At 44.3% G+C, this 71,641-nt stretch overlaps 2 protein-coding genes across 6 annotated transcripts; both read left to right on the top strand.

Moving 5' to 3' along the window:
• Positions 1-29,260: 29,260 nt before the first annotated feature.
• LOC126994897 (netrin receptor DCC-like) lies at positions 29,261-53,283 on the top strand. 5 transcript variants are annotated; one of them, XR_007749677.1, is made up of 12 exons: positions 29,261-29,404; positions 31,141-31,246; positions 31,536-31,694; positions 32,892-33,088; positions 33,846-34,104; positions 34,953-35,090; positions 35,695-35,881; positions 36,573-36,735; positions 37,246-37,391; positions 42,574-43,219; positions 52,180-52,306; positions 52,986-53,283. XR_007749677.1 is itself a non-coding variant. In XM_050854165.1 (5 exons), the coding sequence occupies exons 4-5, from the start codon at positions 32,900-32,902 to the stop codon at positions 34,011-34,013; spliced, it is 357 nt and encodes a 118-aa protein (XP_050710122.1). In that variant the 5' UTR covers positions 29,261-29,404; positions 31,141-31,246; positions 31,536-31,694; positions 32,892-32,899; the 3' UTR covers positions 34,014-34,567. The 5 variants fall into 5 exon arrangements, 1 of the variants encoding a protein (XP_050710122.1); XR_007749676.1 differs by lacking the exons at positions 52,180-52,306; positions 52,986-53,283 and having other exon boundaries at positions 42,574-43,465; XR_007749674.1 differs by lacking the exons at positions 35,695-35,881; positions 36,573-36,735; positions 37,246-37,391; ... (1 more) ...; positions 52,180-52,306; positions 52,986-53,283 and having other exon boundaries at positions 34,976-35,090.
• A 1,391-nt stretch (positions 53,284-54,674) lies between these two features.
• LOC126994896 (uncharacterized) lies at positions 54,675-63,642 on the top strand. Its single transcript, XM_050854163.1, has 6 exons — positions 54,675-54,968; positions 55,197-55,366; positions 56,700-56,872; positions 58,511-58,804; positions 62,388-62,677; positions 63,473-63,642. Exons 3-5 carry the CDS (start codon positions 56,710-56,712, stop codon positions 62,399-62,401), a joined length of 471 nt encoding a protein of 156 aa, XP_050710120.1. The 5' UTR covers positions 54,675-54,968; positions 55,197-55,366; positions 56,700-56,709; the 3' UTR covers positions 62,402-62,677; positions 63,473-63,642.
• Positions 63,643-71,641: the final 7,999 nt, after the last annotated feature.

The raw sequence follows: 71,641 nt of genomic DNA, 5'->3' as shown, positions 1-71,641 counted from the left end.
CGTCTCTCCAATATCATATAATTTGTTTGTGGCTACTTCTGCAGTCATCATCTTTTTTTCGTAGGTGTTTTATCTTCTTTCCGATCTCCTTTTTATCTGTCTTTTTCATTCTATTAATCTAAAGCAAGTTATCTTCCTGATCTCCTTTTTATCTGCCTTTCTTCTTTCATTATCAATCTAAAGCAAGTGATCTTCCTGATCTCCTTTTTATCTGCCTTTCTTCTTTCATTCTCAATCTAAAACAAGTTATCTTCCTGATCTCCTTTTTATCTGCCTTTCTTCTTTCATTCTCAATCTAAAACAAGTTATCTTCCCGATCGATCTCCTTCTTATTTGCTTTATTTTCATTCTCCCATTTCAAAACAACAGCCAAAAGAAAAAGAAAAGGGAAGAGGTGAGCGAAAAGTGAGCATGAAATGAACGTTTTTAGTATCCTATCACATCGAAGTAGCGTAACAGCGAGTAGATGGACAATAATTGTTGCGGTGGAAGTTTCGATGCGACAGTATATTGTAATCTTATAATAAAAGCAAACACCGGGCCATTTGATACCCCGTACGTGTGTTCAAAGAAGGCATAACTGTAGATTTAAGTTTCATCCTCTTGCTATCGAGAATTGCTGTGCTGGAAATTTCAATGCGGCAGTATATAGTAATCTTATAATAACTCCAATCACCGAGCCATTTGATTCCTCGTACATGTGTGCAAAGAAGGTGTATCAAAATTGAAGCCTCATCTCTAGCTTCCAGGAATTACTGCGCTGGGAACTTCGATGCGACATTGTATAGTGATCTTATTGCCCCAAACACCGGACCATGTGACCCCGTGTGTGCGAAACAGACCTCTCTTCTGGCCTTTTATTTTTCACTCTTTTACTAGAGCATCATTTAGCGGGCTTATGATTTTCTGTGTGTTATGATCTTTAGCTGTTCCCATTGATGAAGAATAAAAAAGAGGGTAGGGAAATGCGGATACGGACTAGAGTATAATAAACCATTTGACTCAGTTCAGGAGGGACAGGCATTTGTAAGTAGTATCTGGAAGGGTGATTATGGAAGGAGGGAGGGAGGGCTGCTATCAGGACGGCTTGAACGGGAGAGCAGCGAAGCGTGACGACAGCTATTAGGCAAGAAGGAGAGAGAGATCGAGGCTGTGAGGGATGAAGGGAGGGAGAGTGGGCGGAAGTGATGGCATAAGAGAGGGAGAGGAGGCGAGATGGGAGGGTGTGAGTGAGAGGTAATATAAGGATAAGCTTCTGAGGGCAAAACACTGAGGGATGCTGCCGTGTGGTGAGGTGTTAGGAAGGACATGGAGAAAGCGAGGATACAGTGATACAGACAAGATCGATTGGAAGTGAACGAGTATAGAACATGTATATAAGTGTGAGGACAGGAAATAGATACACATATGAGGAAAAACTGAAGTATTAAAGAGACGAGATGGGATGGGAGGAAGAGGGAAGGAATGAATATAGATAGACATTAGTATTGGTAGTGAGTGGGGTAGCCATAATTTTGAGGAAGAAAGCAAGGACAGGATGGTAATAGATGGGGTGGGAAGGAATGAGGATACAAAGGCATGATAGTAAATACATATTCGAGTAAAGTAACCAGAGAGAGAAAGATGAGGAAGAAAGCGAGGAAGGAAGTAGTGGCGTAGAGACTGGAAGCAATGACATGGGAAGCGAGAAGCAATGTTGACAACCTCACGTTAGGACAGGTCTAGTGGTAGCCAGAGAGAAAGCAAAGAGAACATAAGAACATAAGAACGCACCACCTAATATCGCTGTCCATGAATTTATCTAGTCTATTTTTGAATGTGACAATTGTATTGGCACTCACCACATGACTGCTAAGCCTATTCCACTCATCCACCACCCTGTTAATAAACCAATTTTTGCCTATGTCCCTGTTGAATCTGAATTTATTCAGTTTAAACCCGTTACTTCGTGTCCTACCCGGTTCTCTTACCAACAAAACCTTATGAATGTCTCCCTTATTAAAGCCCTTCATCCATTTATAAACCTCGATCATGTCTCCACGCACCCTTCGCCTTTCTAGAGAATGCAAGTTTAACTGTTTGAGTCTTTCCTCGTATGGCAAGTTTCTCAACCCCTGAATCATCTTAGTCACCCTCCTCTGCACCGATTCTAACATTTTGATATCCATTCTATAGTAGGGTGACCAGAACTGAACCGCATAGTCAAGATGAGGTCTAACTAATGCTAAATATAGTTTGAGGAAGACTTCGGGGCTTCTGTTGCTTACGCTCCTTGAAATAAATCCCAGTACCCTATTAGCTCGATTTCTAGCTTGAGTGCATTGTGCCCTTGGACGGAGATCAGAGCTCACTAAGACCCCTAAATCCCTCTCGCACCCAGACCTACTTATGAGAGTGTCATTTAAGCAATAGTTATGTGAGGGGTTGTTCCTACCTACACTCAGAATACTGCACTTCCCTACATTGAACTTCATCTGCCATTTATCCGCCCAGTCATATAATCTGTTGAGTTCACCTTGGAGAATACTAGCGTCCTGATCCGACTCAATTACTCTACCGATCTTGGTATCATCTGCAAATTTACTAACATCACTACTAATTCCTGTGTCTAAGTCATTGATATAAATAATAAACAAAAGTGGACCTAATACCGAACCTTGTGGGACCCCACTCGTAACACATCCCCAGTCAGATCTTTTACCATTGATTTGCACTCTTTGCTTCCTATTGCTAAGCCACGCCTTGACCCAGTTCAAAACTTTACCCTCTATTCCGTGAGCCTGTAATTTAAGCAACAGTCATTGGTGAGGAACTTTGTCAAACGCTTTACTAAAATCAAGATAGATTATATCATAATTTTTATCTCTGTCAACTGCCTCAAATACTTTATTGTAGAAGGACAAGAGATTGGTGAGGCATGACCTACCTTTTGTGAACCCATGCTGCGAGTCGTGAATTAAGCTATGTTTCTCTAAATGCTCCCGAATGTTCCTGGCTATTATGGACTCCAGCATCTTCCCTATAACCGATGTTAAGCTAATTGGGCGATAGTTTGAAGCAACGCAATGTTGCCTCTCTTTCTATCTTCTATCGATATTTCCACGCTGACTGCTCTTCTGAACTTGCTAACTGCATGCCTCCCCCCCTCCCGCGGCCCCGCTGCACTCGACTTTCTACTCATGCTCATCCCTATACTGTCCAAACCCCTTATGCAAGAGTTAACCAGCATCTTCACTCTTTCATCCCTCACGCTGGTAAACTCTGGAACAATCTTCCTTCATCTGTATTTCCTCCTGCCTACGACTTGAACTCTTTCAAGAGGAGGGTATCAGGACACCTCTCCTCCCGAAACTGACTTATCTTTCGGCCACCTCTTTGGATTCTTTTTAGGAGCAGCGAGTAGCGGGCTTTTTTTTTTATTAATGTTTACTTTTTTGTGCCCTTGAGCTGTCTCCTTTGCTGTAAAAAAAAAAAAAAAAAAAAACTGACCTGTCCCCCTTTTTAAAAATCGGCGTCACATTAGCTACTTTCCATAGGCTCGGCACATAGCCAGTATTTACCGACATCTTAAAGATGTCGGTTAGTGGGTCACTGATTATATCACCTAACTCCTTTAATACCCTCGTAAATATCCCGTCAGGACCTGGCGACTTGTTCTTCTTAAGCTTATCTATCTCATCCTGAACTACTTGCCTGGTAATGATTATATCCCTCAATTTATCGCCATCCCCGCCCTCGTACACCTGAACTCTTTCCGGTATAGTCGTTCGATCCTCCTGTGTGAATACTGAAAGGAAGTAGTCGTTCAACAATGTGCTCATATTTTCGTAATTTTCTACTAGCTCCCCTGTGTTTGTTTTCAGCGGTCCAATTTTCTCCCGTGTTTTTGTTCTATACATCTGAAAGAAGCCCTTAGGATTACTTTTCGCCTCATTTGCTACTTTGATCTCATAGTTCTTTTTTGCTATCCTGGTGTTTTTCTTAACTAATCTAGATAGTTCGACGTACCGGCCCCTGAGATGTGTTTCCCCATTCTTTATTTTCTGATAAATTCCCTTCTTTAACCCAATCTCGTGTTTTAGTCCACGAGTCATCCACTTAGGATCATTGTTTTCTTTTCTAAGTGTTCGCTGTGGTATATGCTGTTCTTGCCCCTCTACTATTACTCTAACTAAATTATTGTAAGACATTTCTACCTGGTTCTCCTGTCTCTCCAATCCGCAGTTCTGGCCCTCATGAATCCCTAAATTATCCCAGTTTACCCCTTCAAGATGTCTTCGAAGCCCCTCGTAGTTTGCTCCTCTAAAATCTGGCACTTACACTGGGTTTGGTTCGCGGGTTACCGCCCAGTCTAAGCTAAAACGAACCGTTCTGTGATCACTATTTCCTAACTCTCCGCCCACCTCCAACTCACGTAGCAAGTTCCCATTATTGGTTAGGACTAAGTCTAATATGTTATCTCCTCTGGTAGGCTCAGTAACTACCTGCTTAAGGAAATTATCTTGTATAACTTCAAGAAAGTCCTCGGCTTCCAGGTCACCCACTAGATCTTCCCAGTCTATATTCCTATAATTAAAGTCCCCCATTACGCAGACATTGCTACTCATACTCGCCCTGCCAATCTCCTGTAGTAATATACTCGTGTCCTGCCTGTTAAGGTTGGGTGGCCTGTATATAACTCCTAGAGTTAGTTTTTCTTTCCCTTTGTAAACGTCCACCCAAACTGATTCTGAATCCATGTTAGTTTTGACTGAGTTGTTAACTAAACATTTAAGTGAGTCTTTAACATATAGCGCAACTCCACCTCCCTTTCTGCCCCTTCTGTCTTTGTGAAACATCTGATAACCCGTTATTTCAAATTCTGATCTAAAATTTCTATTAGCAGTGTCTATCCATGTCTCAGTGATCGCTATTATGTCAAAATTTTCTGAACAAGCTTCACCCCTTAGTAAGTCTATCTTGTTTCTGAGGCTCCTGCTGTTAGTATAGAAGATTCTTAGCCCGTCCTCTGTTACTCCCCTAGAATTACTTCTAAGCTGCCTGGTTATATTATGAGCTAGATGTCCCCTCCCATTACTCCTCCCATTGCTCCCATTACTCCTCCCCCCCTCGCCTATACTAAAAAATCCCTCAGGGTACCAAGTGCTCGCTCAAGGGAGTCTGAGAGAGCCTCAACACCCTTGAACGTCAAGTGTATCCCGGACGCAGTGAGCCCGAGAATAGACGGTAAGGAATGAGATGGGGCGGGACGGGACGGGGCGGGGCGCTTATAGCATGCCAGACGCTAACTTGTCGACAGTCACTGGAAATGATCATCATAATTCCTTCCTCGTTGATAGTGACTGCAGTCTTGGCTGGAGGTTAATGTTGACAAGACACGCACCTACTGAGAGAGGGAGGGAGAGAGGAGGCTGGGAGGGAGGGATGGAGGAGAGGTAGGCTGTGGCATTGAGATTTTTAAGAGGAGGAGGAGGAGGAGGAGGAGGAGGAGGAAGGAAGAGGAGTAGGAGGAGGAGGAGGATGGTGAGGTGGTAATGATATGAGCAGGTTATGAATGTGTGTGTGTGTGTGTGTGTGAGAGAGAGAGAGAGAGAGAGAGAGAGAGAGAGAGACCATAACACATCATTTACGACGCGTCTCCTACCACTCTTGATCCATGTCCTGCGCCTCGGCCTCTGCCTCTTATGGCCTGCTGGGTATGATTATATTGTATCATTAAGCGGACCAGATGCAGCGCGGGCCCCAAAAGATATGTGTGTTGTGCGCCGCGGGACGACTGTGTGGTTATACTCTCTCTCTCTCTCTCTCTCTCTCTCTCTCTCTCTCTCTCTCTCTCTCTCTCTCTCTCTCTCTCTCTCTCTCTCTCTCAGGGTCGGCCGGGCATTTAACGAGTAATTAATGGCGCGGAGGAGACAGAGGGCCAGAAAAAAGCTTATTAACTGATTAATGCCGCGCTTTATTTAATCGCCCGGCCACTAAGTGTTCAGCGCTGTGCCTTACCTCAGCTTCCTTCACCCTGCGGTTTAGCTACGTGTGCTGGTGGCGGTGGCGGAGGTGATGGTGTTGGTGTGTACGTGGGAAGAGATGCTGCCTGAGGCTCTTCTGGTGCTGGATGATGACACGGAGATGAAGATTATAAAAGCGGGTTAAATAGAAAGAGAGACGTAAGGGTAGGTTAGAAAGGAGATTACAGTTTGGCGGGTTGAAGAAAAAGAGGAGCAAGAGATGGAAGGAGATTGTAGTTCGGGTGTAGAAGAAAGTGAGGAAAAGTAAGAGGAGGAGGAGGATTGTAGAGATTGCCTAATACAAGAGAAAGAAGTAAGAGAAGGGAGGTTAAAAAGAAAGAAAAGTAAGAGGAGGAAGAAGAGAAGGAGGAGGAGGAGGAAGAGGAGAAGTACCAAAGGAGAAGCAGCAGAAGAATGAGAAGAAATGAGAAAAATATGAAAAAAAATGTAAGAATATTAAAAAAAAGTACATTATCAATAACAAACATTATAATAGGAAGAAGAGAGAAAGAAGAAAAAGTCATTCCCCGAGAGAAGGAGGAGAAGAAATAAGATAGGAAACAGAAGAAAAAGAAGAATAAGAACAATGACAATAATAGAAAATAACAAAAGGAAGAGGAAATAAAGAAGATTGAGAAGATAGAAAAGAAAGGAAAGGAAGGACATTATAAAAAAATAGCAGTAAGAAAACAAGCAAAACGAAGAAGGTTATAAAGGAAAGGAAGAATAAATGAGAGGGAAATAGAAGAAAATAAAGAAAGGAAACAAAGAAAAGGTAGAGAAGAAGAAGAAAGAAGAAAAAGACGAAGAAAAAAGAAGGGAGGAGGAGGAGGAGGAGGAGGAGGAGGAGGACGTAATAATAATAACAATAAGAGAAAAAGGAGGAGGAGGAGGAGGATATGTATTGCCAGAGGGAGGAGGTGTGAGAGGGAGGCTGTAGAGAAAGAGGAGGTGGAGGAGGAGGAGGAGGATATGTATTGCCAGAGGGAGGAGGTGTGAGAGGGAGGCTGTAGAGAAAGAGGAGGTGGAGGAGGAGGAGGAGGAGGAAGAGATGGTGATTGTCAGGTAAGGTCGAGGTGCGAGAAGCTTAATTTCTTTCCAGGTAAATTGCGAAGGAGAGGAGGAGGAGGAGGAAGAGGAGGAGGAGGAGGAGGAGGAGGAGGAGGAGGAGGAGGAGGAGGGGGAGGAGGAGGAGGAGGAGGAGGAGGAGGAGGAGGAGGAGACTTTTTCATTACGTTCTGACACACACACACACACACACACACAAGCAACCAGTCAGCAGGACACAGAGACAAACAAACAGACAGACAGATAGAGAGAGAGAGAGAGAGAGAGAGAGAGAGAGAGAGAGAGAGAGAGAGAGAGAGAGAGAGAGAGAGAGAGAGAGAGAGAGAGAGAGAGAGAGAGAGAGAGAGAGAGAGAGAGAGAGAGAGAGAGAGAGAGAGAGAGAGAGAGAGAGAGAGAGAGAGAGAGAGAGAGAGAGAGAGAGAGAGAGAGAGAGAGAGAGAGAGAGAGAGAGAGAGAGGCACAACCGGACACAGAAATATGGTCCGTTCCTCTAGTGTGGTGTGGTGAGTGGTGTGGCATAGTGTGGTGTGGTGTGGCTGGGTGTAGTGTAGTGTGTTGTGGTGTGGCTGGGTGTAGTGTAGTGTGTTGTGGTGTTGGAAGGGAGTATAGTGTGTTGTAGTATGGTGTGGTCTGGAGTGTGGTGTGTTATGTGGTGTGGGGTAATGTTGTTTGGTGTGGTGCTGTGTGGTCCCCTGTGATATGTAGTGTGGTGTGTTGTGGTGTTGGAAGGGAATATAGTGTGTTGTGGTGTGGTGTGGTGTGGTCTGGAGTGTGGTGTATTATGTGGTGTGGGTTAATGTTGTTTGGTGTGGTGCTGTGTGGTCCCCTGTGATATGTAGTGTGGTGTGGTATGGTTGGTGTGGCGCAGCATGGCTTGGTGTGGCGTGGTCATCCCCGCGACACTTTAGGAAGACATTAATCAAAGGCGGACAAGTTTACTGAGCACCGCTGCTGTCGCCTCGTCCGCCCGCTGCCTCGTCATGATGCCTTTGTCTGGGCCTGCATGTTGTCTGCCTTACCCTCCCCTGCCCTGCCCTGCCCTGCCCTACCCTACCCTGCTCCACCCTACCTTACCCATCCCTGCTTCCCTATTGATTTCGCTCTTTCCTCAAAGGAACACAAAGGAACACAAAGGAAGAACAAACAACAGCAGACCTGCTGGTCCTTACGAGGTTGTTTGTGACAAGCTACACTAACTATTTAATCAAAGGTGGAAGATGAAGGACAGCAAAGGCGAAGGCTCCTCCCCACCCCCCCCATCCCTCCAGCCAAAGCTGGCAGGAAAGGAAAAAGAACCATGCAGCATGGAAAAACTGCATGGAATTTATGTAAGAAAGAGGAAAAAACTACCATTACTGCTACCACTAACCGGGCGATAAAAGCGGACAAGGACACCAGTATTCGAAAGAACTTAACGTTATTACGACAATGAGTAATATCTTAGTTGCTGGTTGGATTCAAAACACTTGTCTAATCTATTCTTGAAGGCCGTAACTGTTGTACTATCAACGACATCACAAGGTAGAGAGTTCCAAACATTAACAACTCGATTGAAGAAGAAGTGTTTAGCTTCGTGCGACGAGAATCTTTTACCACTTATCTTCAAATTGTGATTTCTTCTTGTTCTATTTGATCGATCAATTGTAAAATAATCTTCCGCATTAATATCACTGAATCCTTTAAACATTTTAAACACTTCTATTAGATCGCCTCGCATTCTTCGTTTTGAATGGCTGAATAAATTTACTTCTTTTAGCCTTTGTTCATATGACAAATTTCTCAACCTAGGAATCATCTTTGTTACTTTTCGTTGAACTCTTTCCAACTTTTCTATGCCCTTTCTGTAGTAGGGAGACCAAAACTGTACACAGTACTCTAGACGGGGTCGAACCAACGAATTATACAGTTTTAATATTACTTTTTCCGATTTATTATTAAAGACTCGTCCGATGAAGCCAACCAATTTGTTTGCAGTTTTAACTACCTCTGAACAATGCTGACCGGGCTTTAAATCGCTTGATATAGTGACTCCAAGATCCTTTTCTTTACTTACTGCAGAAAGTTGTTGACCATTCATTACGTACCGAACGCGATTGCTATTTTTTCCGATGTGCAACACTTTACATTTGTCAACGTTAAATTTCATTTGCCATTGATTGGCCCAACGTGCAAGTCGATCTAGATCTGATTGTAAAGCTTCTTCGTCGAGTGTCGCAGTTACTTTACTAGCAATTTTTGTGTCAACAGCAAATTTTGATACTTTGCAAGTGAGCCCATCATCGATATCATTAACATAAATTAAGAAGAGCATGGGGCCAAGCACTGATCCTTGAGGTACGCCGCTTTTGGCATCGAGCCAGTTAGATGTAACACCGTTTAGAACTACTCTCTGTTTCCGCTCAGAGAGCCAGTCCGCAAGCCAATTGTGAATGTTACCCGAGATACCGTGCGCCAGTAGTTTGCTAAGCAATCGTTGGTGGGGGACCTTATCAAATGCCTTTTGATAATCCAGATATATGATATCTACTGATCTGCTTTCATCGAACACCTCAAAAATATAGTGAAAAAATCAAGTAAGTTAGTCAAACACGAACGTTTACTACGGAAGCCATGTTGCGAATTATTTATTATATTATTTTCTTCGAAGAATTTCACCATATTGTCGCGAATGATAGTCTCCATTAACTTACAAACAATAGATGTCAGGCTAATTGGTCGATAGTTTCCTGGATGAGACTTGTCCCCCTTTTTGAAAATTGGTGTGACATTTGCAAGTTTCCAATCCGACGGAACTTTTCCATCTGTTAAAGATCTATTGAATATGATGGAGAGCGGTTTACAAATTTGACGTTTGATTTCTTTTAAGACCCTAGGGGTAATTTTGTCTGGATGTGCTCTGTCTTACCCTGTCCTGCCCTGCCCTGCCTTACCCTACCCTACCCTACCCTTGCCTGCCCTAACCTACCTTGCCCTTCCATGCTTAGCTATTAATTTTGCTCCTGCCTCAGTCTTCATGTGGATTTCCTGCCTTGCCTTGCTTTGCTCTAACCAATCCTTCCCAACCCTTCTTCCCATACCCCACCCCTGCTCGCCTAACTTAACTTTACCTAACCTAACCTAATCTAACCTAACCTACCTTGCCTATCCCTTCTTGCTTTACCCCTCCCCTGCTCGCCTAACTTAACTTTACCTAACCTAACCTAACCTAATCTAACCTAACCTACCTTGCCTATCCCTTCTTGCTTTACCCCTCTCCTGCTCGCCTAACTTAACCTAACCTAACCTAATCTAACCTAACCTACCTTGCCTAACCCTTCTTCCCTTGCCCCTCCCCTTGCTTGCCTTTCCTCTGCTTTTTCTCTTTCTTTTCTCTCTTTCCTCTTCCTCAGGCTACCCTACCGTGCTCTCCTCTCCATCCCCTGCCTTAGTCACCCTCACTTTTTCATGCATTTCGTTTGCCTTCTCCGCCCTTTCATGCTCCTCCTTTCCCTGTCGTTCCCGCCCTTATCCTTCCATGGTTGTTTTGTATCCTCTTGTCATTGTGTTTATTTGTCCTGGCCTGTCCTTGTGTTTCCTCTTGTCCTTGTGTTTCCTTGTCCTGGCTTGTCCTTGTGTTTCCTCTACCGGTGTGGCTCAATGTCCCTTCTCTCGGCATTCATGTTTTTTTGCTTCGCACCGGAGTGTTCTTGCCCCTCCCTCCCTCCCTCCCTTCTTGCCTCAGTCTTGTCCTTCATCGTCTTTAGGTTCATCCAATACCTTTTCACCTACTTCCTCCTTTAATCGTCCTTCTCGCCCATGTCCTGCTCTCCCTTTGCTTCATCTTGGCCTTCTTTGGGGTGCCCTTGCCTTCTTTCTCCTTTCCTCTCTGCTTTGCTTCGCCCTTTCTGCTTTCTGCTCCTGTTTTCGTATTTCCCGCCTGTCCTGCTCTCCCTCCTGCTTGTCTTTCCCTTCTTTGGTGTGTCTTTACCTTCCCCCTTACTCCTTCCTTGCCTATCTCCCTGCTTCACCCTCTCTGCTTCTCCCTGCTTCTGCTCTTCTCGTGTTTCACTCCCTTCAGCCTCCTGTGTTCCCTTCTCCTCTCTGCGTTGCTGCAAATACTTATCTTAAGGTTTTCTCTCTTCCTTTTGATTGTTCTTGATTCTTCTCTTCCTCCATCTCCCTTTTCGTGTATTCCGTCCTTCTGGTCTGTCGTATCTATCCCCCTTATCTTCTTCCTTTCTCTCTCCTCCTCTTGTCTTCTCTCGTTTGCCCCGATTTCAATTATTTTCATCTTTCTTATCTCTGGTTAAGCTCACTGTCTCTCTCTCTCTGTTTTCCTCCTCTCCCTCCGCTTGCCTTTCCTCCTCCTTCTCCTTCTCCTCCTTCTCCGCCTCCCCTGCTCTGTTTTCATGTTCCTGTTCTTCTTTTGCTTAAACTATCATTTTCCTTTGTCATTTATTACTTACCTCTCTCCTTTCTGTTGTTTTACTTCTCTTCCTTCATGTCTTCCCTTCCTCCTCCTCCTGGTCATCCTCACTCTCCTCCTCCTCCTCTTCCAGTGACGATGACGATCTGGTTTCAGAGTCGACTTTCCGTATTAAGGCGATCGGAACCCTTTTTTTGTCCCTCGCATCCTCTTGCACTCGGTTTTAAGCCTTGTGTTTAGCTATCATATTTTTGCCTTATTTTTTGCCTCACTTTTTGTCTTGATCGTGTTGTTCCGGCTGTCAAGGTCTTGCTGGTCCTGAATGAGCTCTCAATCTCCTCGTCTCATCAACACCCTCGCAGCCTCTCACTCTTTTTCTTCTTCTTCCTCTTCTTCCTTTTCCTTCTATTCCGCTTACTCAGTCTCTCTCTTTCTCTCTGTTTATTTGTTAATGTGGATATTTTTTTTTCTTTTCTTCCCATTCCTCTTTCTTTTGTATGATATAATTTCCTTTTTTTCTCCTCCTCCTCCTCCTCCTCCTCCGGTTGTTCAGTCTCTCTCTTTCTCTGTCTGTTTGTAAAGTTAGATTATTTTTGTTGTTTTTCACTTCTTTTTTCTGTTTGCGTTCTAATTATTTTTCTTTTTCTCCTCCTCCTCCTCCTCCTCCTCGTCACCTTTTTTTCAATTCTTCATCATACTTTCATCCTTCATAACCTCCAAACCTTCAATTCATCTGCTTCATGATATTCCTCCTCCTCCTACTCCTCCTCCTCCTGCTCCTTCACTCCCTGGTTGGACGTCCTCACACTTTGTCAACATCATTTTGCTTTAGATTGACGAAGAGCAGTTTCTCCTCCTCCTCCTCTTCCTCCTCCTCCTAGCTCCTCCTCCTCCTAGGTCCTCCTCCTCCCCCCCTACAGACTCCCGAAAGAGCAAGAAAATGAATCCCCGACGCCCAGCAGCGAGAGGTTAAGTGATAAAGGAGGGACACCGCGTCTCCAAACATAGACTCAATCCGGAGTGTTTTTAAACGTCCCCCTGCTCGACCCTCCTGCCCCAGCCCTTCACACACGCCTTACCCTTCCTCCCTTCACCCTGTTGTCTCGCCCTCGCCTCTCCCGCCCCGCTCACCTGCCCACCCGACCACCCTCTCCGACCCTTCCTTCCTCCACTACCACCACCTAGCCACCTCCTCCACTACCACTGCAGCATCCATTCTCGACTCCTCCTTATCAACCATCTCTGTCTCACTACCTCTACCAGTCCCTACCACAATATCCACCACAATATCCTTCATCCGACCACCCTCTTCCACTACTGCCCTTCCTGTCTCCACTACCACCACCACCTGGCCTCTTCCACTACCACTGCAGCATCCATTCTCGACTCCACTTTACCAACCATCTCCATCTCACTACCTACTCCACCCCTGCCACTACTACGCGTCCTCTTAGCCACCCTCATCTCCTCCACTCTCCCCTGCCCCCCCCCCTGCATCCACCTCCCAACTCCACTTTAGTTAACCGTCTACCTCCCTTTCTTCTCCTCCTTCTCTCCCTTCCATACTGCTAGGTGTTACCTCCCTTACATTACCTCCACCAATCCCTACCTCAATATCCTTCATCCTACCTCCCTTCCTTACCTCCTCCTTCACCCCTTCCATCCTGCTAGCCGTTACCTTCCTTACACTACCTCCACCAATCCCTACCTCAATATCCTTCATCCTGCCTCTCTCCCTCTCTATCATCATCATCAGCACCAGCTCTTAACCATCATCTCCACTCTCGGATCCTGACCTTACCAAACTCCACTATTACTATGGTCAGCCAACAGTTGCCCATTCTCTCTCTCTGCTTACCTTTTCACCTGTATTCTCCATCCACCACCCAATATTTACCTTCCTCCCATCTCCACCACCACCTAGTCATCCCCTGATCTTCTTACCTTCCTCAAATCCACCGCTCTTTCCACATCCCACGACCGCGACCACCACGTACGGTAATCATTTGCTTTCCTTCCTACCCCCTCTCCATCGCACTGTCTCCAGCGTCCGTTCCCTTCCACTTTTTGAAATCCATTCCACCTATCTATCCACTCAGTATCACCATTGCCTCATCCACTTCTCTAATCTTCCCTTGCAACTCTCTCTCCTTTTCTTTTACTGTCCTTCCACTTTTAAATTCTCCACTCACCACTCGTCTTCCAGTGACCAATTCTTCCACCAAATAACTTTCACCTCATCCACAATACAGTATCACTAGTTATTCTCTCTACTCTGTTTGATTCTCCACTCACCGCTTATTCCATCCACTCCACTCGTATCAAACAACTTTCTAGCACCATCCACCTCTCCACCTCTCTGCTGCCACTCCTCCACCTTCCCCTCCACCTAGCCCGTAAAAGCCTCCACTCTCTCCTACAATCCATTACTCACAAATTTGGCCTTACCTTTCCACTCCTCTCCACTTTATTAATTACCACACGCCCTCCACCCTCTCTATAATCCACCTCCTCCACCCATGCAGGCCTTCTTCACCCAAATTTAGTATCCTCCTCCTTCTCCTCCTCCTCTTCTTCCACCCTACCGGTCTCCTTACATATCCTGAGGGCGTGAGAGAGAGAGAGGGAGGGAGAGGGGGAAAGAGAGAGAGGGAGAGGGACGAAAAGAAGGAGAGGGAGAGAAAAGGAAGGGTGCAAGGAAGTAAGCAAGCAAGCAGGCATTAGATCCACCACCACCACCACCACCACCCACTGACCCCCCCTCCCCACACCGCCAGCTCGAGATCATTACACCGGGCCCAACAAGGCATCCTATAAGCGGCGAACCCTGCGAGGCGTGGGTCTTTTATGGGCAGGAAATTGTTTCACATGCATGCATAATTCTCGTGATTCAATGCAGATATCAAAGGCTGCAGGCGAGGCTGGTGGGCTTTCTGGGAAGGGGCGGCATGGTGGAGTTAATTAGCCTGCTCGTGGCTTGGGCGTGGGTGGGTGGGAGGGTGGATGGGTGGGAAGGAGGGAGGGTGAGAAGGTTGGTGGTTGGGTGGGTGGGTGCTGGGGGTGATTTTAGGGTTGTGAAAGTTGGTTGAATGTAAGGGAAGGGAAGGTTGACTGTAGTGTGTGTGAATTAGTGGTTGGTACGCACATAGTTCATTCACACACACACACACACACACACACACACACACACACACACACACACACACACACTTTTTTTTTTCATTTCATCCCCAATCTCCCTTATAGAAAAAGTGTTGAAAGTCAGGTAAAATGAAAAGAAAAATATAATAGTATACAGAACACAGGTAATAGAAATAAAAAAAAATGATGTTTTATTTTTATTTTTTGATGAGCATATTTTCTTTTTTTTATATAACGTGTGTTTTTTGTCATTTTTATCTTTTTCGTTTTCTTATCCACTTGTTTTAGAATCTCGTATCTCTTCGCTTCTCTTCACCACTTTCTATCTCCTCGTCTCTTCCCGACTCCTTGTATATCCTCGCCTCTCCTCAACTCACTGCATATCCCTCCTCTCCTGAGCTCTCTTCTCCTCGCCTCTCTTCACCTCCTTTTATCTCTTCTCTCTTTTCCTGTATCTTTTCGCCCCTCTTCATCTCTTTCTATCTCCTCGCCTCTCCTCGACTCCAAGTATCTCCTCGCCTCTCCTCAACTCCCTGCATTTCCCTCCTCTCCTCAACTCTCATCTCCTCGCATCTCCTCACCTCCTTTAATCTCTTCGCCTCTCCTCTATTTCCTGTATCTTTTCGCCTCTCTTCACCTTTTCTGTCTCCTCGCCTCTCTCCACTCCCGTTTCCTCCTCGTCTTCTGGTGATGGAGTGGCCGTGTGCTGTCCTGACAAGACGTAGAAATTAATGGTCCACGTAAAACTCTCTCTCTCTCTCTCTCTCTCTCTCTCTCTCTCTCTCTCTCCAAGATTTAATTTTCTTATCTACTAAATACGATTATTCATTGCTTGTCAACACTCTCCTTAGCACGAGAGAGAGAGAGAGAGAGAGAGAGAGAGAGAGAGAGAGAGAGAGAGAGAGAGAGAGAGAGAGAGAGAGAGAGAGAGAGAGAGAGAGAGAGAGAGAGACACACACACACACACACACACACACACACACACACACACACACACACACACACACACACACACACACCTATATACATCCTCTCCTCCTGTAAGCCATCTCCGGGTCTTCCTCCTCCTCCTCCTCCATCTCCACCTTAGTCATCGTCCCGACCTCGTCTTCCAACCCAGGTGAGGGCACACACCTGGATTAATTACATCCCGGTGACCACCTGAGCGCTACTACATTTCAAGGGAAGGCAGCGGCGTGAACAATGGTCGGCGGCCTTTTACTGGGCGCGGGATGAAATTTATATAGGGAGACAAATACGGTGTGCACCGAGCCGACGCCTTAGGAGGAGAAGGAGGGGGAGGAGGAGACAGAAGAAGTGGTGGTGGTGGTGGTGGAGGAGGGGGAAAAGAAGAAAAAGTTGGGGGTGGTGGTGGTGGACGAAATGGAAAGGAAAATAAAAGAAGAAAAGCGTGAAGAACGGATGAGAAGGAGAAGGAGAAGAAGAAAGAGTAGGAAAAGGAGACTCAAAACAAGGCTTCTTTTTTTATATTTCGCTTCTCTTTGTTTCCTCTATTATTTTTTTGCGGTAAACGAAAGCACATCAAACTAGAGTGAAGATTAAATGACAGACAGAAGAAGAGGCAAGAAGAGTAGGGAAGGGAAACGGTAGGCCCTGTTTTTAAATCGCGTATATTTTTGTGTTGTGATTTATATATCTATTAGCTTTTACTCTTTTTAGGGGGTAATAAGGAAGCTGCGGTACAACAAAGCTCCTGTACATATGACGCAAGTGGTTTACAAATATGAGTTACCAAATGGAGCCCCGAAAATGTCTTGATTGTTCTCCCTTCTAAAAAGATTCTAAGTGGCACAAGGGAGGAGGAATTACTGTAAAAGGAAGGACAGCTGTTTTTAGAGGTACTACTAAGCTGATGGATGGACAATTTAAAGTAGCTGTCTTGGCGTCCTTGTTTGTACGAAAAGAAGAATGATGTTTTTGTTTTCATCATATCATTCATCGTATATTCATTTTATTTTTTTGTGCGTTGCGTCACTGGAGTTGCAATGATGCCAGTTTGAAAATGACAACGGGGAGACGAACGTGTTAGTTCAGCTATCATAAGTAAGTGTCTTTGTTTGATAAGAGAATATTTTTAGTTAAGTTTTCATTATTTTCGATTTTTTTTATGCATCAACCTTTAACTGTATATAAATCGCATATGTAGGTTGCTATTAAATATATTCAGCGCCATATGACCACTGTAGTTCCTGCGCCATGACTTGATACCCAAATTAATCAATCATTTTTTATATTATATTACTCCTGCAAGATTGTTTTCCCTTTTATAGTGTATGCTTCGTCACGGCAGCTGTTGGGACGCCTCCACGAAAGCCCCAAGACAAGCTTAAACATCAGACAAGTAGCCGTCAGAAGCGTCCTTGTTTTCTAAGAGGGAGAGAGGGAGAGGGCGAGAGAGATTTAATACTTTGTTCTGTATCATTAATCAACCGTGGTTAGAGTGGCCCTGGCAGGAAGGTTTATCTCGCGCGTGTGTGGGCAGCGAGATGGTGCAGCGCGGACATGTGTGTGTCGTGAATCATGTGTGTAATGTGCATGTGTGTGTGTGTGTGTGTGTGTGTGTGTGTGTGTGTGTGTGTGTGTCGTGATATAATGTATAATGGGTGTGTTAGGGAAGAGATCGAGTACTATCTCTTTTTTTTCTCTCCTCCTCCTCCTCCTCCTCATCATCATCATCATCATCATCATCATCACCACCACCATCACCATCATCGTCATCCTGCCTCATCTCCTCCTCCGCCTCCTCCTCGTCCTCCTTCCTCCTTCTCCACCTCTTTGTCCTCGTCCTCCTTCCTTCTCTCCTCTCCTTCTCCTTCTTCTTCCTCCTCTTCCATAAAGCACTGAGAAACACGGAAAGGCCCATGCACCTGCCGTCTGGCAAATTAGCGGCGCCACTCTTATTAGTGACAGAAAAAGTGTTTCGTGCTGCGAAGACAGCGTGACGAGAGAGAGAGAGAGAGAGAGAGAGAGAGAGAGAGAGAGAGAGAGAGAGAGAGAGAGAGAGAGAGAGAGAGAGAGAGAGAGAGAGAGAGAGAGAGAGAGAGAGAGAGAGAGAGAGAGAGAGAGAGAGAGAGAGAGAGAGAGAGAGAGAGAGAGAGAGAGAGAGAATTTTCTATCATATGTATTTAATAATATGATTGGCAATGTAATGAAGGCAACTAATAATTCGTTTCGTCGGCAGTCATTAGTGTTGAAGATAACACTCATACATACCGGTCGTCAGCCTCCCTCGGACGATCTTTCCTCCTCCCTATAACTTTAGCTCTTGTAATAGGGAGGATTCAAATTACTCTCTGGTACTTATTACTAGGGCAGTTTGATGCGGGAATTTTCCCCTCTCTTACCTATAATGTCTTTCTTAATACCACAGAACACGTATATTTGGTAATTAGGAAAATCTTGATCAGCATTCTTACTCCGTCTTTTACTCATAATGTCCTCGGTCTATTTTTATACCACAAAACACGTAAATTTAGTTATGAGAATTTGGATCGTTATATGTTATCAGGAGGTCGAGGGCGAGCAGTCATCGTAGCTCATTGTCTGGGTCACGACTCGCCCTCAGCTCCTCAGATCCTTAGTACCGATTCTTTAACTTAGTAATGATCCAACGTTTGATATTGGAGAGCAAGAATGTGATAATTATGTAGCCCCGTGGTATATGTATGTTTAGGTTTTCTCCTGGCCACTGATATATAATGGAGTGCAACTAAAACACATCAATAAATAGGTATGTTATGATATGTTCCTTTGCTAGTCATATGTTCCTTTGCGAATATCCTCCTTTACCAATCACACATTCCTCCACGAAGCCCAAGTAGCAACAGTTAAAGAAATAAATGATGACAAAAATACAACCCACGATTCCATTCGATCTATACGTAGCTGACAACGCGGCCACCATGACATCCTGGGTACAGCTTCTCCTCACTTCTGTTTATTGTTGTGATTCTCAAAGTGATTCCGATTCGCCCGTGTATAAAGAAATGCCTCCGCGTCTGGTATTTATTTGATATTGAAAGACAAAAGTAATCGTCATTGTAAGTTTTTTCCTCCGGTGCTTTTGAGAACAGTAATGGCCTCTTTGAAGTTATAAATGACCCGTGTGTTAATTTGATATGGACGAGGAGGAGAAGGAGGAGGAAAGGGGCGAGGGGGAAAGAGGAAGGAGGAGAGGAAGGAGATAACTAGCAGGAACGACGAGGGCGACAAGGACGATTTGGAAGAAGAAGAAGAAGAAGAAGAAGAAGAAGAAGAAGTAGGAGAAGAAGACGTAGGAGAAGAAGAAGTAGGAGAAGAAGACGTAGGAGAAGAAGAAGAAGAAGAAGAGTAGGAGAAGAAAAAGAAGAAAAAGAAGAAGAAGAAAAAGAAGAAGAAGAAGAAGAAGACGAAAATAAGTAGGAGAAACTAAAGAAGTAACAGGAGAACAGAAAGAAAGCAACGAGGATTAGGAGAAACAGCAGGACCAGAAATAGGGAGAGGAGACTAGGAGGAAGAGTAGAAGAGCATAAAAGGAAGAGTAGAAGGGGAACAGGATAAAAAATAGGGAGAAGAGAAGTAGAAGGAAGGACAGGAGAACAGAGAGGAGGGAAGAAGAGGAGCAGAAAGAGCAGAGGAGCAGAAATAGGTAGAAGAGAAAAAAGAGGACGAGGAGGAGGACAAAAAGAAGGCTGATGAGGATGAAAACGGGAACGCATGCGAGGACGAAGACGAGGACGAGGGTGAAATAGTCTAACGAGGAAAATATGTAGCCAAAGATTGAAAACGATGACTAGAGTAAGAGAACGCTGACGAGGAAGAGGACGAGGACGAATAGAAAGACAAGTAGCAGGATAAGAAAGGAAGTCTGACGAGGGTGAAAACGAAGACCAGTAAAAAGACACCGACGAGGACAAAGACGATTAGTAAGGGAAGCAAGAGGATAGATATAAGGAGGATGTTTGAGGCGGGCGCGGCAGAGATGGGGTCTGTGGTGGGGCCGCTCATTTCAATACAATAGCGGCGGGAAGGAAGGAAGAAAGGAAGGTCGGCAGCGTACACCTGGTGATGAGAGGCGTGCATACCTGCCTCTAAATTAGTCCAGGTGTGTGTGTGTGTGTGTGTGTGTGTGTGTGTGTGTGTGTGTGTGTGTGTGTGTGTGTGTGTGTGTGTGTGTGTGTGTGTGTGTGTGTGTGTGTGTGTGTGTGTGTGTGTGTGCGTGTGTGAGACAGCCTTTGTGTAGATGGGCGGAGTAAAGAAAGAGAAAAATAAAGAAAGGAAGGAAGAAAGAAGGAGATGAATGAAGGAAGAAAGAAAGGGAGGAATGACTGAGAGAAGGAAGGAAGGAAGGAAGAAAGAAAAACCATGAAGTAAGTAAACAGAAAAGAAAGTGATCAAAGAAAATGAAACATTTAAAAGAAATAAAAAAAAAGAATAAGTAAAGATATGAACAAGAATTAAGAAAAAGAACAAGAGATAACATTTATGGACGGAAGAGAAAGACAGTGAAAGAAAAAAAAATGAAAGAGAGAGAGAGAGAGAGAGAGAGAGAGATCAACGCTAATACACATCTTCCCCCAGTTTACGGGCGTCAGTATATCAAAAGCTTCTCCCGGACGCAGCCAACGCGGAATCATTTTTGCGGATTTAACAAGAGAGTATTAATGTCCGACGCTATTCTTTTGCGGGATTGTGAAATTTGCCAAGAAAGGAGGGCGTGAGGAGAGGAGAGAAGAGAAAAGAATTGGAGGGAGAAAAGGAGGGATGGAGGGAGGAAAGGAGGAACGAAGGAAGAGATGGAGAAAGGAGGAGGGAGAGATGGAGAGATGAGAAGATAAATGGAAGAACAGAAGATTGGAGGAAGAAAACGAAGGACAGACAGGTAAGCGTTGGACAGGTGTGCCGGCCCGACCAGGTCGTGTGTTGGTGTGTCTGAAGTAAGTTTGAAGAAGTCTCTCTCTCCTTCCCATCTCCCTATTTCTTCTATACACTGCCTCCTCCTCTCCCCCTCTCCCATATCCTTCACTTATCTTTCCTCATTTCTTGAAGTCTATTTTGTTCCCCTACAGTTCTCCACAAAATCTCCCTATTTTCATGCGGTCTTCGGTGTCAGGCACGTGTCCCTCTTTCGCTCTCTCTGTTTCTCACCCTCTCACTCACTTATTTTCATTTCCAGTTGCTCCAATTGCTCTTTCATTATGCGTCTAGTTCAGGTCCTCACCCTCCTCTGCTGGTCTTGGATGACCACCTTGGCCCAGGAGTCCTGGGTCATTGCACCCGTGGGCCTTGCCAATGATGAGGACAGCAAGGGCGACGTCCCACGCCCGGACGGGTCCTCCCTTTTCCCGACAAGTCCGAACGCGTCAGACAGGACCAGGCTGCTGGGCATAGCCCGGTTATGCCTACAGGACGCCGTCGCCCTTCGGGGCAGAAGCTATGCACATCAGGAGGTCCTCACAAGCCTCCTGCAGCAGCAGGACAGTTGGAGGAAGGCCTTGGAATCCCAGGGCCAGAGACTCCTCCAGCTGCAGGAGCTCCACCAGGAGCTGCTGGGCAGGCACTTGGTCTTCGCCACCCAGTACGCCACCCTGGAGGAGGATCACGCCGCCCTTCAGCGGCAGCACACAGGACTGCTGGACGAAACGTTCCCGCTGCGTGCTGCCCTGGAGAGGGACCGAAGGGCCGGCGAACACCTCCGGCTGGAAAATGCTCTCCTTGTCTCCTCCCTCCAGAAAACACGCCAGGAAGCTGCCGCCCTGCATAGGGTTATCCAGGCACAAGAAATGGCGAGGAGGGAACAGGAGAGCAAGAGGCTATCGCTACATCAAGATATTTCCGCCCTTCCTGACGGTGAAGATGTCACCGATGAATATACCAGTGGCACGAATGATGAAGTGGAAGACACGATTGAATATGCCACCGATGAAGATGCCACTAGCATAAATGACGAAATGGAAGAGCCAATTGAAAATGTCAACGATGACGATCCCAATGGCATGAATGACGAAATGGAAAAGACAATTGAAAATGTCAACGATGACGATCCCATTGGCATGAATGACGAGATGGAAAAGACAACTGAAAATGTCAACGATGAAGATGCGAATGGCATGAATGACGAGATGGAAAAGACAATTGAAAATGTCAGTGATGAAGATGCCATTGGCATGAATGACGAGATAGAAGAGACAATTGAAAATGTCAGTGATGAAGATGCCATTGACATGAATGACGAGATGGAAAAGACAATTGAAAATGTCAGTGATGAAGATGCCATTGGCATGAATGACGAGATGGAAAAGACAATTGAAAATGTCAACGATGAAGATGCCATTGACATGAATGACGAGTTGGAAAAGACAATTGAAAATGTCAACGATGAAGATGCCATTGACATGAATGACGAGATGGAAAAGACAATTGAAAATGTCAACGATGAAGATGCCATTGACATGAATGACGAGATGGAAAAGACAATTGAAAATGTCAGTGATGAAGATGCCATTGGCATGAATGACGAGATAGAAGAGACAATTGAAAATGTCAACGATGAAGATGCCATTGACGTGAATGGCGAGATAGAAGAGCCAATTGAAAATGTCAGTGATGAAGATGCCATTGACATGAATGACGAGATAGAAGAGCCAATTGAAAATGTCAGTGATGAAGATGCCATTGACATGATTGGCGAGATAAAAGAGCCAATTGAAAATGTCAGTGATGAAGATGCCATTGACATGAATGACGAAATGGAAAAGACAATTGAAAATGTCAGTGATGAAGATGCCATTGACATGAATGGCGAGATAGAAGAGCCAATTGAAAATGTCAGTGATGAAGATGCTATTGACATGAATGGCGAGATAGAAGAGCCAATTGAAAATGTCAGTGATGAAGATGCCATTGACATGATTGGCGAGATAAAAGAGCCAATTGAAAATGTCAGTGATGAAGATGCCATTGACATGAATGGCGAGATAGAAGAGCCAATTGAAAATGTCAGTGATGAAGATGCCATTGACATGAATGACGAAATGGAAAAGACAATTGAAAATGTCAGTGATGAAGATGCCATTGACATGAATGGCGAGATAGAAGAGCCAATTGAAAATGTCAGTGATGAAGATGCCATTGACATGAATGACGAGATAAAAGAGACAATTGAAAATGTCAACGATGAAGATGCCATTGACATGAATGACGAGATAGAAGAGCCAATTGAAAATGTCAGTGATGAAGATGCCATTGACATGATTGGCGAGATAGAAGAGCCAATTGAAAATGTCAGTGATGAAGATGCCATTGGCATGAATGACGAGATAGAAGAGACAATTGAAAATGTCAACGATGAAGATGCCATTGACATGAATGACGAGATAGAAGAGACAATTGAAAATGTCAACGATGAAGATGCCATTGACATGAATGACGAGATAGAAGAGACAATTGAAAATGTCAACGATGAAGATGCCATTGACATGAATGACGAGATAGAAGAGACAATTGAAAATGTCAGTGATGAAGATGCCATTGACATGAATGGCGAGATAAAAGAGACAATTGAAAATGTCAGTGATGAAGATGCCACTGACATGAATGGCGAGATAAAAGAGACAATTGAAAATGTCAGTGATGAAGATGCCATTGACATGAATGACGAGATAGAAGAGACAATTGAAAATGTCAACGATGAAGATGCCATTGACATGAATGGCGAGATAGAAGAGCCAATTGAAAATGTCAGTGATGAAGATGCCATTGACATGAATGGCGAGATAGAAGAGCCAATTGAAAATGTCAACGATGAAGATGCCATTGACATGAATGACGAGATAGAAGAGCCAATTGAAAATGTCAGTGATGAAGATGCCATTGACATGAATGGCGAGATAGAAGAGCCAATTGAAAATGCCAGTGATGAAGATGCCATTGACATGAATGACGAGATAGAAGAGCCAATTGAAAATGTCAACGATGAAGATGCCATTGACATGAATGACGAGATAGAAGAGCCAATTGAAAATGTCAACGATGAAGATGCCATTGACATGAATGACGAGATAGAAGAGCCTATTGAAAATGTCAACGATGAAGATGCCATTGGCATGACTGACGAGATAGAAGAGCCAATTGAAAATGTCAACGATGAAGATGCCATTGACATGAATGACGAGATAGAAGAGCCAATTGAAAATGTCAACGATGAAGATGCCATTGACATGAATGACGAGATAGAAGAGCCAATTGAAAATGTCAGTGATGAAGATGCCATTGACATGAATGACGAGATAGAAGAGCCTATTGAAAATGTCAACGATGAAGATGCCATTGACATGAATGACGAGATAGAAGAGCCTATTGAAAATGTCAGTGATGAAGATGCCATTGGCATGAATGACGAGATGGAAAACACAACCGAAGATGTTACAGACGAATGAACCAGTGCCTGTTCGGGCAAGATTTCTCACAAAAGCCTGTGACAGGCCTTAGACCCGGGCCTTGAGTTCGCTGTCTGGACTTGCATTTCTTACATTTCTTACATTACTTAAAACCTTTCTATCTATCAGTAAATCGTCCTGAAGGTAATATTTGAATCACAGAGTTTTACATTCAGAGTTACATGCCAGAGCGCGCGTCCCCCATCCCGCTGCCTCGTGCCGGGGGTGTCAGCCGCCCCCGCATCGGCCGTGGCTGTGCCCAGCTCGTCCCAAACCGACGACTTCACTCACCTCGCTCTCGCCCGGTTTCCTGACCACGCCATTCATTATCTAAAAAAAGCTGAGACCGCCATCGTCTTTCTGGGAAAATTCTTGCATCACACTTGCATGAATTTGAAACAATACTATGAAACCAAATGTACGAAAGTGAGAGATAAATAGAATGGCGCATAAACATTTTCCTGCACCTCTTTCCCTTCAGCTCCTCATACTCGGCTGTTTTTCCTCCATGCAGGAATATTAGCGGCTGATAAATAGATACAAATAATTAAGTAGAAGGTTGAGTAGTAACATACAGATAGATAGATACATAGATAGATAGATTGCCAGGAAGATAAATAGTTCGATAGAAATATATTGGAAAGAAAGGAATAGAGAAAACAAAAAAACGATAGAAGTGTTTAGATAGATATATAGAAGACGGAATAGAGAACTAAACAGATCAAGGGACACAATGACAAGCAGACCGATAGACAGTTAGATAGAAAAGTATAGAAAAAAAAAGAAATATAAATCAGTACTTGACCTGACATTTCATATGCACCCATTGCCTTCTTGCCATCTATAGTCTTCCCAATATAAAGGTGGGGTGAGAAAGATAAAGGAAGAGAAAGACCAGAGAGATAAAGGAAGGAAAGGAGAGAGCGAAAAGAGGAAAGAAGGAGGAGGTTGGCGTGGGAGGAAAGAGTGGAGAGAAGGCAAAAACAGAGGGGTGGAGGGAGGAAAGAAGGGACGAGAGAGACACATAAGAGAAAGAGGAGGAAGCAGGGACAGAGAACAAAATGGTGGATAGACGCAATAGACATAATAGACGGGTGGAGAGACGGAGTGTACGAGAAAGCGAATGAAAGGGAGAACAGAGAGCCAGAGAAGAAAGTGGAGAAATAAGAGAAAGGAACAATATATGAAGGACAAGGACAGATGTTGAAGATAAGAATGTAGATAGAATAATAAGAACAGAATGAGGAGGAGGAGGAGGAGGAGGAGGATAAGGGAAAGGCGACAGCCAGGGCGTGTAGGAGCTAATAAAATGTGGCGGTTTATGCGGTTGTGGGTGACAGTTTAAAGGTCATTACGATATTTTGGCCCTAGGGTACATCTGGCTACACTCTTTTCATGACACACAAAAAAATAAAATAAATGGAATACAGTAAAATAAAATAGTAGAAAATAAAATAAATAAATGATTAAGTAAGATTGAAGGAAACATACATCTATCTGGCTACGTTCTTTTCATGACGCACACACAAAAAAAAGTAAAATAAATGGAATAAAATAAAGTAAAATAATAGAAAATAAAATAAATAAATGAATAAGTAAGATTAAAGGAAACAAACTTCTTTCATAGCAACTCCTCCTCCTTCTCCTCTCTCTCTCTCTCTCTCTCTCTCTCTCTCTCTCTCTCTCTCTCTCTCTCTCTCTCTCTCTCTCTCTCTCTCTCTCTCTCTCTCTCTCTCTCTCTCTCTCTCTCTCTCTCTCTCTCTCTCTCTCTCTCTCTCTCTCTCTCTCTCTCTCTCTCTCTCCTTCCTCCATCCGTCTCTCCTCCGTCCCTCCTTTCCTCCTTTACGTAAAGAAAAAAAGAAATTAGGAGGGGGAACTATTTATGATTTTCTTCCTGCTCACCGAAGCGTATCACACCAAAACATACCCCGCTTTATATAACAAGAAAAACACGTCGATTTGAATAATAAAAATGAATTAATACACTTTTACTTCTTATGGCGCTGGGCGGAGGCGAATGTTAATAAGGAGATCTAAAAACAGTGATATGGAGGTGTATTGTTTCGGCCACATAAATAAAAGCAACATTGATTTGTATAATAATAATAGATTCGATGCTTTCTCGTGCACTGGCGGCGGGATATGTTGAAATAAGACCTTGATTGGGACACAACACGGACTTAATGCTGCTTTCTCCCTTCCCCAAAACAGCCCAGCGTCTCTTTCACAATGACTCTGGAGAGGAAAATAATACTGCGAGTGGGTCTTCCCTATTCATAAACTACAGCTCTCCTTCCTCATGTTTTATCTTTTAATTCCAACAGCGCTTCACTTGATCGGGACACAGTCTTAATCCTGCTTTCTCCCTTACCCCAAAAAGCCCAGCATCTCTTTCACAATGACTGGAGAGGAAACTAATATGCTGCATTTCAACGAGTGGGTCTTCCCTTTTTCATCATAAACCACAGCTCTCCTTCCACTTAGATTATAGTTTCATCTTCACTTGATCGGGACACATTTTTAAGGCTTTCTCCCGACACCCCAAAAGCCCAGCATCTCTTTTACAACGGTTCTGGAGAGCAAAACAACTCTGCATTTATATGAGTTCGTCCTTGAAACAGAAAAAAAATGTAATTATTGAAATTTATCTTTAATTCAGTTAGATAGCACTTTACTTGAGCGAGACACACACTTAATACTGCTTTCTCCCTCACCCCCAAAAGTTCAGCATCTCTTCACAACGACTCTGAAAAGCAAAACATGAATGCATATATACGAATTTGCGTTTTCTTCCTCATAAACCACAGCTCTCCTTCAACTTAGGCTCCTAAACAAAAAGAAATGCATGTATTAGGTTTTCTCGCCTCAAAAACCACGTCACTTCTTTCGAAACGCTTCTCAAAACACGAAAAAAAACCTCAGCATTTTCTATAATCCGGTCTGCTCTCGCGCCCGGCCGGCAGGAAATGTTTAATAAGACTGCGATGCCGTGTTTGGCCGCGGCGTTGCCCGGCCCGAGTGCTTGACCCTCTGGCTGCCCGGGGGTCGTTGGCCAGCCTCCTCCCTCGGCCCTGGGGTCAGCGGGTCTCATATAAGGCCACGCGTCGCCTTATGAGTGAGCTGCCCGCGAACACAGACCCGCCGATGGACGCCCGACAATCAGGGACCAGACACACGCCCTCCTTAGCGGCGATCCGGGACAAGCATTAGACTTCTCTCTCCTAATTTACTACAGCGTTAAATCGGAACCCAGGGGCGGAGGGTCCTGAGCTGCTTGCATGGCGGGGCGGGGCGCGCACACACACACACACACACACACACACACACACACACACACACACACACACACACATCGGCCAAACTAAGCATCTTCGTTATTGACACTTAATCCCCTGAAATAATATGAAGATTTATTGATCTTTGTCTCGGGAAGGAAGAGATGAGAGCCAGTTAATAGACAGAAAGCAAGTGTCGCATAACAAGGGATTGGGGTGAGGGGAGCTAGTTAGGGGCCCTGGGGGTCAGGAGAGCTGCTGGAGGTGTGGGTCAGGGTGGGTCAGGGTGCTGGGTGTTGTACAGGGCAGGGGCAGGGTGGGGTGCATATTCTGAGTCTCTGAAATGGTATGTGGTCCCTGAGTAAAAATGTTCGGCTGTAGCTTCGAAACTAACCACGGGTTGTTCTGGAAAATACTCTCATTGTGATTCGCATTCAAAACTACCCTAAATGACTCCCAACCTAACCTAACCTAACGCAAGCTTCCCTGTTCAAGAGTACCGCCACATACCAGTAGAGAGATAGGGAGAACGCGCTCAGGTTAGGTTAGGGAGGCTCACCGGGTATCTGGCTGAGGGACAAGGCCGAGGCAGGGCGAGGTACAGCCAGACGCGTTGCACAATGTTCCCACACACTGACCTCAATACACGACGGCGAAAACGAGTGTAAACAAGCTCTTAAAATACCTGGAGACGAGTTATGTTTTTCAGCGAGAGAATAAATAAAAGCTGGTACTCTTAACCCCAAAATATATTACACCCACGAGCATTGTAGACTTTTCCTCGCACTTTTCAGCAAGACTTTAAAGATTACGGTGATTAAACATTTATTTAAACGTATCTTTAATACCCATTTCGGAAGCATATTGGGAGAAGAGTTATGTTTTTCACCGAGCGAATATATAAAAGCTTGTATCTTAACCCCAAAATATATTACCGCCACGAACAATGAAGACTTTTCCTCGCAATTTTCAGGAAGACTTTATGATTGCAGTGATTAAGCATTTATTTACACGTATCTTTATTACTCATTTCAGAAGCATCCACGCAATATGACTTGACCGAGCACTGAGTACACACAATCATCACTGTTTGGAGATGTCATGTGCTCGATTATCATTACCATTCACAGTATTAAAAAGGAAAAGACTTCCAATTATTATCATTTCCTCCTGCGATTGTGTTCCTTCCTCGCCCTCCCTTTATCAGCGAATGTTTACACCATCACCATCAGTTAGTATCATGCGTCGAGTGGCTGCTGGAAAGTATTGGAGAAGGTAAACACAATCCTGAACACTCGATATTGTGTTGACATTAGACACTCCCACGATGAGTATATATAACTATCATTGTTTAGAGCTTGCGTGTGTTAACAGTTAATTTTCATCTCCTGTTATACAAGATTTACAAAGATGTGCCCACGAGGAGTATATCTGATTATATATATATAAGGGAAGTACAATGTTCCAAGTACGACAATTTCGTATCGCTGGCGAGTCACACGGGCGTGAAGTTGCCAGCTCGTTACAGTCAGCCTGTTATATTTGCCGATCTCCCACCCAAAACCTGTCTCTGGCCTCCAATAACGAGAATCAGATATAGTTATCACTAAAAGCGTTGATTCCTGATGTGTTTTGGCAATGGTTAAGCGTCGAAAACCGGTACATGCACGAGGGCGAGATGATGAAGGCAAGATATCCCAGCATCGTTTCCAGATTGTCGTACTCGGAGCATTACATTTACCAGCTTCTCCCGCATACATATCACCAGGAAACATGAATAATAAACCATTTCAACAATAACTACTAACAAATATCGTTATTGTGACCCAGGAAACAGTTTTTGGGATGGAAATTGAGAAGCATGAGAAACTGAGTACGACAATCTGGCAACGTTGTACAATAATCCCAGCCATCAGCTGTTCAGTGTTTGTTTACCTCGCGCGGGGGAGAGAGGAAGGGACGCTGTGCTCCGTGCTTCGCCTTGTTATCCTTGCTATCCACGTGCCCCCCCTTGTTATCCTCGTGCTCCCGGCCTTGTAGCGGTGCCGTGGCGGGGCGTGTAGGCGTTGACATGTAAGCCCCGGTCGTCTACCCTCCGTGCCCTATGGGGGTCCGTGGACGGGGCAGGTAGTTTGGGTTATTCTGAGTTTACGTGGAAGGTCAAAGTGTGGGGTCAGGGTCACCGGGGAAGGCAGTGAGGTCGGGGTCAGTCTTGTGGTGGTACCGACTGGGTTGCTGAAGTGGTAGTCCCTGAGGTCAAGGCCAGGGTGTTCCAGAGGGTCAGCCGCCTCACAGCCCAACACCTTGGTGCTGTATGAAGTGTTCAGTGTCCACACAACACACTGCCGGATTGCCTTGACGCTGCAAGTAGAAGGGGGGTTGAGGGGGGTGAAGGCCCCTCATTAGGTAGGTTAGGGCAAGTTAGGTTTGGATAGTTTAGGCTTATTGGGCAGGCAGTGCGGGGAGCAGAAATATGCAGCGCAGGACGGGACATGGAAGCAGTGGCCCACTACACTTGCCGGTGTTGTGAGGAATACCTCCAGGCAAAAATATGTCACTGTGTTGTCCACCACTGTTGTGGCAACACTGGTGTTTGGAAGCAGAGAATGAGCTCCAAGATTCAAGCTTTTTCTGTAATAATTAGGACACCAGCATGAAAGCCTTGCAAAATCAAGCAAAACTGAACTTTTTAAAAAATCTGTTTCTATTACAGTTTTTGCTGAGTACCTGCTTTTGGTGCATCAGTTTTGCATTTGTCGGAATTTATCAAAAACATTAGGGCATCAAGCATCTCATAGCATCCACTGTTTGATCTCTCTGGGGGACACTGGCTTTGGCTTCCAGTGTAACGCTCTGCCCCCAACCTCTGGTCTTGAACGCCATCACCACTGACCTGACCACCCTTTTCACAGCGGCAGGCATCCACCCAAGGTCTTGAACCACCCCAGACAAAATGCAGCAGTCATTTGAGGGTGGAGCGTAATATTCTGGAAGTGGACCCAAACACCTGGCCGCCCTTGTGTTCGGGGGGTGCTATCGAGATGCTTGACACCCTAATGTTTTTGATGAATTCCGTCAAATGCGAGACTGCTGCACCCTAAGCAGGCACTCAGCAAATACTGAAATACAAACAGAATTTTTCTGAAGAGTTCACTTCTGTTTGTTCCACAGCCTGAATTTCATGCAGAAAAGAATTTTGAAGAGGAGAACCTTGCACCGGTCATTTATTTCCTCTCGTTTACCAATAAATAAAACAACGAGAATGGTCTGCTACATTTTTGTTAACAACAGTGTCACTCATTGTACTGAAGTGTAATTGCCACAAGCCCCAGAGAAACAGGGAATTTACAATAATTGAAAAAAATAGTTCAAGCCAGGTGGACCCTGTGACCTAAAACCCATGGACTGGAACTCTGAATATACCTCACTGGAGGGAACTTAGTCTGTTTACCCGTCCGCTGCGGTTGGCACGGGTTTGGATTTCACTGTTAGCCTAGTTTCATATATATAGTTTCATGTCTTTCTCTGTCTCTGTGGTGGATAGTGGAGTGTTTCCCATGTGGTATTGGTGTGCTGGATATCCTCTCCCAAGGTGCAGGACTGCATTTTCTTCATTGAATTGTAGCAGCCACTTTTTGTTCCACTCCTGTAGCTTGATGAGGTCTTCTGCTAGGAAATGCACATTAAAGGGGACAAATATACTTTTCCCATTTCATTTCAACAGAGTAAATTTTAATGTAAGTGGAGTTTTTCCATGTCGAGAATATGCTAACAGCTCCTCATTTTCATTTTCCATTTCCATCTTGCAGCACTCACGGTCATCGGCACTGCCCATACACTCAGTCCACCCTGGCGGGGACCTCACCAATGACCTCCATGAAAACAGGGTCCCAGACAAGCCAGTTGGTCTGAAGGGTGAGTGTTTCCCTCAGTGTTGTGATTTACATCCTCTGTCCCCTTCAAATTGTCCCTCCTACCTCCTACCTCCTTATCCATCACTTACATTCTTAATTCCCAACAAACAGTATAAACCTAATATATGTGTTGTGCATAGAATTTAGGATAACTTACAGGTACAATACATTCGTATAATTTTGTTTTCGTGGTACAAAATATTCATGTTTGGAAGCCATGATAAAACCTACATAGTGATCATGATGGTGGAGTCACTGTGTTATCTGCAGTGTCTTGTGGTCCATTACAGCCGTGGCGCTGACTGACCACATCAGGGTGTGCTGGCAGCCCCCCGCACAGCACAATGTGATGCTGTGCGGCTACACCATTGCCTGGGACTGAGGCGTGGCGGACATCTACTCCAAGATCGTGGACAGCAAGCAGCACGGTTACATCATTGATAAGCTGGGTGTGTAAGGTGATCATTTGTGACTAATTCTCCATTTTCTGGCCTAGTAGTATGCAGACCTGCAGTGTGATTCTCCACAAGACAGGGATTTTGAATTAGCCACTTCTACATTTGTGTTGAGCCAAGAGAAGGTAAAGATTTTGTTAGCCCGTCAAATGCGATTGGCACGGATTTGCCTTCACTGTTAGTCTGGTAACCTTTCTCTGCCTCTCTGGTGGATAGTGGAGTGTTTCGCATGTGGTATTGGTGTGCTGGATATCCCCTCCCAAGGTGCAGGACTTTACATTTTTCTTCACTGAATTTTAGTAGAAACATTTTGATCCATTTCTATAGCTTGGTGAGGTCTTCTGGTAGGAAATCCACAGTCAGTGGGTTAAATGATATCATAGTTAACCATTTATTGAGTCTGGAGTTAACATTACATTCACCCCCCCAAAAAAATGATGATGGAGTCCATAACAAGTTTTCATTTAAGCAAAGTAAAGTGAAGGTAGAGATCTTGCTAAGTAGATCATAGTTAAACATTTATTGAGTCTGTTAACATTTCACACACACACACACATACACACACACACACACACACACAAACACACACAGAAAAGTATTTACACACCATCATAAAGTTAGCTCTCCATATTGTGAAGACCCTGGACCATGAGAGCAATTACTGAGGGAAAGGAGGTGGTATTTTAAGTTGCCATTTTCAGACTCATCATTGTTCAGGCTCATTCCTCTGTCTGCCCTGAACTCTCAGATATTTCCTGGGTGGTCATAATGTTAGTCAGGTTATTCATTGGTTATCCGTGGCCTGTTATCTGTCTTTCTACCTGTTATTCTACCTGTTGTCTGTTAGTCTATCTTATTTGTTATCTGTTCTGCCCAGCTTAACTCCTTGACTGCGGATTTCCTAGCAGCAGACCTCGCCAAGCTGCAGGAATGGAACAAAAAGTGTCCGTGGCTACAATTCAGTGAAGAAAAGTGTAGTCCTGCACCTTGGGAGGGGATATCCAGCACACCAATACCACATGGGAAACACTCCACTATCCACCACAGACAGAGAGAGAAAGACCTGGGACTATGTTACCAGGCTACCAGTGAAGGCAAAATCTGTGCCAATCGCAGCGGACGGGTTAAGAGTCGTGAAAAAATTGTTGTATTGTTACGATTAGGTCCATAACAAGTTCCCTGTCTCCTCAGAACCCAACATGGAGCTTGTGATAAGCCTGCGAGCCTTCAACAACGTGGGTGACGGGCAACCGGTGTACCAGCAAGTCCGCACCCAGCCAGAGGTGGTGGCACCCACGCTGGACCCAGCGGTGTGGGTGAAGGCCGTGGTGCTGACGCCCTTCACCGTGGTGCTGCAGTGGGCGGACACCATGCTGAGCCAGAACCAGGTGATTTATTTATTTATTTATTTATTATTATTATTTTTTTTTTCAAGGGAGGCAACTCAAGGTAAACAAATTAAACAACAATTAAAAGGCCACTAGATGCCGTTCCAAACACAAGCATGAAGAATGGGAGGTCAAAAGAGGTCAGTTTTGGGTAGTGTTGCTGGGCTGCTTCAGGGAGGGCAGTCATCAGCTGGAAAATATATGTTTTATCTCATGTTCTTTGTGCACTGTGTCACGACTTGCCACTTGCATCAACACAGCAGCGGAAAAGTTAGTCATTTGTCAAGGAACTTATTCACCACTTACACATTCTTGTTTCCCTGCACACACTCCCTTATTCACCTCATATCCACCTCTCCACATCCTTATTCGTAACTTGCATCCTTCTCCCTCCTACAAACAGCCCCTCATTCACCTCATATCTTCCTCTCTATATCCTTATCCATTACTTACTCATACTCTCGTCCCAGCAAACTCCCTTATTCACCTCACGTCCACCTCACACATCCTTATCCATAACTCATGCATCCTCTTTTTCCTGCAAACAGTCCCTTATACACCTCATATCCTCCCTCATACATCCTTATCCTTCACTTACACATCCTCTTTTTCCTGCAAGCACTCCTCACACCCTTCCTATCCTCCTGTCATTCATGTCTCATTTCACAAGCCAGTCCTTCATCCAGTGACCTTTCTTATGTTTTCCCTCCGTCCTTGTACCTGACTTCCTGTTAATACTGACCTTTGACTCCTGCAGTACAACAGCTGCACCACCTTCTCGTCCTCATCCTCCAGCCGCTACGTCAACGCCACGGATGTGACCTGCCTCATTGACAGCCTCAAGCCATCAACAGTGTGTGAGTTTGCTGTGAAGACCATCAGGGTGAGACCACAGTGCTGGAAGCCTTCGTTCTTCTTTCAGTAAATATTCACTCAGTCCTGCAACACTTCTCAAGGAAATCCTGCACAGCTGAATCCTTGCTGTGATGAGGCACAGAGAAATTATGACTCATAGGGTGAGCTATTATTAGTGTTTGAGATATTGATTTTTTCATTGACCTTTTGCAAATACTTAAAAATGAACCTTACATAATGGTATTAGAAACAGCACAGCAGGGTTGGCAATGATTTAATCAAATTGATTTAATCAAATGATTAAATCATTGATTTTATTTGTATTTTTTCTGAGTAAAAGTATTCCATAGGTTAAATGATGTGCTCCAAAGATGATAAAGTAAAACAACCTATTCATGTGCAAGGATTCATTTATTCTCTTCAAAGTATAAAAAAAGGATTCCTACATTATTATATCCTCCTGTGCTAATGTTGCCAACTTGACATGTTTTTTACTAGGTAAAAAATCAGCCTCCTTTAGTCTTTACTAACTTGGCTGGCAATGTATCATAATAGCAACCAAGGTTTGCAACCAAACCGTAACAGAATAGAAGTAGATATTCTTCTGTATGGTAATAATATAATATTCTGTCATGAAAATGACAACTTCAGGCAACTCTATCTGTCCTAAACCTGCTCCTGTACCAACTACAAACAAGTACTGAACAAGTATGTATCTGGATCCTTGACTGTGCTCAGACTTACAGGCCTAAACTTAAACTTAAAGTAACCTATGGAAACTTATGAATCACTCACCAGGAGATATATATATATATATATATATATATATATATATATATATATATATATATATATATATATATATATATATATATATATATATATATATATATCTATATATATATATATATATATATATATATATATATATATAAAATGCATGATGGGGGAACTTTGAAGTTTTGGTGTGCCAAAATCACACTTTTTCCCACACACTTTTCCCCATCAGGTTTGGCGTGAGTCCCCCTATAGCCTGGTGGCCTCCAACACCCTGCTGGTGGCCTGGCCGTCCTGGCCCTCCCTGGCCAGCCGTCCACCACCACCTTCACCCGGCAGCCGCTGCAGCGGAACAATGGGAGGATCACAGGTGAGCTGATGGGTTACCAGGATGGCATCTTCAAATTATAAAAATAAAAAAGAGTCAGTGTGCCAAACCACAGTGATGTACTAGACTACATAGTTAAGGGAACACACCTTCACTGACATGGAAAAGACCTGGATATATAGTAAATAAACAGTGACTTAGGTCATGGTGGTGGGCCAGGCAGGAAGCAAGAACCATACATCCTGTCAGCCACTATAAATACAATTTGCCTGAGCCACTACCGGGCTGGGGTCATCCAAGAGGCCCCTCCAAAGAGCCTACTGGAGCTATGGGCAGCACTTAACCCAGTAGCTGCAGGGATCATGTTTCTGAAAGGCCACTCTAAGCACTGCCTTGGGCCGACCATCAGGACCCACCGGGAAGAAGCCTACCGGCGCAATAGGCCGCGACGTAAAAAAAAGAGAGAGAGAGAGAGAAAATCATCACTCAGGCAAGCCATTTTATAATATATATCAATGCATTTGTGATCAGTTTATGCATCATCTATTTAGGCCCGTCGCTGCTACACGGTAAAGCCACAAATTTTGCCTGTCACTGGTACACGGTTAAAAAAAGATTATTGAGAGAGTAATTTTGTTTGTTCCAGGCTACGTGATATTCCTCACCATGGACCAAACTGTCGGTGACTGGGTGATGGGGGATGTGACGGGGGACTGGCTCACTCTCACCGTCCATGGACTGACGCCTTCAAGGAAGTATTTGCACAAGATGCACACTCACAATGTCAAAGGTTTTGGTCCATTCTCCTCCGTGGAAAGCTTCACGACTTCCAGGTAAGGAAGTGTTAGTCTTAGGGAGCCGTCATTGCTGTGGTGCATCAGTCACTGTTCTCCCAGTTATGCACATGTTGTGTCCCACCACACTGTCCCTCATCATGGAGCACTCCCTCCCTGAGGCTGACTTGAGGCCCATTACCTGCATGCTGTGTGCTGTGGTGCATCAGTCACTGTTCTCCCAGTTATGCACATGTTGTGTGCCACCATACTGTCCCTCATCATGGAGCACTCCCTCCCTGAGGCTGACTTGAGGCCCATTACCTGCATGCTGTGTGCTGTGGTGCATCAGTCACTGTTCTCCCAGTAATGCACATGTTGTGTCCCACCATACTCTGTCCCTCATCATGGAGCACTCCCTCCCTGAGGCTGACTTGAGGCCCATTACCTGCATGCTCTGTGAATGCCACCTCTGGCTCTGTGGGCATGTGGGTAAACCCTGCTTGCCAGGTTGTTTCTGTAAGACACAATCCTTAGTAAAGAGTGTGCCCAGAAAGTTGGGTTAGAGCAGGTTGATGGATCCTGCTGGGAGGTACATGGTATGGGGAAGGTGCCTGCATGGGGACCTGCACAGAGGAACCCCCAAGAATGGTGTCATAGTTTGGGTGAGGCAGGCTGGCAGAGGCCCCATTGATTGACTGATTGATTAAGCCAATGTTAAAAATATTATACATCTGCTCCTGTGTTCCAGCTGTTGACAAGAGCATCGGTGAGCCCCCAGGCTGGTGTGTGGAGCGAGAGGCCTGATTGTGCTGGTGATCGCTGGCGTGGCAGGAGCCATGACCAGCTGGGGGCCTTCTTGGCCACCACGCTGTACTGCCGCGGGTCAAGGCGGAGCCCAGGCCAAGCATTGTGTAAGGTGGCAGGACAGTTTCTTGTTGGTGTGTTTCATCCCATGACTCATTTCAGCAATCCTTTACACTGACTGCAGGAACTTTTTATTCACTTTGTAATATGGAGAACAAGGCTGCAGGGCATAGTCCACAAAGACTTAAGTTTGCCAAGATTAGAGAAAGAAAAAAAAAAGGTAAACTTCTTCTTAGGAAATGTTCAAGATGGACTTTCATTTTGTGCTATACATAGTTGCAGGTTAACAAGTGACCTCTGTTTGTGATATCTGTGTCTCTTGGTGGAGCAGCTAACACGTGTTTCTAACTTGTGATTGCTTGCAGTGTGATGGCTGGGAGCTATTTCTTTAAATGAATTAAAATATGCTTTGTTGAACTCAAACCTCATACCTTTAACATCCATCCTGTTTTGAAGATTGCGTGTGCCCTTCCATCTCCCTCTGGACAGCCCTGCGAGGTACAGCAGCAGCACTCAGTAGTATTTAGCAGCTAGTAAGATGCATCACTTCCTTGCAGTCTTGGCGGCAGCTGCAGTGAGAGCAACAAGCCTGGCGTCCAGCCTCCAGACCTGTGGATCCATCACGGCCACTTGGAGCTGAAGAACTTTGACAAGGGTGAGCGCAGCAACTCCCCCAACCACGCCTCCATCATCCAGCACACAGGTGGGTGTCTTTGTCAGTCAGTGAACAGTGTGCAGCTCATGGGAGTCCTGTCATTTGTGTGGTATTTTTTGTAATATTTGGTTGCTGGTGTTTTGTTGCCAGTCACTGCTGCGTTGTAGTGTGCCAGTGACGCCACACACAACCTTACACAACCCCCGGACACTCCAGTATGAGAGTCATCACACATTACAGAGTTTCCATCTATCTCTATCCAGACACTCCCTCCTTGCCTGCTCAAAGTTTCTCAAAGATCTTTCCCCCCTCTCCCTAACGTACTCTTGCACCCTATCCCTCCATTTCACTGGAGGTCGTCCTCTAGCATTCCCTCCCTTTATCTCACTCACATACACCCTTCTGGTCATCTTACTCTCCTTCATTCGCTCCATGTGGCCAAACCACTTTAAAGTCTGTCGCTTCACTTCTTCCACCACTCCACGCTTCTTCCCTTCACCCCCGTGACACATTCCAAAACTCTCGTACACACTTTCATTACTCATTCCATCCATTCTACTCACACCACAAGCACTTCTCAAATAACCCATTTCCAATGCCTGCACTCTAGACCTCTGACTTTCATTCCAGGCCCACGTTTCACTTACATATGTGAGGGTTGGTACTACCTATTATTGTATTTCTCAAATCCCTCTTTACCTCCATGCTCACACTTCTGCCATTCATGATTTGTCTCAAAGACCCTACCACCCTTCTTCCTTGCAATGCCCTTTCTCTTGTCACTCTCTGCACCACCATGCTTACACATAACTGATCCAAGAGCCGTGGGTCACTCTTCTCAAATGCTCTGAAACCCAGTTCCAGGTTGACCCTGGGCTCATAAGTCTATACTGTTCTGCACTGTGTCTCAGTAACATGGTGGTGTCCAAATGAAAATCCTGTAGAATATTTCTCAAATATCCAGGTTTACCAAGTCGCGTTGCTTGATAAGTCAAGACACATATTTTGTAGACTATTCGTGCCTTGATGGGCAGCCAATGCAAGTCTGTGAGTGCAGGTGTTATTCTCTCACAGGGGGCAGACCCTTTGTTAGCCTTGCAGCTCTGTTCATAACAAGTTGTAGTTTCTTCAGTAGATATTTAGGAAGGCCATAATAAAGTGAGTTACAATAATCCAGCTTTCTATTTACATGATTATATATAAGCATCTTCATGGTCTTATCATCCAGGTATTTCTTGACAAATGCAATATTTCTGAGATGGTAGCCTGCCGTTCTCACCACCTGACTGATCTGTTCTTTGAATGATAGAGTGCAGTCAAGTATCACACCTAAATCTTTGACTGACTTTTTTACAGTCCTAGTGTCATCTTTTATCCGAAGAGTGGAAACATCTAGCCTCCTGACATCCTTGTTCTTCCCCACAATCAAGCATTCAGTTTTATCCTCATTCAGCTTCAGTTGCTTAGAATTCATCCATTTCCCGACATCATCCATAATTCTGCTCAGCTTATCTTCAGTGTTTTCCACGTCACTCAGCGACAAATAGAACTGTGTATCATCGGCATACAGTTTAAAGTCAACTTCATGCCTTCTTAGTAAAATGTGAAAGACCAATAGTATAAACACAGAATAAAATTGGACCCAGTACACTTCCCTGGGGGACTACTCTTTGCAAAAGTTTATGAGTGGAGAACGATTTACCTATTTGCACACAGTAAGTTCTGTTCTCAAGGTAACTCCTCAGATAATCCAGCGCGCCACCCTCAAATCGAATATTCTTACAATCCCGAAGCAATAGACTGTGCTCCACCGTGTCAAACGCAGCACTCAAGTCTAACAAAATCAGAACACCACACTTCCCTTCATCCATAAGCACAAGCAAGTTGTTTACCACCAAACAGAGAGTAGTTTCAGTTGAGTAAAGCCTCTTGTAGGCAGATTCATTATCCGGTAAAGCCTGCACCACTAGCAAATGCTCCATTAGCTGATTTAAGATCACATTTTCAAGTATCTTAGATAGAAACGTCAAGTTGGATACTGGTCTAGAGGAACTAAACACTGTGGGTCCAGTTTACCTTTAACGATAGGTTTCACGATCGCCGCTTTCTCACTCTCGGAAAGTTTTGTTTTCGATACTAGTGTTAACCATCACAGTCATAATATTTAAGAAATCACTAAAGTTTCCACTCTTAATGTCACTTATCGGCAAGGGATCGTCATCACAGTACGTCAGTTTCACCTGTGTATGATAGTTTTCACTACAGCCACATCCACTTGTTGAAAGCTTAACTTTATTTCAGGGACTGGAGTTTCCACAGCGGATCCATGGTAACCGCGGTCGCCTCTAAAGTTCATGATAACTCTCTCAATTTTCTTGTCAAAAAAGTCTAAAAACTTATTTGCCAGCACTTCATCCGAGAAACCATCCGTAAGCTTGTTAACTTTTCTGTTTCCAGTCAAACTGTCAAGCACCTAATATAATTTATTGATGTCAGGCCCTGCCTCCACAACCTTATTCCAATAGTATTCTCTTTTCCGTTTTATCCATAGCTGGGCACGATAACAGAAAACCTTATTCCTGATAACCGATAACTGATAATGAAAAACCTTAACGGCGATAACCGATATTCGTTAACTAGAGACACAAATATAGGCGATAACCAATAACCGATACCCGATATAAATCCACAATTCCGATACTAGCTATTGATAAGATTGATAAGTCCGATAGGCGAAAACGATACTATATTGATATTTCAGATAGAACAACATTGATGAATTCAAAATTTCATTATCTGTAGTTTAGGAAACTTACAAAACCTTAAAACCACACGTTGACACGTACATATGGACGGTAATACTAGAAATGCCTGAACCGGTGTTGTGTTATTTGGCGTCCCCACCGTCAAAAATTGTTTACAAACACTGGTCTCTCGTGAACGGTGCATGCTCAGACCAGCAAGCGTAGACCTGTATAGTCTCACAGAGCTTTTAAACCGTAATTAAGAGTTGCTGGAAGGCTGAATTAGACATATAGTACCACTACGACCATCCTCGCTGTTTCTAGAACGACACTCTGTACGAGTTGTATTTATATGTACAGAGTGTACGTCGTTCTAGAAACAGCGAGGATGGTGGTACTGTATGGTTGATTCAGCTTTCCAGCAACTCTTAATGTGTTAAAAAAGCATTGTGAGACTGTACAGGTCTACACTTAATGGTCTGAGCATGCGCAGTTCACGAGACCAGTGTTTGTAAACAAAAGCGCCAACTTTTGATGATGGGACACCAAATAACACAACACCGGGTGCATTCAGTATCATGGCATGGTCACAAACGAATATGGAATATCAAATTTGAGGCAGTGAATAACCATTTTGGGGGCAAAGTTAAATGATTTTTCTCTATGATATATTGATTTTTGAGTAGCATAAAAAAATAACCTAATGTTTTAATTTTCATGATCTAAGTATGAAATATCATCACCGAAGATTTTTCATACAACACCGGGCCACGCATGCGCAGTAGGGAGGAGACAACGTTTTTTTCTGAGAGGCGGAAAAAATGTTGCGATTATCGCTAGTTTGGTTACAAAAGTAACGAAGATACCGATATATATTTAAATAAGTAGCGGATGGTCGATAATCCGATTTTGTTATCATTGATAAAGTATCGCGATAATGCCCAGCTATGGTTTTATCACAAGCCGATTTTCTTTGTTTCTCGCCTCCTGGTATGCTCTTCTTGCCTCATCTGTTTTTTGCATAAGCCACAGTCTTTCTTTTTTCTTCTTCTCTCTTTTTGCCCACAGTATTTCCACATTAAACCAAGGTGCATGATCTCTCAACACTATCTCCTTTTCACTCAGAGGACAGAGGCTGTTATACTTATCTTTAGCTAAACCAGGTTACCAATTTATGCACCGGGGACATACAACATATTTCATCAACACACACCCCTTGCACTAGATCACCGTCTATATCGCTGAAAACCAAGTCTAGCATATGACCCCCTAAAGAAGTCATCTCGTTCACTTTATTAATCAGGTTGAAACTGTCCATCATCTCAATGAAGGCCATGGCAGAAGAATTTTCAGGATCATCAATCCATAGATTAAAGTCACCACAGATGAACACATTTGCACTCACCATATCCACAGACTCCAAAAATGTGCGAAATTCATCAATAAAGACCTCTGCTCTTGTATCCGGAGGTCCATACACCACAATAAAGGTGGATTTCCTTCTATCAATTTCACAGATGACTTGCACTAATTCAAAGGTATCCCACCTTTCTGATGCTTTTCTCCGAATCTTCTTAAAAGAATTCGAAAGAAAGATCCCAACACCACCACCCCTTCTTGTCTCCCTCGGGACATGTATAAAGGTATGAGTACATGCAGAATGTACAATTGGAGTAGGCCTAGATCTGTACGTGTGTCAAAACTGCCAGTCTGATTAGGCATTACAGTGTTGCTTTAAATAGAATTTGTTTAAGTTTTTGAAAGGCATCCATAAGTGAACACTTTTGAGTTTGAGACTTTAAGGAAGTTGGTGTTTTTAACTGTTTCAGATATCAATATTCAACAGAAAGGACATATTTTATCAAATTAATTGAATATTTAGTTCCATATATTTTTCATGAAAGTAGATGTTCCTTTTGTTACAAAAATTCAGAGGAAAGGGAAGCTGGTCTAATATTACTAGTCTAAAAGAAGGGGATACCTTTTGGAAAATTAATTAAATGTTTAGTTTTACATTCTGTTCATCAGGAGACACAAATATGACTGTGTTCCTATATTTCACATCAAGAGAGATTTATAGGGTATAGTTTTCAAAAAGGGAATACATATCATATTTTTATAATGTGAAAAAACTATTTTCCTTATGTTTCTGTGAGTTTTATTATTGTAAGCCAGAGTGGGGTAGAAGGCCTACCCAGTGGGCGTTTTACCCCACATGCGGGGTAAGAAGCCCCCTTATTATTTTTTTTAAATTGTCATTATAGAAAGGTGTAAATCATAATGAGTGGATATAATATATACCATAGATAGGCCTTAGCCTAAGCTTTCAACAGACTTTTTTTTTTAATTCTTTTGCAAAAAATGTGGCTACAACAGGCAATCTCTCTTAAGGGGGGCAACTTACCTCACTTTACCATATTACGAATTTGGGAAGAGTATTAAAAGGCAAGCATTTTGCACATCAATCAGTCTTTTCCAATTTGCAGGAGTCGCGTCACATCACAATGGGACCGAAAAAGGACGAGAAGGGACAAGACAAGAAGAAAAGATCTTCTGCTGCCTCTCCTGATGATGATGAGCAACAAGAAGACACTCAAGAACAACCTGCCAAGAAAGTGAAGGGACGATCCAAGAAGAGGTCATTGTCTGCTACCGGGGAGACACCCCCTCCTCCATCCCTCTTGCGTCACCAATCCACTTGGACACAGAGCCCCAACCTGGTCATGATGATGCTGGGTGTGTCTTTTGCTCAAAATCGGGAGCAAATTCTTGGAGGAGATTTGAAACTCGTAGTAGATCCGGAGTTATCGGTGTAGTTTGTCGTACATTGTAGTACTTCGTACTTACAAATCGGGACAGTTGGTGTGGTTCGTGATACTTCGTAGTACTTCTGCTCCAAAACTCGGCGTACTTCGGGAGAAAATCAGGGTGAAATCATAGTACATCGTAGCATATTGTAGTACGTCGTAGCACTTTGGGAAATAATTCGGTGTACTTCGGGGAATATGCCCTCGAGGTCGACCGAACGCCTCGAGATGAAAAGATAAACAAATTTTCGTAGTGATTCGGGGAAAACGCTGTCTCCCGAGGTACTACGATTTTTTTGTGATTCGGCGTCTGTGAGACCGGGGGGTAAGTGTGTTCTCTCAAAGTTTCCGATAGTTTGGTCGCTGCTCTCTGTATTCTTTCCAACTTTCTAATTTCTTTCTTCAATGTAGGTGACCACACTAACGCTGCATATTCCAGTCTTGGACGTATCATCGATGTTATTAGTTTCTTCACCGTCTCTTCGTCTAGATATGTAAATACTGCTTTTATGTTTCTAAGAAGATTGTATGTTTCCCCAGTTATCCAATTTATATGCTTCCCAAAGGATAACTTGTCTGTTATTGTCACTCCCAGATCCTTATTCTTCTGTTTTTTTATGATTCTTTCGTTACTCAGAGTAGTTCCCCGATATTCGTCTGCTGCTCTTACCAAACTCCATCAGGCTACAGTTCTCTGTATTGAATGTCATTTCCCATTTGCGTGACCATTCGCTTATTCTATCGAAATCCTGACTCAAGGCTACACAGTCTTCTTCATTAGCCACCCTCCTCATTAGTTTAGCATCATCAGCAAACATATTCATATAGCTTGTCACCCCTTCTGTCATGTCAATTATATATATTGCAAACATAATCGGAGCCAGCACCGATCCTTGGGGGACTCCACTGGTCACTTCCGCCCAGCTTGATTTATTGTTCCTGATTACTGTTCTCATTTCTCTCCGTTAAAAAGTCTATAATCCAACCCTTATATTTTGCATCATCCTGTAGGTTTCTCCAAATAACTTGTTTATGTGCTTTTCTGGGGATGGTGTGTCTTGCATCGTTACTCCCAAATCTTTTTTCTTCATGTGCTAACTTTAAGTTTTCTTCTCCCGTCCTGTATGTCTTCCTTGGTCTTTTTATACTTTTCCCCATTTCCATAACATGGCATTTGTTTGCATTAAATTCCATCTCCCATAACTGGCTCCTTCTATACACTCCGTCCAGGTCTTTTTGCAGTTCTTCACAGTCTTCCTCCGTCTTCACTTTCCTTATTAATTTTGCATCGTCTGCAAAAAGGCTCATATAACTTTTTATACCCTTTGGCATATCATTTATATATATTATGAACATTATTGGTGTTTGTGTGTCATTTCAGGTAAAATATAAGTATCAAGTATATAAAAAAAACTAGTCCTGTTAGGTTTGTGAGGGTCATGTCACGTGTTTGTGGAGGTCATCTTAGGTCCCAAGGGTGAGGTGTGTGTGTCTGTCTGTCTGCAGTGCTTGTTCCAGAGCCTCAAGGGAAGTGCCGGCAGCCTGGAGGGGGTTTTGGGGCCCCTATTCAGAGTGCCTTAAAGTGTGTGTGTGTGTGTGTGTGTGTGTGTGTGTGTGTGTGTGTGTGTGTGTGTGTGTGTGTGTGTGTGTGTGTTTGTAATTCACCACGGCCTGATCACGAGTTGGACTGGCTTTCGCCAGCAGGTACCCTCACGACGTGAGTAAGTGCTCATTATTGTCGATCTCTGGGTACTGCCAGGACCTCACACACCACACAACCCATCCCCCTTGCTCAAGGGGGGACAGTAACCACTCTTAGTCAACGGAAAGAATCTGGCCTGAGCGGGGCTCGAACCGCCGCCTGTTTGGCCGTGAAGACTTGCAGTGCAGCGCTCTACCGATTGAGCTACCGGAGCGGTGTGTGTGTGTGTGTGTGTGTGTGTGTGTGTGTGTGTGTGTGTGTGTGTGTGTGTGTGTGTCCACCTAGTTGTATTTACCTAGTTGTGACATACAGGAAAGGAGCTCGCGCTGTCCCGTCTCCATATCCGCTCTTATCCAACTTTTCCTAAAATCATGAATGTTTCTTGCACAAACCACCTCCTCCTCCAGTCCATTCCACACCTCAGTGCTTCTGTTTAGGAAGCTAAACTTTTTCACATCTCGCCTACACGTGGTCGCCCTCAACTCCTTTCCATGTCCTCTCGTTTCTCTCTCACTCCATACACACAGGTCCTCTCTGTCCAGATTCTCCACCCAGCTCGCCACCCTGTACACCACTATCAGGTCTCCTCTTTCTCTTCTTCTCTCCAGGGTTGTGAGCCCCATGCTATTGAGTCTCTCCTCGTAAGTCCGATCCTTAAGTTCTGGTACTATCTCTGATCTCCATCCAAGGGCACAATGCATTCAAACTAGAAATCGAGCAAATAGGGTGCTGGGATTAATTTCAAGGAGCGTAAGCAACAGAAGCCCCGAAGTCTTCCTCAAACTATATTTAGCATTAGTTAGACCTCATCTTGACTATGTGGTTCAGTTCTGGTCACCTTACTATAGAATGGATATCAAAATGTTAGAATCGGTGCAGAGGAGGATGACTAAGATGATTCAGGGGTTGAGAAACTTGCCATACGAGGAAAGACTCAAACAGTTAAACTTGCATTCTCTAGAAAGGCGAAGGGTGCGTGGAGACATGATCGAGGTTTATAAATGGATGAAGGGCTTTAATAAGGGAGACATTCATAAGGTTTTGTAGGTAAGAAAATTGGGTAGGACACGAAGTAATGGGTTTAAACTGGATAAATTCAGATTCAACAGGGACATAGGCAAAAATTGGTTTACAAACAGGGTGGTGGATGAGTGGAATAGGCTTAGCAGTCATGTTATAAGTGCCAATACAACTGTCACATTAAAAAATAGATTGGATAAATTCATGGACAGTGATTATTAGGTGGGGTTAGATACACGGGAGCTACACAGGAGCTTAGGTTCAGAGGAGCTGCCTCGTACAGGCCTACCGGCCTCTTGCAGACTCCAATGTTCTTATGTTCTTATGTTATCTTAGTTGCCATTCTCTGTACTCTTTCCAGCTTTCTTATGTTCTTCTTTTCATGAGGAGACCAGACCACTGCTGCATACTCCAACCTTGGCCTTATCATTGTAACTATTATTTTCTTCATCATCTCTTCGTCCAAATACACAAATGCCGTCCTTATGTTCTTCAGCAAATTCATAGTTTGTCCCTTTATCCTGTTGATGTGTTTGTCCGGTGACATGTACTCTGAGATAGTCACTCCCAAATCTTTTTCTTCCATTCCTCTGCATATTATCTCACTTCCCATCTTATAATCATATTCACATCTACTGCTCCTACCAAACTCTATTTTTTTACATTTCCCAAGGTTGAATTCCATCTGCCATGTACCACTCCACTCCCATATTTTGTCCAAGTTCCTCTGCAATGCCTCACAGTCTTTCATGTCATTGACTCGTCTCAATAGCTTTGCATAATCTGCAAACAATCTCACATGGCTGGTCACTCCTTCCACCATATCATTTATATAAACAGCAAACATTATTGGTGCCAGCACTGAACCTTGTGTGACCCCACTCCTCACTGGGCACCAGTTGGATACCTTGTCCTTGATTATTGTCCTCATTTCCCTGTTAGTTAGGAAGTCCTCCAGCCACTTAATCAGTCCATCACCCACTCCACCCCTATTTTTAATTTTCCAAATTAGTCTTCTGTGCGGTACTTTGTCAAATGTCTTTTTCAAATCCAGGTACACTCCATCCCCCCAGCCGTCTCTCTCTTGCATTAAATCTGTCACCCTTGAGTAGTAACACAACAAGTTGGTGACACACGATCTCCCTCCTGAATCCAAACTGGCAATCTGAGATAATTCTCTCACTTACCCAAAAATCCGACCACCTGTTTTTAACTAACCTCTCACATATCTTCGCAACCACACTAGTGAGTGATACCGGTCTGTAATTTAATGGGTCCTCTCTCTCTCCTCCTTTATAAATTGGTACTATGTTTGCTCTCTTCCAGTCTTGTGGTACCCTTCCTTCACGCAGGGAGGCACTCATTATGGAGTGCAGTTTCTCTGCAAGTTGCTCACTACATTCTTTCAGGATCCAGCCTGATACTTCATCCGGCCCTGTCGCCTTTCTTACATCCAGCTTGTTCAAGCTTTCCTTGACCTCCTGCACTGTTAACTGTATCTCCTGCATAACCCTTCCTCTTTCCTGGCCCGGTGGTTGTACGAATTCGTCTTCCTTTGTGAAAACTCTATGAAAGCAGTTGTTCATCACTTCTGCCATCTCTGCTGGGCCTTCATATGTAGTTCCATCCATTTTCAGTTTATTGATTGTTTCTCAATTCTTTAATTTGCCGTTCACATGTCTATAAAATAGTTTAGGTTGGTCTTTGCATTTATCGATTATATCTTTTTCATATTTCCGTTTTTCTTCTCTTCTAATCTTTGTATATTCATTCCTTGCTTGTTTGAAATTGTTCCACGCGTTGATTCTTCTTCGTCTCCTCCATCCCTTCCAGGCTTCCTCCTTTCTTTTTCTAGCTGCCTCGCATCTTTTGTTAAACCTCTCCATTTTACCATCCTTTTTGGTTACCTCAGGGACATATCTATTCTCGGCTTCTTTGTACAGCTTTAAAAACTCCTCCCACTTGTCTTGGGTACTTTTGGCTTTGTACAGCCCACTCCAATTTGCATTTTCAAAAAAAAGGTGTGTGTGTGTGTATTTACCTAGTTGTATTTACCTAGTTGTAGTTTTACAGGGCCTGGGCATTATGCTCGTGTGGTCCCGTCTCCGTGTCTGCATTTATCCAACTTATCTTTAAAGCTTTGCACACTCCTCGCTGATACTGTATCCTCGCTCAGACTGTTCCAAACCTCTACATTTCTTTGCGGGAAGCTATACTTCTTTGTGTCTCTCAAGCATCTCCCCTTTCTCAATTTTTTACTGTGTCCTCTTGTATTTCTGCTTATGTTTCCTTCTGTTAGTAGCAGTTCTTCATTATCTACTTCATCTATTTTGTTTAATAATTTATAAATTTGGATTAGGTCTCCCCTTTCTCTTCTTTGTTCCAGTGTTGTTAAGTTCATTTCCTTTAATCTTTCCTCGTATATTAATCCCTCCAACTCTGGGACCATTTTTGATGCCATCCTCTGTATTCTTTCTAGTTTCTTTATATGCTTCTTCTTATGGTGGGACCACACTACCTCTGCATATTCTAATTTTGGTCTAATCATGGTAGTGATTAGCCTTCTCATCATGTCCTTGTCCATGTAGCTAAATGCTACTCCAATATTTCTCACCAAGTTATATGTGTCTCTAAAGATCCGATTTATATGACTCTCTGGTTGATTATCATCCCTCATCACTACTCCCAGGTCTCTCTCTTCATGCACTTTTTTTAATGTTTCACCATTTCCCATTTTGTATATCCAGATTGGTCTTGTTTCACTTTTACCCATTTCCATAACATGACATTTTTTCACATTAAATTCCATCTCCCAGTCCATACTCCATTTCCAAATTTTGTATAGGTCTTCTTGCAATATTTCACAATCTTCTTTGTTTCTTATATGTTTTTGTAATTTAGCGTCGTCAGCAAACAGGTTTATGTAGCTATTAACTCCTTCAGCCATGTCATTTACATATGCCAGGAAGATTATCGGTGCTAATACTGAACCCTGTGGTACTCCGCTTTCTACATTTCTCCATTCTGATTTTATGTCCCTGACCACAGTTCTCATCTCCCTTCCCATTAGGTAGCTTGCCATCCATTTTTTCATATTTCCTTTCAATCCTCCTTTATTTTCCAGTTTCCATAATAGTCTTGTATGTGGAACTTTGTCAAAGGCCTTTTTCAAATCTAGATAAATACAATCAACCCATCCATCCCTTTCCTGAGTTCTGTCTGTCACTCTTGAGTAAAAACTGAGTAAGTTTGTAACACATGATCTGCCCTTTTGAAATCCATATTGTTTGCTGGTAATTAACTTATGCTCTTCTAGAAATTTAGTCCACTGCTTCTTTATTATTTTCTCACATATTTTGCACAAAACACTTGTCAGGGATATGGGTCTGTAGTTTGAAGGTTCATCTTTCCTTCCACTTTTATATATGGGGACCACTTCAGCCCTTCTCCACTCATTGGGCACCGTACCTGTTGCTACTGAGCATCTAATGATGTCGTATATTGGAACAATTAATTCATCTCTACATTTTTTAAAATATACCCAGAAACTCCATCCGGTCCTACTGCTTTTCCCTCTTCTAGTTCTCCCAGTAATTTATGGATCTCTTCTTTGTTTACCATAATCTCTTCCATATGAACTTCTATTTTATTCTCTTGTGGCGCAATAAAGATTGTTTCTTTGGTAAAGACTTGCTGGAATTTTCTATTTAATAACTCTGCCATACCTTTAGGGTCATTGACTTCCACATTCCCGTCTCTCAGTCTTTCTATTGTTTCTTTCGGTTTAGTCTTCCCATTTATAAATCTGTAAAACAACTTGGGCTGTTCTTTGCATTTTTCCACAATATCCTTCTCAAATCCTTTTCTTCTTCTTTCCTTATTTCCACATATTCATTTCTCGCCATTCTGAAGTCTTCTTTGTTTCTTTGATTCTTCCTTCTTTTCAGTCTTTTCCATGCTTTGTCCCTTTTTTCTTTTGCGTTTGCACATTTGGCATTAAACCAGTCCTTCCTACCCTTAACTTTGGGTCTGTATACGGGTACATATTTTTTGACACCAGTGTTATAGGCTTCCATAAAGATATCATACTTTTCTTGTACTTTATTTTTTCTCAGTAACTCATCCCATTCCACTTTCTCGTAAAACTTCCGAAGGTTTTCCATGTCTGTCTTAATATAGTTTAGCCTGTTTGATTTGTAAGATTCGTCCTCTTTAGTAACCTCCACTTCTGTATCAATCTCTATGGTTACATGATCACTCTTGCCCAGTGGACATCCATACCTTAGTTCATCCTTGATGTATATTCCTTTTGTTAGTACTAGGTCCAGTCTTGCCGGTTCATCGTCACTTCTATATCTTGTATGTTCATTCACTCTTTGTATCATAAGATTCTCCATCATCAATCTTAGGAATCTATCTCCCCATGCGTTATCTCCACTATTACTCTCGAATGTCTCCCAGTCAATCTCTTTACAATTGAAGTCACCAACTAGCATAACTTTTTTGTCTTCCTTTAGCATTTTGCTTAAACTCCGTATAGTGTCATTGATCACAGTGTCGTGCTCTTCCTTGCACCAAGAGTTTGTTCTAGGTGGTACATATGCGGTTATAATTGTCAACCTTTCCTTGTTTTTGGTTTCCACATTTACTTTCGCAATTTCAGCTTTACCTTCACCGTATTCTACCACTTTCACTGTTAACTCCTTTTTTGTCATTATCATCCTCCACCTCCCCTTTGCCCATTCTATCTTTCCTCCATATATCATAGTTTTTATTTATCTCTAATTTAATAGCTTCGTTCAGTTTGGTTTCCGTTAAGCATACGATCATTGGTTCTTTCTCCTTTATGAAATCTTGCAGTTCCAATTTACTAGTTATTAATCCATCTACATTTGTATACATCACTCTTAAACATTTACTCTTATCTATCTTTTCTAACTTTGGTTCTTCTTTATCCTCTCTCTTGTGTACCACTTTCTGCCTCGGTCCCCTACTATTCTCCAAAAAAATATCTCCTTTCCTTCCACAGATCTTTCATTATTCTTCTCCTTCGCCTCTGCTCGTAGTTCGTTCCATTTCCTTCTTTCTTCTTCATTTCTATTTTTCTTTATGTATATATCCTTGCAATCTTCTGTTTCCTTTAATTTAGTTGTTCTGTACAAAATATCCTCAGCCGCCTTCTGTGATCTTAACTTTATTTATTTATTTATTTATTTATTTATTTATTTTTTTTTTTTTTTTGTGTGTGTGTGTAGGGGGGGGAGGTTTTGTGTGTGTGTGTGTGTGTGTGTGTGTGTGTGTTGGGGGGGGAGGTTTTGTGTGTGTGTGTGTGTGTGTGTGTGTGTGTGTGTGTTGGGGGGTGTTGTTTTGTGTGTGTGTGTGTGTGTGTGTGTGTGTGTGTGTGTGTGTGTTTCCTCCATTCTTTTCCTTCTCTTTCTTCTCCTCCTCTTCCTCCTCCTTCTCTATATTTTATTTTTTCCATTTCCTTCCCTTCCTTTCTCTTCCCTTCCCTTCCCTTCCTTCCTTTCCTTTCCTTCTTTTCCCTTCACTTCCCATCCTTCCATTTCCTTCCTTCCTTTCCCTTCCCTTCCTTCTTTTCCCATCCTTCCTTCCCTTCCTTTCTCTTCCTTCTTTTCCCTTCACTTCCTTCCTTCCTTCTTTTCCCATCCCTTCCTTCCTTCCTTTCTCTTCCCTTCTTTTCCCTTCACTTCCTTTCCTTTCCCTTCCCTTCTTTTACATTCACTTCCTATCCCTTCCATTTCCCTTCACTTCCATTCCCTTCCCTTCCCTTCCCTTCCTTTCCCTTCCTTCCTTCCTTCTTTTCCTTCCTTCCTTCCTTCCCTTTCTACTACTAAATCCTATTCTAACCCAGTCTCAATCACATACTCCATCCCTTCCTTCCTTCCTTCCTTCTTTTCCCATCACTTCCCTTTCCTTCCTTCCTTCCTTTCTACTACTAAATATTCTAACCCAATCTCAATCACATACTCCATCCCTTCCTTCCTTCTTTTCCATCACTTCCTTCCCTTCCTTCCTTCCTTTCTACTACTAAATATTCTAACCCAATCTCAATCACACACTCCATCCCTTCCCTTCCCCTTCCTTCTTTTCCCTTCCCTTCCCTACCTTCCTTCCTTCTTTTCCCATCACTTCCTTCCCTTCCCTTCCTTCCTTTCTACTACTAAATATTCTAACCCAATCTCAATCACACACTCCATCCCTTCCTTCCTTCCTTCTTTTCCTTCCCTTCCTTCCCTTCCGTTCCCTTCTTTTCCCATCACTTCCTTCCTTCCCTTCTTTTCCCATCACTTCCTTCCTTCCCTTCCTTCCTTTCTACTACTAAATATTCTAACCAATCTCAATCACACCTCCATCCCTTCCTTTCCCTTCTTTTCCCTTACCTTACCTTCCCTTCCTTCCTTTTCCCATCACTTCCTTCCCTTCCCTTTCTACTACTAAATATTCTAACCCAATCTCAATCACACACTCCATCCCTTCCTTCCTTCTTCCTTCTCATCACTAATACTACTCCCACTATTATTATTATCATTATTCCGCCACAGGGGCGCGGCAGGTCCCTGGTACCCCCGCCTGGTTCATGGCCACCTCGCACAAGACCAAGGTTGTCGCAAAGAACATATCCAGAATTGCACTCATTTCCGAGGAGGCGACGAAATACACGGCACAACAGTAAGTGATTCTAGTGTTGCATGTGTGTGTGTGTGTGTGTGTGTGTGGAGGGGGTTGTGTTTACTAGGACAGTTAGAGACAAACTGTGTGCTGTTTATATGGGGACAGGATATGATAGAGAAACAGTAAGTGATTCTAGTGTTGCATATATGTGTGTGTGTGTGTGTGTGTGTGTGTGGAGGGGGGTTGTGTTTACTAGGACAGGTAGAGACAAACTGTGTGCTGTTTATATGGGGACAGGATATGATAGAGAGACAGTAAGTGATTCTAGTGTTGCATGTGTTGTCAAGGGGGGGCTGGTGTTGTGTTTAGTAGGACGGGTAGAGACAAACACTCATGCTAACCAATCATCCTTCTCCTCCTCCTCCTCCTCCTCCTCCTCCTTCTTCTTCTTCTCCTCAAATTCACTCATGCTAACCAACCCTCCTCCTCCTCCTCCTCTTCCTCCTCCTCCTCCTCCTCCTCCTCCTCCTCCTCCTCCTCCTTCTCCTCTTCACCCCCTCCTACTCTTATTCCTCTTCCTTCTCAAATTCACTCATGCTAACCAACCTCCTCCTCCTCCTCCTCCTCCCCTCCTCTTTCTCCTCCTCCTCCTCTTCTTCCTCCTCCTCCTCCTCTCCACCCCCTCCTTCTCTTATTCCTCTTCCTTCTTCTCAAATTCACTCATGCTAACCAACAGTCCTCCTCCTCCTCCTCCTCCTCCTCCCCCTCCTCTTTCTCCTCCTCCTCCTCCTCTTCTTCCTCCTCCTCCTCCTCTCCACCCCCTCCTTCTCTTATTCCTCTTCCTTCTCAAATTCACTCATGCTAACCAACAGTCCTCCTCCTCCTCCTCCTCCTCCACCTCCTCCTCCTCCTCCTCCTCCTCCTCCTCCTCCTTCTCCTCTTCACCCCCTCCTCCTCTTATTCCTCTTTCTTCTTCTCAAATTCACTCATGCTAACCAACCCTCCTCCTCCTCCTCCTCCTCCTCCTCCTCTTTCTCCTCCTCCGCTTCCTCCTCCTCCTGCTCCTCCTCCTCCAGCTCCTCCTCCTCCTCTCCACCCCTCCATCTCTTATTCCTCTTCCTTCTCTCAAATTCACTCATGCTAACCAACCATCCTCCTCCTCCTCCTCTTCCTCCTCCTCTTCCTCATCCTCCTCTTCCTCCTCCTCCTCCTCCTCCTCCTCCTCCTCCTCCTCCTCCTCCTCCTCTTCCTCCTCATCCTCCTCTTCCTCCTCCTCCTCCTCATCCTCCTCCTCCTCCTCCTCCTCCTCCTCCTCCTCCTCCTCTTCCTCCCCGCCACAGGGTCAGAAGGTCAAGGAACGCCCCATTGCCAGCACCTTCTACGCACCCTTCGACCTTTACGAGCGAGGCAAGTTCGACGAGATCCTTGAGGGGATGGTCAGCTCCCACGCCCAGAACGAGGACATGGCCATTTCCGAAGCCATGACCAGCAAGATGTTCGAGGACGCTAAGACTGGTGGGTATGGGGGTATGGTGGGGGTGGGTATATAGGGATTATATTTTTTTGTTCTTCATTATATTTGAATTATTATTATTTTATTTTTATTGTGTGTATTTAGTGTGATGTGTACGTGTGTCTGTGTTTCTTTCTCCTCCTCCTCCTCCTCCTCCTCCTCCTCCTCTTCTTCCTCTTCTTCCTATTCTGCCTCATCGTCTTCTTGTTCTTCCTCCTCCTCTTTTTCTTCTTGTTCTTCTTCTTTCTCTTCCTCCTCCTCCTCCTCCTCCTCCTCCTCCTCCTCCTCTTCTTCCTCTTCTTCCTTTTCTGCATCACCTTCTTGTTCTTCCTCCTCCTCTTTTTCTTCTTGTTCTTGTTCTTCTTCTTTCTCTTCCTCCTCCTCCTCCTCCTCCTCCTCTTTTGCTTTATCTTCTGCATCTTTTTCCTCTTTTCTTTCCTCCTCCTCCTCCTCCTCTTCTTCTCTCCTCTTCCTCCTCCTCTTCTTTTTCCTTGTCTCCTCCTCTGTGTGTGTGTGTGTGTGTGTGTGTGTGTGTGTGTGTGTGTGTGTGTGTGTATTACCTATTGCTGGTCATATATCTCTTTCTATCTTTCAATATCTATCTATCTATCTATCAGGTGTTGGCCTGGACCTGGCGGCACAGATCCTGCAGCAGGGGCGTGACCACGGCATCGCTGGATACAACCGCTGGAGGCACCTCTGCGGCCTCCCGAAAGCTGCCTCCTTCCAAGGCCTGAGTGACGTCGTTGCCCCGGAAAACATCAAGAAACTACAAGGGATTTATAAGTAAGGAAGCCTTGTATTGGTAGCTTCAGTTTGCTTGTTGGGAAATGCCTATGTTGTTCTGCACTAGAGAATGTCTCTGAAGCCGAAAGCAGTGTTTGTAGTGTGTTCCGGCTAGTCTGTGTCTGTCCAAGGTTAACGTTAGCTGTCAGACCGTTATGTAAGGTCTTCAGTTCTTATGGATTTAATATGATAGCAAGGAGGTAGTGGGTTAGGTCAGGTCTGTCCCAGGTTAATGTTAGCTGTCAGACCGTTATGTACAGTCTTAAGTTCTTATGGATTTAATATGATAGCAAGGAGGTAGTGGGTTAGGTCAGGTCTGTCCTAGGTTAATGTTAGCTGCCTCCTGAAAGCTGTCTCCTTCCAAGACCTCAGTGATGTCGTTGCCCTGGAAAACACCAAGAAACTACAAGGGATTTATAAGTAAGGAAGCCTTGTATCAAAGCCTTAAGTCTGTGATCTTAACCCCCATACATTTCTCTGTTAACACAATTTCTTATATATTTTTTAGCCCTGAGAATACAAGATGCCTTTCCCTTCAAGATGGAGACATTGGGAAAGGCCTTTGTTATCCTGCACTAGACTAACAATGCCTTGCAAATACTACTACAACCTCTACTAACAATGTGGTAACTCTCATCCATCTCCCAGGCATGTGGATGATGTGGATCTCTTCACCGGTGGACTCGCGGAAAAGCCAAACTGTGGAGCGCTGGTCGGGCCCACGTTTGGCTGTTTGATTGGTCGCCAGTTCCACCACCTGAGGCGAGGCGATCGTTACTGGTATGAGGACGACATCCCGCCCTCCTCATTCACTAAGGGTACGTGTGTGTGTGTGTGTGTGTGTGTGTAGATTAGTAAGTAAATATTTATTGCTATCAAAACATCATATACATAGATACAAACAAAAACATCGTAAATTAAGCATCGGTCTGTGTGTGTGCGTGTGTGTGTGTGTGTGTGTGTGTGTGTGTGTGTGTTTAGAGAAGTGTTTAACCCGGTAACAGCGGGTACCATGTTTCTGAATGGTCCTTCTAAGCAAGAAAAATGAGGAAAATCATCATCCATACAAACCATTTCATAATATATATCAAAGCATTTGTGATCAGTTTATGTATCATCTTTTGGGGGGTGTTATATCATGGCACAAATTTGGCCCGTCGCTGCTACACGGTAAAGCCACAAATTTGGCCCGTCGCTGCTACACGGTAAAGCCACAAATTTGGCCCGTCGCTGCTACACGGTAAAGACACAAATTTGGCCCGTCGCTGCTACACAGTAAAGCCACAAATTTGGCCCGTTGCTGCTACACAGTAAAGCCACAAATTTGGCCCGTCACTGCTACACAGTAAAGCCACAAATTTGGCCCGTCGCTGCTACACGGTAAAGCCACAAATTTGGCCCGTCGCTGCTACACAGTAAAGCCACAAATTTGGCCCGTCGCTGCTACACGGTAAAGCCACAAATTTGGCCCGTCGCTGCTACACAGTAAAGCCACAAATTTGGCCCGTCGCTGCTACACGGTAAAGCCACAAATTTGGCCCGTCGCTGCTACACAGTAAAGCCACAAATTTGGCCCGTCGCTGCTACACGGTAAAGCCACAAATTTTAAGTTTTAAGCTTGTATTCTTAAGCATCTCAGAGCGCCAGATCGCCTGTTTGAAAATAGTTACATAGATAGATAGAACGTGAATGTTGGATAGATGCGTGTGTGTGTGTGTTTATGTGACGAGCTATGTGTTACGTCTATGCATGTGTTGCCATTATGAGGGAATGTTTTGGGTTAAGGAAGGGACGGATAGCTGGACAGACAGACAGAGGACCAGGTGATAGTTAACCAAGCTCTCCACCCACAGCAATGCACCAATGGCCTCTTGCAGACTCCTTACGTTCACAAGTTCTTATATTGTCACTACGAGGGAAAGTCTTTGGTTATGGAAGGGACGGGTAGTTAGGCAGACAGACAGAGGACCAGGCGATAGTTAACCAAGCTCTCCACGCACAGGAACACCCCAATGGCCTCTTGCACCCTCCTTATGTTCTCAAGTTCTTATATTGTCACTATGAGGGGATGGGTTTGGTTAGGAAAGGCACGGGTAGCTAGGCAGACAGACAGAGAACCAGGCGATAGTTAACCAAGCTCTCCACACACAGGAATGCCCCAATGGCCTGCCAGGGGAAGCATATCAAGGGTGTGGACCTGAAGAAGTGGAAGACCGCCAGCCCCAACTTCATCATTCCCGACAAGATGCTTCAGGAGAGCATTGAGAGGGCCAGGCGCGACATCACCAACATGAGGGACTCCGAGTGGAACCTCTGGGAAGCACGTGAGTGTTGGCGTGTGTGTGTGTGTGTGTGTGTGTGTGTGTGTTTTCTTTTTTATTTTAATTTCAACGGTTAATATTTCTAAGTGTATATTTCTGTGTGTGTGTGTGTGTGTGTGTGTGTGTGTGTTAGAGAGAGAGAGAGAGAGAGAGAGAGAGAGAGAGAGAGAGAGAGAGAGAGAGAGAGAGAGAGAGAGAGAGAGAGAGAGAGAGAGAGAGAGAGAGAGAGAGAGAGAGATTTACTTATCTATATGTACGTATGTAATATAATGATAATGATGATGATGATAGTGAGGTCAGTACAGGGGGGTGAAGGATGGAGGGGAGGGGGGAGTGACCTAGGATGACCCCAAATACACACAATGACCTACTTTGACTATGACATTATTATTATTATTTTCTTTCTCTGACCATCTTGTGAGCCTATGGGGAGGCCTATACTGACATGACTTGTGATTGGTGTGTGTGTGTGTGTGTGTGTGTGTGTGTGTGTGTGTGTGTGTGTGTGTGTGTGTGTGTGTGTGTGTGTGTGTGTGTGTGTGTGTGTGTGTGTGTGTGTGTGTGTGTGTGTGTGTGTGTGTGTGTGTGTGTGTGTGTGTGTGTGTGTGTGTGTGTTTCATTATGGAAAAGGCCTATTGAAATCTACAGAACTATACTGACATGACTTGTGATTGGTGTGTGTGTGTGTGTGTGTGTGTGTGTGTGTGTGTGTGTGTGTGTGTGTGTGTGTGTGTGTGTGTGTGTGTGTGTGTGTGTGTGTTTCATTATGGAAAAGGCCTATTGAAATCTACAGAACTATACTGACATGACTTGTGATTGGTGTGTGTGTGTGTGTGTGTGTGTGTGTGTGTGTGTGTGTGTGTGTGTGTGTGTGTGTGTGTGTGTGTGTGTGTGTGTGTGTTTCATTATGGAAAGGCCTATTGAAATCTACAGAACTATACTGACATGACTAGTGATCGTGTGTGTGTGTGTGTGTGTGTGTGTGTGTGTGTGTGTGTGTGTGTGTGTGTGTGTGTGTGTGTGTGTGTGTGTGTGTGTGTGTGTGTGTTTCATTATGGAAAAGGCCTATTGAAATCTACAGAACTATACTGACATGACTAGTGATTGGTGTGTGTGTGTGTGTGTGTGTGTGTGTGTGTGTGTGTGTTTCATTATGGAAAAGGCCTATCGAAATCTACAGAGCTATACTGACATGACTAGTGATTGGTGTGTGTGTGTGTGTGTGTGTGTGTGTGTGTGTGTGTGTGTGTGTGTGTAGCCATGGAGCCCAACTTAACAATGACACACACTGGAACATAATAATCCCATAATAAACACAAATATAACACTTAAAAATCAGGTATAAATCACAGTATAGCGTGTTCAGCGAAGTCCCAGGTGTAATTAACAGATGCCGCGAAGACTAGCTTGCCGGCACACCCAACGCACACACCGAACACACTCTACCCTTTACACATGGTAGGTCACACACACACACATACACACACACACTCCATAGATACGGAGACGGAACCACACGAGCGTAAAGCCCAGGCCTACAACTACAGCTACAACTAGGTAAATACAACAAGGTAAATACACACAATTCCCTTAACACATGTTCCCCTCTCTCTCTGACTGACTGCCACTAACACCTTCTAGCACACACACCAACTGACCCAGGACCCAGAACGAAGCAACAGACTAACTCCCGACCCAGACTGACCCCAAGCGGACACCCCAGGACGCAACGCCCGACCTGGGGGAGCCAACGCGTGACCCCTGACCTCATGCAAGCGCTGGTGGGCAGGGGGTCGGAAGTGCAGGGGAGTGAGGACTTGAAGTTGAGTCCGAGGGTTATGCGGGAGGCCGAGGAGCTTCTGACGGATTGCTTTAGCGCGGGTGTCAAGGCTTGGGGGATTATGAGGCAACACGAACGGCAGCTGTGGCAGAAACGTGAGTAACTTGACCCACACGCACTCACTCACTCACGAATGCACTCATTTTTTGTGTGGGGGGTGGGGGTTAGAAGAGGTTGTGGTGGTCCTACGCACTCATTTTTCATGTTAGGTTCGGAATATGACTTTCACCCGCACGCACGCACTCACGCACTCACAAGCCTCCTTCTCCTCCTTCCTCCTTTTCTTCCTTATTTCCTCCTCCTCCTCCTACTCCTACTTTTTCTCATTGGAACTTTTTTTTCTTCTACATAATTTTCTTTCCTCCTCCTCCTCCTCCTCCTCCTCCTCCTCCTCCTCCTTTTTCTCATTCAAACTTTTTTTTCTTCTCCATATTTTTCTTTCCTCCTCCTCCTCCTCCTCCTCCTCCTCCTCCTCCTCCTCCTTTTTCCCATTCAAACTTTTTTTTCTTCTTCATAGTTTTCTTTCCTCCTCCTCCTCCTCCTATTTTTCTCATTCAAACTTTTTTTTCTTCTCCATATTTTTCTTTCCTCCTCCTCCTCCTCCTATTTTTCTCATTCAAACTTTCTCATTCAAACTTTTCTTACTCAGATTGTTACCCAACCGACGAGGGAAAATAACATATTAGACCTAGTACTCGTGAGTGATTCAGATCTCACACGTGAATGTCAAGTTGGCGAAAAACTGGATGGTTGCGACCATCACCTAATTCGCCTAAAAATCAGAACAGACCATGAACTCACCGAAAACACGTCCAAGATTCCAGACTACAAAAAAGCCAATTTTAACTTCGCTCGTGAGCTGCTAACCCAGACAACTTGGGAACCCATGAACCTCACTCCGGTGGACGGTGCGTGGAAAGGCTTTAAGAACAAACTCCTGGAGGTAGAGAGAACGACTGTTCCCATGAAGACAAGGAGAACAAATAATGCCACAAGCACACCATGGATGACTACCCAAGTTCGACGGGCGATTAATTTGAAGAAGAGAAAATACAACTTGCTAAAGGAAAACAGCACTGACGAGGCATGCGAACAGTACCATCAAAGCCTCAGAGCTTGCAGAACACTCATTCGCCAGAGTAAACGCGACTATGAAAAGCAAATTGCACGCGAAGCCAAGTCCAACCCGAAAAAGTTCTTCACGTATATAAGAACCAAAAAGAAGACAAAAAGCAATATCGGTCCCCTAAAAGATGAAAGTGACGTACTAACACAGGACAGTAGACAAATGGTCGAAATCCTAAACAGGAACTTCGCGTCAGTGTTCACGGTCGAGAACACCCAGTCCGTACCCGAGAGCCCTACCCCACCGATGGGAATCACTCCCCTAGAAATTGGTACAATCGACGAACGGGATGTGAAAAAGTACCTAGACAAACTCGAGACAAACAAGTCTACCGGACCCGACGACTTGTCACCCAGGCTGCTCAAGGAACTCAAGCAGCAAATCCTCAAGCCACTCACCGCCATCTACAATCAGTCACTACAACAAAACAAAGTCCCGAAAGACTGGAAACAAGCGAATGTAACTCCGATCTACAAAAAGGGAGACAAAAGTGTGGCCCTAAACTATAGACCAATCAGCTTGACCTCAGTGGCGGGAAAAATCCTCGAGAAGATCATCAGAGACAAACTCGTTAGGTTCCTTGAAGACAACAACATCATTTCCGATGCTCAGCACGGTTTCAGGAACAAGCGCTCATGCTTAACCAATTTATTGGACTTCTTCCAAGGTATCTATGAAAACTGGGATAATCATATCCCCAGCGATGTTATATATCTAGACTTTCAGAAAGCCTTTGACAAAGTGCCACATGAAAGACTCCTCAAGAAACTCAAGTCGGCGGGACTAGGCGGCAATCTGACAGCGTGGATCAAAGACTGGCTCACTGGAAGAAAACAACGAGTTGTACGCAACGGACAGGCCTCCGAGTGGCTCCCGGTCACAAGTGGAGTGCCACAGGGGTCAGTGCTGGGACCCGTACTTTTCATCATATATATCAACGACCTAGAACTAGGATTAAAATCCAATCTTTCAAAATTTGCCGACGACACAAAGGTGGGTGGGAAGGCCCTCACGACGGCAGACTGCGAAATTATCCAGAGAGACCTGAACCAGATCACTCGGTGGTCAGAAAAATGGCAGATGTCCTTCAACACTACCAAATGTAAAGTAATGCATATCGGATCCAGAAACAGCAACCACATATACCACATGGGTGGCGAACCTCTACATGTTGTGCAAGAGGAAAGAGACCTCGGGGTCACCATCAGCAGTGACTTGAAACAAACAAAACACTGCAAGTCCGCCTGTAAGAAAGCCAATACAATGCTTGGGTTCATAGCGAGGAACTTCGAATACAAGACGCCGGGAGTTATGTTATCCTTGTAGAATTCGCTGGTAAGGCCCCACCTGGAATACGCCGTGCAATTCTGGTCTCCTAATTACAGGAAAGACATTGAATTACTTGAGAGAGTACAGCGCCGCGCCACGAAGATGATACCATCACTGAGTACGAAGCCTTATGAAGAGCGACTCGAGCGACTCAACCTCTTCACGTTGGAAAAGAGACGACTGCGGGGAGACATGATACAAGTCTTTAAGTACCTGAACAAGCTCAGCAACGTTGATCACTCCAAACTCTTCACGCTACAAACAAACCTGAGAACAAGAAACAACGGAAAAACAATTCAAGCAAAGCGATGCAATACTGACATCGGCAGGAGTTTTTTCTCAAATAGAGTTGTTCGCCACTGGAACAGCCTTCCTGCAGAAGTGGTTAGCGCAGAGACCATCAACTCCTTCAAGAAACACATTGATCGCCACTTTGCTGCAACGGGTGTGAACTGAACGTTCCCAAGAGTAGGTACACAAGTGCTTTAATCCTTCCCTGCAAGCCACTCCTATGGCAAACGGATTGATTAAACCACTGAACGCAGGCAGCCTAGTAATAAGCCAACAGGCTTTCTGCTGCCTGCTAGTCCATGTTTCCATGTTTCCTCCTCCTTTTTTTCATTCAAACTTTTTTTTCTTCTCCATATTTTTCTTTCCTCCTCCTCCTCCTCCTCCTCCTCCTCCTTTTTCTCATTCAAACTTTTTTTTTCTTCTCCATATTTTTCTTTCTTCCTCTTCCTCCTCCTCCTTTTTCTTATTCAAACTTTTTTTCCTTACCTGACCTGCCATATAGTCCTTCCCAGCCTTACCAGACCCTTAGCAATGAGTCGGGTATTTACCAAACCTCAAACATGACCTCAAACCACTACTGGCTCTTCTCTTCTCTTATTCTTTGTATTGTTCTTTTTATTGGTATTCTTCCTCTTCTTCTGTTTCTTCTTCCTTAATTCTTCATATTATTATTATTATTATTATTATTATTATTATTATTATTATTATTATTATTGTTATTATTGTTATTATAATTATTATTATTATTATTATTATTATTATTATTATTATTATTATTATTGTTTTCTTTAATTTTCTTTTCTTATTTTCCTTATATTCCTGTCTTCTTTTTCATTCCTATTAACATTCTTCAGGTCAGGTCAAGTCATTACGTAGGTCATTTCTCACGACCTGACAACTAACTGACCTGTCTTTCCCCCTCCATCCCACAGGTCAGGCAGCATAAGGGCACGAAAAACACGCGCAGCTGACCGCCAGCTGAAGGACTACTGAATCCGGGTCACCAAGCAACGTCCTCGACCTGATGGAAGTGTTGGCAAACATTGACGTGAGCGACATCATGGAAATCCCCAGTGTGTTTGAGTGTGACGACCAGACCTGCCTTGCGACCATACACCACGATTCCGTACGGCGACAGGATGGTGCAATAACCTGAATTTCCCGTCCTTCGGCAAGTCATTCCGGGCCAAGAGTCGTCTGTTGAGGCCCTCCTATGAAGGTGGTGAGTGTGTGTGTGTGTGTGTGTGTGTGTGTGTGTGTGTGTGTGTGTGTGTGTGTGTGTGTGTGTGTGAGGGGGGGTTGTGTCTGTGTGTGTGTGCGTCTGTGTGTGTGTTAAGTTAGATGAGGACTACGTAATATCAATTCTGTGTGTGTGTGTGTGTGTGTGTGTGTGTGTGTGTGTGTGTGTGTATGAGGGTGGGTTGTGTCTGTGTGTGTCTGCGTCTGTGTGTGTGTTAAGTTAGATGAGGATTACGTAAGAGAAGAGAAGAGAAGGGAAGGGAAGGGAAGGGAAGAGAAGAGAAGAGAAAGAAACTGAGAGAGAGAGAGAGAGAGAGAGAGAGAGAGAGAGAGAGAGAGAGAGAGAGAGAGAGAGAGAGAGAGAGAATGCATGTATGTGTATATGTATAGACAAACAAATTATAACCACTACTACTACTACTAATACTACTACTACTAATAATAATAATAATAATATTAATAATAATAATAATAATAATAATAATAATACCATTACTGCTACTACTACAACTACTACCATTACTACAACAAATATCCCCCTATTTCCAGGCCTATCTAAGCCACTACTACTACTACTACTACTACTACTACTACTACTACTACTACTACTACTACTACTACTACTACTACTACTACTACCATTACTACTACTACTACAACTACTACCATTACTACAACAACTATCCCCCTATTTCCAGGCCTATCTAAGCCACTACTACTACTACTACTACTACTACTACTACTACTATTAACCCCAGTATTCTACCTCCATTTCCAGGGCTATCAAAACCCTGAGCTACGTCAATCACAGGTCAGCCGCTTCCCTCCCCTCGGCTAATCTCTACGAACATGCACAACGATGTCTCGGCTCCTCATGTTCGCTACACCCTCATGGTCATGCAATGGGGGCAGCTTATCGACCATGACATCATCTTCACGCCCATCAACAAAGGTATGTGTGTGTGTGTGTGTGTGTGTGTGTGTAAGTAATGGTTTATTGCTAACATTTTAAGAGTTTTTTAATTGTATAACTATAAATATCTTGGCTATATCTATGTCTGTGTGTGTGTGTGTGTGTGTAAGTAATGGTTTATTGCTAACATTTTAAGAGTTTTTAATTGTATAACTATAAATATCTTGGCTATATCTATGTCTGTGTGTGTGTGTGTGTGTGTGTGTGTGTAAGTAATGGTTTATTGCTAACATATTTAAGACAGTTTTCCAATTGCATAACTTAAATACCTTGGCTATATCTATGTCTCTGTTTCTCTCTCTCTTCTCTCTCTCTCTCTCTCTCTCTCCCACAGCTCTTACTCTCTCCTCTCTCTGAAGCGACACAACCCTTGGCATATGCTCACTGTTAGTGTGTGTGTGAGGGAGAGCATACCCTGGACTTTGATCAGAAGAACAATAAAGTGTATCAAGAAATATGTTAATAAAGAAATGAAATCAAAGATAACTGTTTAAATCTTCCCTGAGAGAGAGAGAGAGAGAGAGAGAGAGAGAGAGAGAGAGAGAGAGAGAGAGAGAGAGAGAGAGAGAGAGAGAGAGAGAGAGAGAGAGAGAGAGAGAGAGAGAGAGAGAGAGAGAGAGAGAGAGAGAGAGAGAGAGAGAGAGAGAGAGAGAGAGAGAGAGAGAGAGAGAGAGAGAGAGAGAGAGAGAGAGAGAGAGAGAGAGAGAGAGAGAGAGAGAGAGAGAGAGAGAGAGAGAGAGAGAGAGAGAGAGAGAGAAAATAAATTAAAGTTTCCTTCAACATCTAATGTATAGAGGAGGAAGAAGAAAGGAAACTAAGATGGGAAAGAGAAGGAAGAGAAATAGAGGAAGGAGGAGGAAAGTGATGGAAGAATATTTGACAGGAAGAGGAGAAATGGAAATGAACAGTAAGAAGAAAGAGGAAGGGTAGAAAGGGAAGAGGAGGAGGAGAGAAAAAAAGATAAGTATTAGAAAGGAGGAATTTGGGAAAAAAACAGTATAAAAGGAAGAGGAAATTATATAACAAAGAGGAGACAAGAGGGAAGAATATTAGAGAGAAGGAAAAACATGATCAAAGGAGAGAAGAAAATATAAAGAAAGGATGAAGAGAAGGATGCTGATGACAGAGAGGAGACATGAAGGGAGGATGAAGGGCAGGAGGATGATGACAGAGAGGAGACACAAGGAAAACATGAAGGGAGGGTGATGACAGAGAGGAGACACAAGGGAAGACATGAAGGGAGGATGAAGGGCAGGAGGATGATGACAGAGAGGAACCACAAGTGAAGACATGAAGGGAGGATGAAGGGCAGGAGGATGATGACAGAGAGGACACACAAGGGAAGACATGAAGGGAGGATGATGACAGAGAGGAGACACAAGGGAAGACATGAAGGGAGGATGATGACAGAGAGGACACACAAGGGAAGACATGAAGGGAGGATGAAGGCAGGAGGATGATGACAGAGAGGACACACAAGGGAAGACATGAAGGAGGATGATGACAGAGAGGACACACAAGGGAAGACATGAAGGGAGGATGAAGGGCAGGAGGATGATGACAGAGGAGACACAAGGGAAGACATGAAGGGAGGATGATGACAGAGAGGACACACAAGGGAAGACATGAAGGGAGTATGAAGGGCAGGAGGATGATGACAGAGAGGAGACACAAGGTAAGACATGAAGGGAGGATGATGACAGAGAGGACACACAAGGGAAGACATGAAGGGAGGATGAAGGGCAGGAGGATGATGACAGAGACACAAGGGAAGACCTGAAGGGAGGATGAAGGGCAGGAGGATGATGACAGAGAGAGGACACAAGGGAAGACATGAAGGGAGGATGATGACAGAGAGGACACACAAGGGAAGACATGAAGGAGGATGAAGGGCAGGAGGATGATGACAGAGAGGACTCACAAGGGAAGACATGAAGGGAGGATGAAGGGCAGGAGGATGATGACAGAGAGGACACACAAGGGAAGACATGAAGGGAGGATGATGACAGAGAGGACACACAAGGGAAGACATGAAGGGAGGATGAAGGGCAGGAGGATGATGACAGAGAGGACACACAAGGGAAGACATGAAGGGAGGATGAAGGGCAGGAGGATGATGACAGAGAGGACACACAAGGGAAGACATGAAGGGAGGATGATGACAGAGAGGAGACACAAGGGAAGACATGAAGGGAGGATGAAGGGCAGGAGGATGATGACAGAGAGGACACACAAGGGAAGACATGAAGGGAGGATGAAGGGCAGGAGGATGATGACAGAGAGGAGACACAAGGGAAGACATGAAGGGAGGATGATGACAGAGAGGATACACAAGGGAAGACATGAAGGGAGGATGAAGGGCAGGAGGATGATGACAGAGAGGAGACACAAGGGAAAACATGAAGGGGAAGGAAAATGTGAAGAGAGGATGAAGTTTTGGATGGTAGGAATCATGCACACTACTCCACCTACTACCACTACTACTACTACTAACTACTACTACTACTACTACTACTACTATGCTTGGTCCTGGGGAAAGTGAGTCCTGGGTCATCCTGCCTTTGCTGCTGCTGGTAAGGTCTTGGTTCCTGAACTCCTGGCGCTGTCACTGTCCGCTGCTGGCCGGCACCTCACCTGTGGAAGAAAAGAGTTGTGAGCCATTTCATATACACCTCCTTACTAATGAGACTTTCTATACAACAAAGTGAGGCCACTTTTTGCTGATTTATACCATAGGGTGCTGGCTGTCATGGGTTTGAAAATACCCTAAACTTAACCTACCAAAACCTGAAGATCTTGACTCAGAAAATTCATATATGCTTCCTTATTAATAGACTTTCTATTAGGGATGTACCGATACCAAAAAGCTAGGAAGACAGTTCATGGGCGTAAATAAAATAAAAAGCCCGCTACTCACTGCTCCCGAACAGAGGTCAAAGGAGTGTCCAAAACGAGAGGTCAATTTCGGGAGGAGAGGTGTCCTGATACCCTCCTCTTGAAAGAGTTCAAGTCGTAGGCAAGAGGAAATACAGATGAAGGAAGATTGTTCCAGAGTTTACCAGCGTGAGGGATGAAGGAGTGAAGATGCTGGTTGACCCTTGCATAAGGGGTTTGGACAGTATAGGGATGAGCATGAGTAGAAAGTCGTGTGCAGCGGGGCCGCGGGAGGGGGGGAGGCATGCAGTTAGCAAGTTCAGAAGAGCAGTCAGCGTGGAAATAGCGATAGAAGATAGAAAGAGAGGCAACATGGCAGCGGAATTTGAGAGGTAAAAGACTATCAGTATGAGGAGGAGAGCTGATGAGACGAAGAGACTTTAACTCCACTCTGTCAAGGAGAGCTGTGTGAGTGGACCTCCCCCCCCACACATGAGATGCATACTCCATACGAGGGCGGACAAGGCCCCTGTAAATGGTTAGCAACTGTGCGGGGGAGAAGAACTGGCGGAGACGGTACAGACGGACTAATGAAGCTTTATAACAGCTACAGGTGAAGAGGTGTGTGTCCTGAGCTGCTTCCTGCCTCTGCTACATGTCAGAAAATAACCATGATCAAAGACAACAAGAATGAACGGTAGCTTACCAATGCCTCCCTCCTCCAGGCGTGTGGAGAGTGTTGGCCGTGACGGTGTGTGTGTGTGTTTGTCCTGCAGCCCTCGAGTCTGGCCCAGCGCCAAAAAGAACGATTGTCGCTGGGGCCATTGCCAGCAGGCCGAGCCACAGCTGTGTGTGGAACTCTTCCTGAGGGTCAGAGTAGTGTGTTGGGGGCTCACTGTGTTATGCATCTGCTTATAGTGGCATTATAAGGCAGGGAGGAGTAAACCCACACAGCACTGTAGCACTAAGGCATTTGTCTACTAACATGAATTTAGTCTCACAGGCCATTTATCATAATTTATTATTGACGAATCCAACATGTCCCTGAAGGCCCATTAAGCTGTCACGGCACTCAACATGCACTGTGGCTGAGATGCAACAATGTGTACCGAGTTGTTCCTTACAGCCAGGGAGGGAGGGAGGCAGCTCAAGGGGAAAAACAAAACAGCAATAAAAAAGCCTGCCAGACGCTGCTCCAACAATAGAAAACAGAACCAGAGGCCAGAAGACAGGTCAAATTCACATGGAGAGGTGTCACCACACTCTCCCTGTGAAGGAGTTCAAGTCGTAGGCAGGGGGAAGGACAGGCCAAGGACTTAAGGCTGTTCTAGACTTTACCAGCGGAATGGATGAAAGAATGAAGTGCTGGTGAACTCTTTCAGAAGGAATCTGGATAGAATTGGGATGAGCAAGAGCAGAAAGTTGAGTGCTGCGGGGCCACGGGAGGGGGGAGGCATGAAGCTAGCAAGTTCAGAAGAGCAGTCAGCATGAAAACATCGGTAGAAGATAGAAAGAGATGCAACATGGCAGGTTGTTAAACTGATTCCGTATTGAATTTGTAAACTACATTTGATTTAGTGCACAGTGACTACAGAGCTAAACCTGCGGCCTCACCTTGAAGGGCTTCCCCTTGACGGCTTCTCCGCTGCTGTCCGTTCCTGTCGGGTGGATGAAGCCCAGCACGACACGGTGAAAGGTGGTGCCATCATGGCAACCCTCCAGGCACAGCTGCACCTAGTTCCGGCACGACCCGTGGGCCTCCTTGACCACAGCTACATGGCAACGTCCCTGCCGGTGGTGGCCAGGAGAACCTGCGGAAAGTTTGAGAGTTTGAAAGTGTTCCTGTTAGTTTGGCAATTATGCTTACCAAGAGAACCTGCAGAAAGGAGGCACCAGTGTTCCTGTTAGTTTGACAGTTATGCTTTTACTGCACATGCATAAGACACAGCCTCCAACAAGGCCTCTATGTGCAGTGAAGGGTGCAGTGATTATTCATGACTACAGAAATTGGTATTATTTTACAAGTGCGCCGTATCACAGTGAAAGACACCTGTGTGCTTGATGAGGTTCTTTGTGGTGATGTTTTTCTTGTCCGTCACAAATTACTTGTTTGAAAGATTTTTTATATACAGTAATACCTCGATTTACAAGTGCCTTAGTTTACAAGCGTTTCAATTTACGAGCAAAAGAAAATCACTAAAAATGCCTTGGTGTATGAGCAGTGACTTGGCGTACAAGCATCAAGTTTGTATGAGTGGAAGACGTGAGTGTGGGTTCCCACTGTTCGCCGCAAGACGAGAGTGCTCAGAGCAGAAAACAATGGGAATAAGGTCTCAAGCTGGAATCACACTTGACCTTTTTCCTCCAATCGCCCTGGTGGAAGACGCAACCGGCAACACCAACTTTTCTTGGTGTACGTCACAAACGACCAAGGTCAGTTGCTCATATCCAGAAGATAAACAAACCAGTGGCTTTGTATCCACATGGTGCCATTTGCCAAAGCAAGGGCTGTTGTGGCTTGTGCTGCTGTTGCTGTCAAAAAATGGTCAAGCAAGTCTACCGGCGCCACAGGACGCACCCCCCAAAAAAACAAATGCAGTAGAGGGAGGGGCAGGGGCTGACCCACAGCCCTGGGTTAAACTCTCCTCCTCCTCCTCCTGCCTCTTTTCTTCCTCCTCCTCTTCATTTCTCTGTTGCCTCCATGTTCATCAAGGTTTGAGTCTTGTTCCTGTGTGACTGACAGATCTTTGTGTTGTGCCGTTGATGTTGATATTTTGACATGTATACCTCAAAACAGAGTAAATTGATGATAATTTCAAGCAGAGATTAACACTATAGTCTATCGATTTTAACTTGAGCCCTTGGGCGCAACTCAGTCGTTGTCTTTCCCTCTAATCCCAAGCTATTCATGACACCATGCAGTCGTATTATGAGTATATATTATATAATCTATAAATAGATAACGTACAGACTAACAGTGAGACAGATCGCCATGCGCAGGTCATCACTAGATCTGTAAAGAATGAAGGTTTCCCCGGCCCAAGCCACAGGGCTCACGTTAGAGTCAATGGACTATAGTGGTTTATTCAGCAAGCCTTATAAGGCACTGTTACCACACACGTGTAGCATGGGCCAAATATTACGGGCAGTGTGACTTTGATAACACTTCTTGAGGTAAATATGTGTTTGTTAAAGAAATACTGCTGGTGAACAAAGGGTCCAGGGACATGATGGACCCAAAATTTTCAATGCACTGCCCAGGGAGATTAAACGTAAAGAAATGCCCAGTGGACAAGTTCAAAGGAAGCCTCAACACTTTCCTGAGGGCAGTGCCAGGTGAGCCGCCAGTGCCCGGCCACACTGGGAATGGCCGGGCACCAACAAACTCAACACCAGACCAAGTGGCCCCCAGCCAATTTTGGTTGCGAGGAGTTCTTGCCTGGTTGGGCTCCCACTGGGGGTGCCCCATATGGCTAGCACACCAGTCTTTATAGACCACTGCCAGAAACATTGTTTATGAACAAAGAAAAGACTGGAAAGTTTGCTATGATCCTAAGTACAAAGCAATAAGATGACAAGATTGGCAACCAATTAACAGTAGTCAAACAGAGCAGCAGCACCCAGGAAATCCTGGAGTCCACTTTTTAAAGCACCAAGGTTGGGTTCTTCTGCCAAACGAGTAGGAAGGGCATTCCAAAGTGAAACACACGGACATAAAAGAATCTACGTCTGGCTTCACAGGAGCTTTGGGGAACAAATATCTTGCAACAGTGTCCTCTTGTACCCATGTTAGGAGCCATAGTAAATACATGCATCAGAAAGAGATATAGCAGACACACCATTAAAAATCTTCCAGCATGTAATAAGATCAGCACGCAAGAGTCTTCCCTTGACTGAAAAGAGATCAAGAAACTTCAGCCGCTGTTCGTAAGAGACATCGTCAAGACCCGAGATTTGTTTAGTCCACCTTCGTTGAACAGATTCCAGGAGTGACAAGTCAGCGACATAGCCTGTGTTCCAAACTGATGATCCACACTCCAGGGGGCGTATGTGAGTGGTGAGAAACTTAGTTATAAAACCTGCCGACCGACACAAGGTAGATTTCAGCAGGTAGACAGTCCTGCAGCCTTGCTAACTATATATATTGATCGAATATGATTATGGAACCTAAATGTTGGGTCTATGGTAATACCTAATTCAACGGCTTCTGAACTGAAACTAATAAGTTTTCCTTTGACTGAAAATAGGCCTAGATCATGTACAGATTAGATTACGCTGATGATTCCACTCTGCATTATTCAACTTCTTTCAACAGAAGACCCTCTCAACAGGAATTACATAACTCCTGGCTAGAGGCTGCAGAAAGCTTAACCTCAGACCTTACTATCATTTCCGATTGGGGCAGAAGGAACCTTGTGTCCTTCAATGCCTCAAAAACCCAATTTCTCCACCTATCAACTCGACACAATCTTCCAAACACCTATCCCCTATTCTTCGACAACACTCAGCTGTCATCATCTTCAACACTAAACATCCTCGGTCTATCCTTAATTCAAAATCTTAACTGGAAACTTCACATCTCCTCTCTCACTAAATCAGCTTCCTTGAGGTTGGGCGTTCTGTATCGTCTCCGCCAGTTCTTATCCCCCGCACAGTTGCTATCCATATACAGGGGGCTTGTCCACCCTCGCATGGAGTGTGCATCTCACGCGTGGGGGGGCTCCACTCACACTGCTCTCTTGGACAGAGTGCAGTCTAAGGCTCTTCGTCTCATCAGCTCTCCTCCTCTTACTGATAGTCTTCTACCTCTTAATTTCCGCCGCAATGTTGCCTCTCTTTCTATCTTCTATCGATATTTCCACGATGACTGCTCTTCTGAACCTGCTAACTGCATGCCTCCAACCATCCAGCTGCCCCGCTGCACGCAATTTTCTACTCATGCTCATCCCTATACTGTCCAAACCCCTTATGCAAGAGTTAATCAGCATCTTCACTCTTTCATCCCTCATGCTGGTAAACTCTGGAACAATCTTCCTTCATCTGTATTTCCTCCTGCCTACGACTTGAACTCTTTCAGAAGGGTATCTGGACACTCCCGAA

Source organism: Eriocheir sinensis, unplaced genomic scaffold (genome assembly GCF_024679095.1).
Source record: "Eriocheir sinensis breed Jianghai 21 unplaced genomic scaffold, ASM2467909v1 Scaffold91, whole genome shotgun sequence".
Classification (NCBI taxonomy): domain Eukaryota; kingdom Metazoa; phylum Arthropoda; class Malacostraca; order Decapoda; family Varunidae; genus Eriocheir; species Eriocheir sinensis.
This window is presented reverse-complemented; position numbering and strand designations above follow the sequence as displayed.

Coding starts and splice junctions, on each gene's coding strand:
- LOC126994897 (XM_050854165.1), top strand. CDS start 32,900: ATGGAGCTTGTGATAAGCCTGCGAGCCTTCAACAACGTGGGTGACGGG. Junction 33,089..33,845: donor CCATGCTGAGCCAGAACCAG/GTGATTTATTTA, acceptor TGACTCCTGCAG/TACAACAGCTGCACCACCTT.
- LOC126994896 (XM_050854163.1), top strand. CDS start 56,710: ATGGCCTGCCAGGGGAAGCATATCAAGGGTGTGGACCTGAAGAAGTGG. Junction 56,873..58,510: donor GTGGAACCTCTGGGAAGCAC/GTGAGTGTTGGC, acceptor AACACCTTCTAG/CACACACACCAACTGACCCA.